The following is a 72,089-nucleotide window of genomic DNA, read 5'->3' as shown; positions in this document are numbered from 1 at the left end:
AAACTACTTCTTTGTGAAAATGATAAAAACCCAATTAAAATACATTCCAAGTGATGATTTCATAATTACAAAATAATTTCCAATTAAAAGGGAAAACTTGTTCTTTCCCACGTAACCGATTGTTCAGAATCCCTTCCATGCACTTTAGCGATGCGAATGGTCGGTGCACTTTCTTGCGTCAGCCAGTTCAGAATAAAGAAGTAGGGGAACCCGGGGCTATTTAGACCAACCTAAGCAAACCGCCTTAAAGGTAAGAAAATTTGAAAGAATTTATCGGTTAGGTAATTCAGACCTCTTTACGGGTCAATTCAGGCCATCGATTTTTTTTTATTTTTTACAATGGATTTTGCTAACCTAAAATTTTTTTTCGGAGAAACTCATTAATTAAGAACTCAAAAAAAATTGTGTTAAAAAACTACAAGGGTAAGCCCCATGGAGTTGCATGGACTGGAGACGTTCGACTTCACTACTTAAGGGGTTACATGCCTATTTACGAGAAAAATTTCAAGAAAGTTTGAATTTATGTAAAGGCATAAAGTAATGATTTTATTTCATCAAAGTTATATTTTGTAGCCCAATGAAAAAACAAGCATTGGTTAATAGAAATATATGGAGAATTGGCGGACTTATGGCTTTTTCCCCGTAACCTTTTTGCCTTTCTCATATAAAGAAAGGCTATGCAATCACTGTAAAAATCGACTTTTTAACCGAGGCCCGGAGGGCCGAGTGTCATATACCATTCGATTCAGTTCGTCGAGATCGGCAAATGTCTGTGTGTGTGTATGTATGTGTGTGTGTATGTGTGTGTGTATGTGTGTGTGTGTGTCATTTAAACTCACACAATTTTCTCAGAGATGGCTGAACCGATTTTCGCAAACTTAGTTTCAGCTGAAAGGTATAACGCTCCCATAAGCTGCTATTGAATTTTTAGTTGATCCGACTTCCGGTTCCGGAGTTACGGGTTGAAGAGTGCGGTCACACAGCAAATTCCCATATAAACTGGTACCACCATGATGTTAAAATGATGTAAAACATATTAAAATTGATGTAACATTACTCTAGTTTGCGGGTCTGAATCACTAATGATCAATTAAAACAGCTTTGACCACATTGGCCACCTATGACGGTTCATGACGCCCCCGGGGAACCCGCCATGTTCCTAAGCTAATATCACACCCATTCCCCAACGAATTCTCTACCGATTTTTACAAACTTGATTTCAAATGAAAGATACAGTAATACCGTTGACTGCTGCTGAATTTCATTTGGTTCTGACTCTTGCTTCCGGAGTTACAGGGGTATTAGTAAGGATACACTGGAATTTCCAATATAAATCGGTACAATCGTAATACCTCAGAGGCTAAAAACTATTGAAATGGTCACCAAATTACTTCTAATCGCAGATCTAGATCACTGATTGCCAATCAAACATTCATTGAATATATTGTCCACTATCGACGATTCCGGAAGTCCGGAATTCCGGGCATATTCCACAATTAAAGTCACATCGGTTCTTCGGTGATGACTGAACCGATTTTCTCTAACCAAGTCTCAAATAGAAGGCAAAATATGCAGTTGAATATTGCGTCGCCGCCCCTTCCCCTCCCCGCCTTGCCCTTACAGCTCCTTCCTTCATCACTCTCCTTCCCTTGGACCACCCTCACGCCCGCATTTCCTTCATCCACCCCGTATACCGAAATAAGATGAAGGATTTCTGACGCATCCTCCACTCCCACTTTTCTAACCCCCCATTCCCTACACTTTCAAACCCATTTCACCAACATTTCAAACTATAATCACATGAAGATAACATTGAACTCATGCTGATTAAGCTATATAAATATTATTCTTTTGCCTTTCTCATTTAGAAAGGTTGCATAGCTCCAAAAACCGATTTTCTAACCGAGGTCCGGAGGGCCGAGTCTCATATAACATTCGACTCAGTTCGCCGAGATCGCAAAATGTCTGTGTGTATGTATGTGTGTATGTATGTATGTATGTATGTATGTATGTATGTATGTATGTATGTATGTATGTATGTATGTATGTATGTATGTATGTATGTATGCATGCATGTATGTATGTATGTATGTATGTATGTGTATGTGCGGATTTGTTAACAAAATGTCCACATCGGTTTCTCGGAGATGGCTGAACCGATTTTTACAAACAAAGATTCAAATGAAAGGTATAATATTCCCATAGGTTGCTATTGAATTTCATTTTCAACCGACATCTTGTTCCGGATTACGAGTTTAAGAGTATGGTTACAAAACAAAATTTGTTGATTTGTCCACATCGGTTTCTCGGAATTTTCTGAACCGATTTTGACAAACTTGATTTTAAATGAAAGGTCCATCAGCTGCTGTTGAATTTTGTGTGGATCCGAATTCTGGTTCCTGAATTACAGGGTGATACGTACGATCACGCAGCAAATCCCGATTCTAACGAATTCTGCGATGAATGTAAAAAGGTGTTTTTTTTCCAAAATGTAAACACATTCATGTTGCTAAAATATTTGTAGATCTAGGTCACCAACAGTCATTCAAAGTCTCTTTGGCCACACTGGCCACCATCGACGGATCCGGAAGCATCCAAATTCAGAATAACGGTTATATTGGTTTCTCGAAAATGGCTAGACCGATTTGATCAACTTAGTCTCAAATTAAAGGTGTTGCGTCCCCGGAAACTGATATTAAATTCCATCTCCATCCGACTTCCAGCTCCGGAGTTACGGGTTGTGGAGTGCGATCACATAGAAAACTCCGATTCAAACCGATACCGCGATGAATGCAAAAAGGTGTAATAAGAATGAAAGACATTTCCATAATGTTATATTGTACGAACCAGCTATTAAATCATAGTTTGGAGAAATGAGAAAGGCACAATTGCACCTCTAGGTGGATTAAAACAAGTTTTTTATTTAAGAGGTTTGCGGTGATCACGATGAAAGTCCAACAGATCAACTAAAATCCTAAACCTCAAAATATCCATTAGTATGGAAGTATTTCTCGTGCCTTAACGATTAGGTGAACACATAATAATTTTTCCTGAATACGGGAACGTTTTTCTCAAAAAAAACCGATGTTAAAGCTCTAAATATTGTTTTAAAAAATTCTTATCTATGAAACAATAATTTATGCATAAAAACGAATCGTTAAGGTACGAGAAAAACTAATTACGAACAATTGAAAAAAGTGGAAGAAAATCGATTAAGTAGTTTTTTTCCATAATCGTGATCACGGAAAAAACATTTTCGGAAAAACAACATTTCGAGATAATCGAGTTTCAAATTTCAAGTTACCACTGCTCTTAGAAGACGAGGCGCGCTTCGAAGCACTATAACTTTCGATCTATTGATCCGATCGCTGTGAAAATGTACTTTCAGGGTGTGAACCATTTGGCGATTTTTTTTAACTTTCAATTAAAATTTGACAGTTCGAAAGTTATTTTCTCTCGACTGGTAAAATTTGGGTCAATTTATTTGTAGCAGGCGATCGAATCCGATTAAACTTATTTGAGAGAATTTGAAGAAAGAAGACAGAATACTGCGACCGGAACCCGAGCTAACAGCTAGAACTGCTATTGCTGTTAAGACAAAAGTCTTCCGTTTAATTCAACTATAATAATAATAATGAAAAACAGTTGCTTTTCACCATCAATCAGATACTGGTATTTCAACTATTTCTTATAGTCTTTTTCAGTGTTCATATCGAAGGAAAAATTGCTATTGGTAAATCTTTTATTCAGAAACCAGGTAGAAAGATCGGTAGGTAACTATAAACGTGAAGCTGGCCGTTTTTGTGTGCGGGTAATAGTTTGAAAATTGATCACGATTGAGTAAGGACAAAGGAGACTGTTTGAAAATTTCCAACCTCTCAGCTACATCTAATTTCCAGAGATTGTAATTTTGGCGTTGAATTATTATATCTTCGGTAGTAAGATCGTGTTTTTTGAAGAAGGCGTGTTCCACTGCCTTAGATTTGAAATGAAATGGTACATCTTTATCCGATTCCCGAAATGATCAAACGAGTAGATAAATCCCTTAAAGAGTGCAAACCAATTCTGTGAGAAAGCTAACTCGACTTAAAGTTTCAAACGCGTAAGGAGGAGTAGGAATAAAACGTTTTCCAAAGATTCACGAACCTGGCTATGAGATCAGGGAAATTATTTCAGCAGTAGGTACTCCACACACCAAAAAATAATGAAATTTAAACGACATGTAAATCAATACAAATGTAAACATACAAATGTAAACAATCCAAAAATTTATTTCGCATCAATATAGGTTTAAAAATATATTAAAGCGCATTGGCATCCCGTTTAATGAAGCTGTAAGTTTCAATCAAAGTGTAAAATTATAATAAAATTCGTTGAAGAAAGCACGACAAGTTGTGTGTATTTGTGGTGGAACTTAATTTCACATTTATATTCATGCTCCAAATATGTACATGAAAATAAATTTAAAATCACAAAATATTTTTTTTCTGCGCGACCCAAAAACTTGCAAAATGGCTCGCAAATGAATTTCAAAGTATGCCAAAAAAAAATCGCCAGCCGATCTGTCAGATGTACACAAGAATTCGCTTTTCAACTGCAGAATTCAAGTGAAATAAGAGGACGAAATAATGGTCTCTTTTGATGTAGCCGCATTATACCCAATTGTCCCCGTAAAATGTTCAATTAACCTTCTAGAGAATTGATTACTCCACAAAAAAGCCATAATCTGTAGAAAAGCAAAGTAAGAGCTTACATGAAACTCATGCGCCTTTACACGGAAGAAAATTATTTCATAATACCAAATACTTCAAACCATTTTTACCAGCATAAAATGGCCACTTTTCATAATATGGTTTCCCTTAGTTTACCTTTAAGGAAGAAGCAAAAAATAAAGAAACAATTTATTTTCTAAATAGGCAGGCTCAATGGATATTCATAGCAAACCATCCAATCAATAATTCACAAAAAACAAAGATATTCAACGAACAATCTCTCACAACCTTAACCCCAACAACTGAAAGTTTAAAAAGGATAGCTGTAGATTTCAACCAAAATATGGCATATCACTGAGAACAAAATTGAAAAAAAAAGCACTGAAGAAGACTATAAGTAATAGTTGAAATAATACAAATACAGTATCTTATTGATGGTGAAAAGCAACTGTTTTTCATTATTATTATTATTATAGTGGAATTAAACGGAAGACACCTGTCTTAACAGGATTAATTGTGATATTCCACTAAGTCGCTCAAAAAGTTTTCATTTTTGTAAAAAAATATAGCTGGAACTAATCTTTATGGGATAATCTCAACCTTGAAAAATTGTAAAAACTTTTCGATTACGTGCTGCAAAAACCAGGAACAGTGAAGAGAAATCATGTTTCAGACAATTTCATGTGTAGAACAAGCTTTCTAGTTTTATTTTGCCATTACTGCAACTTTCCTGAAACACACATATAAATATAGCAAATGCGGTGATCTTAAGGTTCAACTACGAAATACACCGTGGCTCAACTACATAATGAACATCGTTGGCAATATCTTTACGAAAATCAACCAGTGGTATTCTAATAATGACCCGAATGCATTGACTGATTTTCTAGAAGATTGTGAAAGGGTAGCGAAGAAACTGTTTTTTTCATTTCCGAAGATGGCCGCTTTCTCAGTTGAACCTTAATCATATATCGAAGCAATAAATATACAAGAATCGAAAATTATTTTTAAATATGAATGCGTATTTTGCGACGGTTTCTTGAGTTGCAGTGTATTAATTCATAAATAGGCTTTGTAGTGGGTATGTATAAGTAGAATCAAAGTAGGAAGTAGAAAGTTTTCATTTTGCGAAACGAAAGCGCAGATTGCTATCCTGCACGAATGCAACCGCAAACACCCAATCGAACGGTATACAGATGTACAATGCTCGAGTCAACGCTCGTGATGATGGGTGGAGCGAAAGAGACAACTAGTACCTCGACGCTATGTTAACCGTGTTCGCACATGGAGCACAACTGTACGAGTGATTCTGTGCACGGGTTTTATACTAATTAATGCGAATAATTAATATAAAACTGATTATATTAATTATTAGTTAATTAATTATTAATTAATTAATAATTAATATATTGTATATAAACCATGTGCGTGAAACGAGCACAGCACAAGGGAAAGAATGGTGTTTGATCGGACAAGCTCAGTCGCCTGTTAAATGGCACTGTGTAGCGTATCACCATAGACTGATACAAACACTGAAGAAGATTACAAGTAGTAATCGAAATATCGGTATCTGTTAAATAGTGAAGTGCAAGTGTGTTTAACTATAAAAAATATAGTGGAATTAAATGGAAGAAAACCTTTGAAACATTACGTACATTCCACTAAAACCTCCGTTCGCGTATATTAGGAAGTCTTTAATGTAAAAAACAAAGCACCGGAAAACGACGAGACAACCCACGAAGCAGGAAGCAGGACACTGGAGAGCATTCGATTGGTGCTAGGGACCCTAATAGGACAACCAAAGAGGACCATCCCGAAGGCACCTGCCTGCTTCTTCCCCGCAGGGCCGCAGGAAACCCGAAGAGAATCAAGACCTACTAGGATCTAACCCAGGATGCGATCCTTTTTTAGATAACTGACAATTTGACTATTATGGGGACAAGCGAAACACATACAGAAACTCTCAAAAGTTTGAAGAAATAGATCACATTTTTGAGAAAATATTTGTAACTAAGAGACAAAAGTACTGGGACATATTAGGAACAGCTTGGAAATTTATTGCAAGTAGTCCAGACGCAAATGACCTAAAATTAATCAATTCATCAATTGACGATCTGATTACAAACAACAACATACAAGTCAAAGTAAATGGAGAACTAACCCTTCAAATGAAATCATCCATTTTCAAAACTATTATAAGATGCTATAGATGTATTAACATTATAGTATACATGTTCTTTTGCTAAACCTACATTTTTCTCAACAGAAATTACAATTAATAAAAGAAACTATCACTCTAGTTAAAATAAAAATTTTAAATGCGCAAATATTAACAGCAGCCGATGTCATCTCATACACCACGTCCATCGTCACCAATAACAAGGAGGTCGTTCTTCTTATCAAATCACCCAAATTGGACCACCGAATTTTTCGTAAATTTTATTTTCATGTAACTTTTTGATCGACTGGGGGTGCTTTATGTTTGGCTGTTGGCCTTCTCAGACAGACAATTTTCCTTGAAAAAGGCCGCCAAAAACGGCCGAAACGTCGGATAATCAAAAATTAAGTCGTTTGATACATATATACCAGACTGAGAAAGCCAATAGCCAAACATAAGTTCATATTTATCCGTTCCTGAACAACCATCAACAAATTCACATTAGTCCACAGAGTTATCTCGTCAATAAGAATTCACTACACAATCTCTGGATACAAATATTGCTTCTCAAAGGAACCTGCCATGTGCAATTACACAACAAACCCTTTACACAACGAAATTATTTCGATCGATGATCAACATTAAGTAATAAATCAGATGAACTACATTATCATAGAAACAATTTACGGAGAATCCAAAAGAAATCTCTCCGGAGCATATTTCGTCGATGTTGTGCTATCTGATGACAATCGCCATTTACCACTTTTCGATAAACACGTTTTTTTTAAGTTTGCGATTGAATATCTAGAAATTTATACATGTTAGAAGTTTTTCGGAGATGGCAATCGATGCTTCTATCTTTTCTCTCGATTTATGCGAAGATCGGTTGACTATATTGACAGTTTTTACTTAACATGTAAACCAAAGCCGTTCGCATACGTGTCATAAGTGTGTATTGATGGTAAAATATGCATGACGTGTCACAAATATGCACAGAAGATTTTGAAAACACAAGCCAACAATTACCAGAAAAAAACTATGGTAGAAAAAGCTTTGCTTCCAAGACAAGAACCTAGCTAATGATTATGGTTGATCTAGTTAGGAATTACGTATGTCATTAGCGATATCTGTTGGCTTACTATAAGCTCTTTATCTTATAACAAGCCAACAAGCTGGGATTGTTGTTTGGTTTCTTGTTGTCACAAGATAGCACAAATCGACCACTCGAGAAATTAGCGCTTGTCATAATCGTGTTTCTCAGTAACCCAGCAGAATTTAAAAATTCTGCTGGGTTACTGAACGCTACATTGTAGAGATTATAGAATTCAGTTACATGGCATATCTAATTCTGTTTACCTCAAAATGGCGTTTGTCCAAGAGGCGAGTCGCTTAGAACAATGTGCAATACACACTGTATCACCTTTCATAACACGATATAAGATTACGATTCACAGTTTTACACGATCGTTTTACTCGTTACCACAATGTGTGGTACAATGAGGCACACTTCTGATAACTCAAAAACTTACAACAAAGTGTAGTTAAATAACCATAGCAACCATTGCTGTTGTTTTACTGAACACCATGGCACATTGCGGCACAAGCTACCACGCTGTTTGTTTGTGAGCACAATTCGATTTATGCTAAGCGACTCATCCCTTGCGTTCGTCATAATATAGCGCAACAGCGACGATTTAATATACTATACCGATTGCCCTCTCAATATCAGTAATCACAAGCTCTCTAGCAGGATTAAACATCTGACGGAAACATCTATCAAACTACCTCTGGGTGGAATCCAAGAAACAATACAACAAGATATAACAAACCTGAGCCTGGAGCATCTTCATAACCTACAGTTGCAGACGACGAAGGATTTAGAATTTATCCGACTGGAGAGTAATACCATCCAATGGCCAGATTGGACAATCTTTGGAAACACCATTGCTTGACCCATCATTATCGGTCTTGGTATTCTCTTTAATTTTTTCATTCGCAGACGAAGTGTAATAATTTGGCTAAGTCAGCATTCGGGAAAATCGAAACCTTTCGACGGAAACCTATCACGCTTCACGAATCGGACTTCGATGGAAATGATTCGTACGGAGCCTCATGTCCAAAGGGTGGCAAGTTAACGACCAAGCTGCCCAGCAACAGCACCAGACGCCATCTCAGCAGTCACCAGACACCGTGGTATATTATGTGCTGACTAAAGGAAACGTGTACAGTGGTGCACACGGCGAGTAGGTCTTAGCATGTATCGATTCAATTATAATAAAATCAATCTAGAGTTAACTGCAACGACGAGTAGCCGCTTTTTTAAAAACTTTAAAGTAAACCCGATAACGTAACTAGGGCAGTGATCTGCGCTTCCTGCCGTATTCACTCTTTGAACGAAGTTTTGAACCAAAGAGTGAATACCCTATCCACTAATCTAAATGACGATCAAAAAGCGCATATAATTGATAAACAACTGAGCTTGAACAGCTACCCAAAATCGCTCAGAAAAAGGCTAATCAACCGGATGCATCAACATACCAACCGTAACCCACCCACCCCACCGCAAACTGACGAGAAGCTGCAATATACCTACCGATCCATAGCATACATTCCATATCTGTCGAATAAAATCGACAAGCACCTGAAAAACGACTACCAGAACATACGACTAGCACATCATAATACAAACACAGTTGGACACATATTTACGAAACTGAAAGATCCCGTACCCATGCAAAACAATGTTATCTACAGCATACCATGTTCCAATTGTCCAGCATGTTATGTGGGCATGACGACCAATAAACTAAAAACCAGAATCATGGGGCCATCAGACTCACTACAACGCACTTGACAAATATAAACAACAAGGATTAACCGCCACCGACCCAGAAATTGCAGCCCTACAGGAAAAAACTGCATTACTACACCACAGCATCACACAGGACCACAGGTTTGATTTAAAAAACACGAAAATTATAGACCGTCACCACAAAAAAACATGCACTGCACTCAAGAACCAAAACATACACAGTAAGTTTGACAGCTAGCATTATAGCATGATGACACCACACACGCACACACCCGCCTAGCCAAACCTGTCAAACCAAGTAGTACACAAAAAAGGGAAAAGACAAAACCAAAACGGAACAGCTCTGAACTAGTAGGTAAAAGATAGAAGTGCTAAAGCTTTACATCAGACTAGCGAGATAGCTTTATTACAGTGACGTGCAAAAAGTTTGTGACACAGATGCAGTAAGTAACACGCAGATTTTTTTGACCATTATAATTATTGACATTAATTCTCGGAAATAGCTACTACTGGACGCCATTAGAAATCATACACACTAGACAACCAATGTTAGATACACAGACACACACAACAACAAAACGCACAGCTTCTGTAAGTAAAAAATTTCACAGACAAACGGAAACATATGTAACGAATATACTGATATTTTAATTATAGACTCCTTGAAAAAGGTGAAATATATCACCGAAACCGTCGGACATTGAAGCAATACGTTGTTTTTGCTGTTTTTATTGACTGCTTAGCCGAAACTCGTTAACAAAACAAATCTCCACAGTCGTTAAACATCCACACATATGTCAAAATATACACTTCATTTTCAATGAAAACCCCAAAGAAGTACGATAGACTTTTTTTCGTGTTTCGGAATAGCGCCAGCAAGACAGCGAGCGCAAAAAACCGTGATAAACTCATTCGCTCATTTTCCGGCGGATTTAATTATCCGGAGAAATATTGCGTTGAATTTTTCCGGATAAGTTGTGCGAGTGCCAATAACTTTTTGTGTGAAAATGTGAGTTTTTATTTTCAGAGTTGCAAATTATCCAGACGAATTTACACATATGAGTGATAAATGCAATGCTTAAACTAAACTTACTATTTATACTTAACCTATTATTTAATTTAGTATGTACAAGTTCCTTATAAAAACGTGTTCCAAGATATTGCAATGATTTACAAATTTAGTTTTAATATCGGCGATTTTAAGATCAAGTTTTAGAATGCTCACCTCTTCATGTAGGTCTGATTTTCTGGTATCAAAAGGACGTGTGAGTACCATCCTCAAAACTCTATTTTGTGCGACCTGCATCTTGTCTCTGTAAATTAGAACACATAGTTCCCACACCGGGGTTGCGTAGAAGATCGCGGGTGCTAAAAGTTGTTTGTAGACATACAGTTTGTTCACCCCTGAGAGGCGGGATTGACGGCAAATCAGCGGATACAAACACCTAACCAAAGTGAACCACTCAACCCTTGTGCCGTCCATGATTATTGTGCAAGACTCAGTTGGTTTTAGCTTGGGTGATATAAAAACAATTGTTTGGGTTTTAGAAGCATTGATTTTAATTCTCCATTTTTCAGAATACTCAGTAAATGCGTTAAAGCATCGTTGTTTTCCTTTCACTGCTATTGAAGTATCGTCTGCGAACTGAAAGAACAGTATCAAGTTGAAAATTTCATCACACCCGGGAGCCTTCATATTATTAGTATATTTCGACGCTGAGACAATTTGTTCAGATGTTATTCTTAGAAAAACTCTAGAAAGAGAACAGCGGAGACTCCATTTTGGATCGATTGGATTCTCGTTTAGCTTTCAAAAAACGTATCCAATCGAACATTGCCTATCCTTATAACATTGGACGTGTTGCCATAAAATGCTGGGGCATACGTTGCCAAAAATGCTGTTTTTCTCTGCGCAGTTCTCTCACTAGAGTTTTTCTAGTTATCCTATTCTCTGTTGGCACGACACAAGGGAGGCATCGATATTGTGAACGTATTGCGCATCCTGATTTTCAAGTGGACTTGGGATGTTCGAGCCAGTCAAATGCGGCAAATGTCAAACACGTCCGAAACTTTCGCTTCGGATTAAGTCCATTCTGTAAGTATCTGCCTATTCAGATCGGCCATTTCGCGCTTCTTGTTCAGATCACCGGACCTCTGAAACTGGCGCCAACAAACATTTCTTGAACGGATAAGAAATTTGGCGTGGGGATCAATGGCAAAAAACTTACCTACTCCTCACATGAATATGCATCTGGTCGGCCATGGATATGGTTCATTGAAGCGCCTCCAGCACACAGTCGATGTCTTCTACAGTGTCGAGCGGCGGGTTTTCGTCGATGTTCCTGTCCACCGTATTGCCGAACTGCACCTCGACGGGACGCAGATTGCACCTGCGGAGGTAGCAGCGGAAAATCAGCCGCCCTGAAGACTGGGGCTTTTGCTTTTTGCGACCTGGTTGGTTGATGGTTGTAGCCTGTTTTCGGATGCGTTTGTATACTTTTCGTTACAAACACTGTCTGAACTTTGGTGATCACCATTGCGCATGCATACAGCACAGCTTTGTCCACAAAACAGTCGGGTGTGGCATGGGTTTGAGCACAATTATTGCAGCGTGAGCTGATGTTGCAGTTGCGGGTACCGTGCCCAAAGTTGAGACAGCGCTGGCACTTCACGACAGCCGAGACCATATGGTTTTCAGCGGATGATAATCAAAAATAGCGTGTGGATTGCTTGCAGAGCGTTGAGCATCACCGTCACCTTCCAAAAGTGAACCAGGAAAGGATGCCCGGATACTTTTTCGATAACGTTTTCGTCTCTTCTCGTCATCCGGAAAACAGCAGTTGGTTCTTGTTTGTACCGGTTCACGATTTCCCTTTCAATCGTCTTGATGTCCAAGCTCAGTAGGCCCCTGATGACATCCTTGCAGGGCTTATCACTGGAGAAAAATTATAATAAAATTCGTTGAAGAAAGCACGACAAGTTGTGTGTATTTGTGGTGGAACTTAATTTCACATTTATATTCATGCTCCAAATATGTACATGAAAATAAATTTAAAATCACAAAATATTTTTTTTCTGCGCGACCCAAAAACTTGCAAAATGGCTCGCAAATGAATTTCAAAGTATGCCAAAAAAAAATCGCCAGCCGATCTGTCAGATGTACACAAGAATTCGCTTTTCAACTGCAGAATTCAAGTGAAATAAGAGGACGAAATAATGGTCTCTTTTGATGTAGCCGCATTATACCCAATTGTCCCCGTAAAATGTTCAATTAACCTTCTAGAGAATTGATTACTCCACAAAAAAGCCATAATCTGTAGAAAAGCAAAGTAAGAGCTTACATGAAACTCATGCGCCTTTACACGGAAGAAAATTATTTCATAATACCAAATACTTCAAACCATTTTTACCAGCATAAAATGGCCACTTTTCATAATATGGTTTCCCTTAGTTTACCTTTAAGGAAGAAGCAAAAAATAAAGAAACAATTTATTTTCTAAATAGGCAGGCTCAATGGATATTCATAGCAAACCATCCAATCAATAATTCACAAAAAACAAAGATATTCAACGAACAATCTCTCACAACCTTAACCCCAACAACTGAAAGTTTAAAAAGGATAGCTGTAGATTTCAACCAAAATATGGCATATCACTGAGAACAAAATTGAAAAAAAAAGCACTGAAGAAGACTATAAGTAATAGTTGAAATAATACAAATACAGTATCTTATTGATGGTGAAAAGCAACTGTTTTTCATTATTATTATTATTATAGTGGAATTAAACGGAAGACACCTGTCTTAACAGGATTAATTGTGATATTCCACTAAGTCGCTCAAAAAGTTTTCATTTTTGTAAAAAAATATAGCTGGAACTAATCTTTATGGGATAATCTCAACCTTGAAAAATTGTAAAAACTTTTCGATTACGTGCTGCAAAAACCAGGAACAGTGAAGAGAAATCATGTTTCAGACAATTTCATGTGTAGAACAAGCTTTCTAGTTTTATTTTGCCATTACTGCAACTTTCCTGAAACACACATATAAATATAGCAAATGCGGTGATCTTAAGGTTCAACTACGAAATACACCGTGGCTCAACTACATAATGAACATCGTTGGCAATATCTTTACGAAAATCAACCAGTGGTATTCTAATAATGGCCCGAATGCATTGACTGATTTTCTAGAAGATTGTGAAAGGGTAGCGAAGAAACTGTTTTTTTCATTTCCGAAGATGGCCGCTTTCTCAGTTGAACCTTAATCATATATCGAAGCAATAAATATACAAGAATCGAAAATTATTTTTAAATATGAATGCGTATTTTGCGACGGTTTCTTGAGTTGCAGTGTATTAATTCATAAATAGGCTTTGTAGTGGGTATGTATAAGTAGAATCAAAGTAGGAAGTAGAAAGTTTTCATTTTGCGAAACGAAAGCGCAGATTGCTATCCTGCACGAATGCAACCGCAAACACCCAATCGAACGGTATACAGATGTACAATGCTCGAGTCAACGCTCGTGATGATGGGTGGAGCGAAAGAGACAACTAGTACCTCGACGCTATGTTAACCGTGTTCGCACATGGAGCACAACTGTACGAGTGATTCTGTGCACGGGTTTTATACTAATTAATGCGAATAATTAATATAAAACTGATTATATTAATTATTAGTTAATTAATTATTAATTAATTAATAATTAATATATTGTATATAAACCATGTGCGTGAAACGAGCACAGCACAAGGGAAAGAATGGTGTTTGATCGGACAAGCTCAGTCGCCTGTTAAATGGCACTGTGTAGCGTATCACCATAGACTGATACAAACACTGAAGAAGATTACAAGTAGTAATCGAAATATCGGTATCTGTTAAATAGTGAAGTGCAAGTGTGTTTAACTATAAAAAATATAGTGGAATTAAATGGAAGAAAACCTTTGAAACATTACGTACATTCCACTAAAACCTCCGTTCGCGTATATTAGGAAGTCTTTAATGTAAAAAACAAAGCACCGGAAAACGACGAGACAACCCACGAAGCAGGAAGCAGGACACTGGAGAGCATTCGATTGGTGCTAGGGACCCTAATAGGACAACCAAAGAGGACCATCCCGAAGGCACCTGCCTGCTTCTTCCCCGCAGGACCGCAGGAAACCCGAAGAGAATCAAGACCTACTAGGATCTAACCCAGGATGCGATCCTTTTTTAGATAACTGACAATTTGACTATTATGGGGACAAGCGAAACACATACAGAAACTCTCAAAAGTTTGAAGAAATAGATCACATTTTTGAGAAAATATTTGTAACTAAGAGACAAAAGTACTGGGACATATTAGGAACAGCTTGGAAATTTATTGCAAGTAGTCCAGACGCAAATGACCTAAAATTAATCAATTCATCAATTGACGATCTGATTACAAACAACAACATACAAGTCAAAGTAAATGGAGAACTAACCCTTCAAATGAAATCATCCATTTTCAAAACTATTATAAGATGCTATAGATGTATTAACATTATAGTATACATGTTCTTTTGCTAAACCTACATTTTTCTCAACAGAAATTACAATTAATAAAAGAAACTATCACTCTAGTTAAAATAAAAATTTTAAATGCGCAAATATTAACAGCAGCCGATGTCATCTCATACACCACGTCCATCGTCACCAATAACAAGGAGGTCGTTCTTCTTATCAAATCACCCAAATTGGACCACCGAATTTTTCGTAAATTTTATTTTCATGTAACTTTTTGATCGACTGGGGGTGCTTTATGTTTGGCTGTTGGCCTTCTCAGACAGACAATTTTCCTTGAAAAAGGCCGCCAAAAACGGCCGAAACGTCGGATAATCAAAAATTAAGTCGTTTGATACATATATACCAGACTGAGAAAGCCAATAGCCAAACATAAGTTCATATTTATCCGTTCCTGAACAACCATCAACAAATTCACATTAGTCCACAGAGTTATCTCGTCAATAAGAATTCACTACACAATCTCTGGATACAAATATTGCTTCTCAAAGGAACCTGCCATGTGCAATTACACAACAAACCCTTTACACAACGAAATTATTTCGATCGATGATCAACATTAAGTAATAAATCAGATGAACTACATTATCATAGAAACAATTTACGGAGAATCCAAAAGAAATCTCTCCGGAGCATATTTCGTCGATGTTGTGCTATCTGATGACAATCGCCATTTACCACTTTTCGATAAACACGTTTTTTTTAAGTTTGCGATTGAATATCTAGAAATTTATACATGTTAGAAGTTTTTCGGAGATGGCAATCGATGCTTCTATCTTTTCTCTCGATTTATGCGAAGATCGGTTGACTATATTGACAGTTTTTACTTAACATGTAAACCAAAGCCGTTCGCATACGTGTCATAAGTGTGTATTGATGGTAAAATATGCATGACGTGTCACAAATATGCACAGAAGATTTTGAAAACACAAGCCAACAATTACCAGAAAAAAACTATGGTAGAAAAAGCTTTGCTTCCAAGACAAGAACCTAGCTAATGATTATGGTTGATCTAGTTAGGAATTACGTATGTCATTAGCGATATCTGTTGGCTTACTATAAGCTCTTTATCTTATAACAAGCCAACAAGCTGGGATTGTTGTTTGGTTTCTTGTTGTCACAAGATAGCACAAATCGACCACTCGAGAAATTAGCGCTTGTCATAATCGTGTTTCTCAGTAACCCAGCAGAATTTAAAAATTCTGCTGGGTTACTGAACGCTACATTGTAGAGATTATAGAATTCAGTTACATGGCATATCTAATTCTGTTTACCTCAAAATGGCGTTTGTCCAAGAGGCGAGTCGCTTAGAACAATGTGCAATACACACTGTATCACCTTTCATAACACGATATAAGATTACGATTCACAGTTTTACACGATCGTTTTACTCGTTACCACAATGTGTGGTACAATGAGGCACACTTCTGATAACTCAAAAACTTACAACAAAGTGTAGTTAAATAACCATAGCAACCATTGTTGTTGTTTTACTGAACACCATGGCACATTGCGGCACAAGCTACCACGTTGTTTGTTTGTGAGCACAATTCGATTTATGCTAAGCGACTCATCCCTTGCGTTCGTCATAATATAGCGCAACAGCGACGATTTAATATACTATACCGATTGCCCTCTCAATATCAGTAATCACAAGCTCTCTAGCAGGATTAAACATCTGACGGAAACATCTATCAAACTACCTCTGGGTGGAATCCAAGAAACAATACAACAAGATATAACAAACCTGAGCCTGGAGCATCTTCATAACCTACAGTTGCAGACGACGAAGGATTTAGAATTTATCCGACTGGAGAGTAATAGCATCCAATGGCCAGATTGGACAATCTTTGGAAACACCATTGCTTGACCCATCATTATCGGTCTTGGTATTCTCTTTAATTTTTTCATTCGCAGACGAAGTGTAATAATTTGGCTAAGTCAGCATTCGGGAAAATCGAAACCTTTCGACGGAAACCTATCACGCTTCACGAATCGGACTTCGATGGAAATGATTCGTACGGAGCCTCATGTCCAAAGGGTGGCAAGTTAACGACCAAGCTGCCCAGCAACAGCACCAGACGCCATCTCAGCAGTCACCAGACACCGTGGTATATTATGTGCTGACTAAAGGAAACGTGTACAGTGGTGCACACGGCGAGTAGGTCTTAGCATGTATCGATTCAATTATAATAAAATCAATCTAGAGTTAACTGCAACGACGAGTAGCCGCTTTTTTAAAAACTTTAAAGTAAACCCGATAACGTAACTAGGGCAGTGATCTGCGCTTCCTGCCGTATTCACTCTTTGAACGAAGTTTTGAACCAAAGAGTGAATACCCTATCCACTAATCTAAATGACGATCAAAAAGCGCATATAATTGATAAACAACTGAGCTTGAACAAAATCGCTCAGAAAAAGGCTAATCAACCGGATGCATCAACATACCAACCGTAACCCACCCACCCCACCGCAAACTGACGAGAAGCTGCAATATACCTACCGATCCATAGCATACATTCCATATCTGTCGAATAAAATCGACAAGCACCTGAAAAACGACTACCAGAACATACGACTAGCACATCATAATACAAACACAGTTGGACACATATTTACGAAACTGAAAGATCCCGTACCCATGCAAAACAATGTTATCTACAGCATACCATGTTCCAATTGTCCAGCATGTTATGTGGGCATGACGACCAATAAACTAAAAACCAGAATCATGGGGCCATCAGACTCACTACAACGCACTTGACAAATATAAACAACAAGGATTAACCGCCACCGACCCAGAAATTGCAGCCCTACAGGAAAAAACTGCATTACTACACCACAGCATCACACAGGACCACAGGTTTGATTTAAAAAACACGAAAATTATAGACCGTCACCACAAAAAAACATGCACTGCACTCAAGAACCAAAACATACACAGTAAGTTTGACAGCTAGCATTATAGCATGATGACACCACACACGCACACACCCGCCTAGCCAAACCTGTCAAACCAAGTAGTACACAAAAAAGGGAAAAGACAAAACCAAAACGGAACAGCTCTGAACTAGTAGGTAAAAGATAGAAGTGCTAAAGCTTTACATCAGACTAGCGAGATAGCTTTATTACAGTGACGTGCAAAAAGTTTGTGACACAGATGCAGTAAGTAACACGCAGATTTTTTTGACCATTATAATTATTGACATTAATTCTCGGAAATAGCTACTACTGGACGCCATTAGAAATCATACACACTAGACAACCAATGTTAGATACACAGACACACACAACAACAAAACGCACAGCTTCTGTAAGTAAAAAATTTCACAGACAAACGGAAACATATGTAACGAATATACTGATATTTTAATTATAGACTCCTTGAAAAAGGTGAAATATATCACCGAAACCGTCGGACATTGAAGCAATACGTTGTTTTTGCTGTTTTTATTGACTGCTTAGCCGAAACTCGTTAACAAAACAAATCTCCACAGTCGTTAAACATCCACACATATGTCAAAATATACACTTCATTTTCAATGAAAACCCCAAAGAAGTACGATAGACTTTTTTTCGTGTTTCGGAATAGCGCCAGCAAGACAGCGAGCGCAAAAAACCGTGATAAACTCATTCGCTCATTTTCCGGCGGATTTAATTATCCGGAGAAATATTGCGTTGAATTTTTCCGGATAAGTTGTGCGAGTGCCAATAACTTTTTGTGTGAAAATGTGAGTTTTTATTTTCAGAGTTGCAAATTATCCAGACGAATTTACACATATGAGTGATAAATGCAATGCTTAAACTAAACTTACTATTTATACTTAACCTATTATTTAATTTAGTATGTACAAGTTCCTTATAAAAACGTGTTCCAAGATATTGCAATGATTTACAAATTTAGTTTTAATATCGGCGATTTTAAGATCAAGTTTTAGAATGCTCACCTCTTCATGTAGGTCTGATTTTCTGGTATCAAAAGGACGTGTGAGTACCATCCTCAAAACTCTATTTTGTGCGACCTGCATCTTGTCTCTGTAAATTAGAACACATAGTTCCCACACCGGGGTTGCGTAGAAGATCGCGGGTGCTAAAAGTTGTTTGTAGACATACAGTTTGTTCACCCCTGAGAGGCGGGATTGACGGCAAATCAGCGGATACAAACACCTAACCAAAGTGAACCACTCAACCCTTGTGCCGTCCATGATTATTGTGCAAGACTCAGTTGGTTTTAGCTTGGGTGATATAAAAACAATTGTTTGGGTTTTAGAAGCATTGATTTTAATTCTCCATTTTTCAGAATACTCAGTAAATGCGTTAAAGCATCGTTGTTTTCCTTTCACTGCTATTGAAGTATCGTCTGCGAACTGAAAGAACAGTATCAAGTTGAAAATTTCATCACACCCGGGAGCCTTCATATTATTAGTATATTTCGACGCTGAGACAATTTGTTCAGATGTTATTCTTAGAAAAACTCTAGAAAGAGAACAGCGGAGACTCCATTTTGGATCGATTGGATTCTCGTTTAGCTTTCAAAAAACGTATCCAATCGAACATTGCCTATCCTTATAACATTGGACGTGTTGCCATAAAATGCTGGGGCATACGTTGCCAAAAATGCTGTTTTTCTCTGCGCAGTTCTCTCACTAGAGTTTTTCTAGTTATCCTATTCTCTGTTGGCACGACACAAGGGAGGCATCGATATTGTGAACGTATTGCGCATCCTGATTTTCAAGTGGACTTGGGATGTTCGAGCCAGTCAAATGCGGCAAATGTCAAACACGTCCGAAACTTTCGCTTCGGATTAAGTCCATTCTGTAAGTATCTGCCTATTCAGATCGGCCATTTCGCGCTTCTTGTTCAGATCACCGGACCTCTGAAACTGGCGCCAACAAACATTTCTTGAACGGATAAGAAATTTGGCGTGGGGATCAATGGCAAAAAACTTACCTACTCCTCACATGAATATGCATCTGGTCGGCCATGGATATGGTTCATTGAAGCGCCTCCAGCACACAGTCGATGTCTTCTACAGTGTCGAGCGGCGGGTTTTCGTCGATGTTCCTGTCCACCGTATTGCCGAACTGCACCTCGACGGGACGCAGATTGCACCTGCGGAGGTAGCAGCGGAAAATCAGCCGCCCTGAAGACTGGGGCTTTTGCTTTTTGCGACCTGGTTGGTTGATGGTTGTAGCCTGTTTTCGGATGCGTTTGTATACTTTTCGTTACAAACACTGTCTGAACTTTGGTGATCACCATTGCGCATGCATACAGCACAGCTTTGTCCACAAAACAGTCGGGTGTGGCATGGGTTTGAGCACAATTATTGCAGCGTGAGCTGATGTTGCAGTTGCGGGTACCGTGCCCAAAGTTGAGACAGCGCTGGCACTTCACGACAGCCGAGACCATATGGTTTTCAGCGGATGATAATCAAAAATAGCGTGTGGATTGCTTGCAGAGCGTTGAGCATCACCGTCACCTTCCAAAAGTGAACCAGGAAAGGATGCCCGGATACTTTTTCGATAACGTTTTCGTCTCTTCTCGTCATCCGGAAAACAGCAGTTGGTTCTTGTTTGTACCGGTTCACGATTTCCCTTTCAATCGTCTTGATGTCCAAGCTCAGTAGGCCCCTGATGACATCCTTGCAGGGCTTATCACTGGAGATGTGTGAAGTATTGCGCCTTGGATTCTTGATTTTACGACCAGGTCATATTCAGTTTTCGTGTGAAGCATCACCTTGGTTCCGATACGCGCTATATTAAATTCTGCCTTTCCGTCCATAGCGGCGAAGCTGCTTACAAGCGTCTCAAGCGGTACTTTTTTTAACCACCAATGGTGGGAGGTTCATCTTTGCTGCATACGGTTCAGCAGCAAGGTTTAGAGTATGTACGTTTATGCGTTGTAGGAAGCAGGGCCGCCGGAACAGCAGTACTCCACATGCTGGCATCGTCAATCGAACCGAACGATGAACGCTCGCTTATGTTCTATCAACGACCATGCGGTAGGCTTGGGTACAACTCCTACTAAGCAGAAGGCAGGCTCTTCACAGTTCCTTTCGATCATGTTCTGTAAGTTGGCTCCCGACGGGGAATCGAGCCCCGGACTCCCGCGTGATACTTACCACTACACTATCGAGGACGTGTTTTCTTCACCGCAGTCTGTCACTTTCCAAAACTCGATGGCCGCCTTCCTGACTCGACCATCACAAACACAATCCGCCTCATCGCATAGCTGTCACCTATGAGCAACATAACTAGCGCACACGTATTTTTCCAAGAGGAGAGCGGTAGCCTAGCTAAACCCTGTGTTAATTATTTACAATTGCCAAACAAAAATAACTACACCTATCTGCACAAATAAAACCGTTTACAAACATGAAACTATACAAAAATTTACAAATTTAACGTGAACGGTACAAAACAATGGTGAGCATAATTTGACGTAAACATTAGACCAGTGGTTTTCAACCTTTTTCGTTCCATGTACCCCTTTCCGAATATTGATCCCCATGATGTACCCTTTTCTGAAAATTGTTTACCATCATTACCCTGTAGGGTTGCTACCCCCGGGTTTGACCCAGAGACTCCGGTTTTTGGAGAGGATCTCATGGCCTCCAGGTTTACCGTCTATTTTTCCGAGTATAGTGATACGATGAATAATTTTAACTCAATATGTTAAAATAAGTTTTTCCGGTGTTAATGTTGACTGCTCCAGAAGCGGACCTTAACTGTTTGCCAGGTAGAAAAAAATTGCTACTTTGTGATGACGAATAACCGAATATTTTGGGCCCAGCAAAAATTTCGGAAGACACCACAGTGTGCTTCACAGATGCTACCGCTTTCCTGCTTGCTTCACGGTACTTAGCTGTGGCAGAGAGCAATGGTTGTTTGGCTGCTCCTCCACAGCATGAGTGGCCGGTGCTTTTGGATTTTTTTCGATAGCCAGGGAAGTGAAATTTAACACCTATCTAAATAACGTGACGAATGAAAATTTTTAAAGTCACGTAAATAAAAAAACGAAACGAAACGAAACCTATCTAAATGGCAAATACGGTTTACAAACGCGATAAATTTACAGCTAATAAGAAAAGCTCAAAGTAGTGGTATGCATCAAGCTTTCCCAAAACAAAACAACAAACGGTCAATGTGAGTCAATATTGGTGATTGATACTTCGACGAGTTACAAAAGAATGAAAGAGTTTATACTTGTCTAATTTAAACTCAGCAGATAAATCAGATAGGTTCAAAGTGATTCTATAAAAACCTATTCCTGCTCAGTAAAAATTTCCGGGTGAAAACCTTACCAAAGGTGGTAGCCCTATTACCCTGTAATAAAGAGTTTCTATTGGATGAATGCCACAATTTTACAATAAGAAACCTGTTCCAGGGCACTCTCAGTAAGCATCTCAATTCTTGACATACTGACACAATATATAAAGACAAATACCCGACGGGAATGTTTGGATAACAAGTTAAAATTTTGTCCCGCATAATTTACCCCCAACAATCATCCAATTTACCCCTGGAGGTGAATTCACCCCCGGTTGAAAACCACTGCAATACACTCTACGGAGAGAGTACGCACAAATGCTAAATTATTACCATGGCGGGTTACAGTGAACTTACCTAGTCCTTGTTTTCCATTTTATGTTTATAACTGATTGGCTTTAGAATACCTATCCGTCTTTAAATTTCATTGCTTTCGTTTCTCTTAATCTTAAATTTGTGCCAAAAATAGCCAACAAAATCGATCCAGTAGAACCTTGCGGCAATTAAAACATGGTAACATACAAAAATTCATTCCATAAAATGGAAGCCTCCAGCTTTCCATAACACTTATCTGATATTTTTCACTTTTATTTGTTACTTTAATCTCTACTACAATGATTTTTGTTTTGAGGATGGCAAAAAATGAAACACGTTGTATCTTCTTTAAAAAAAAGTGAACAATGAGATTTAGCTGTCAAAATTAATGTTTTAGACCGGTGCTTCCACAGTCAGAAAGTCTTACGAATTTCTGAGAAATCGAGGAGGTCTGAATTGCCCCAACGGTCTTATCAGCCACGGGTTCCCCTTTGTACAAAACAAAGTTGAATGTATCATTTTCTTTTTGTTTAACTAGGGACGGGAAAAATCTGCGGAAGCGCCTGTAAGATTCTACACTGAGGTAGATATGGCTGAATATTTGTATGTGTGGAAAATGCGCATAAGATATAATCCTGTTGGAGGTATGCAAATCCCGCCTCGCTGAATCTGGGCAGAAGCGGTTCTACTTGATGCCCTGGAACAATACCACCGCAACAACCTCTAGTTAAACTGTAGGTTGCGAAAATAATTATTAAGTTCAACAGTGAGTGTCGGTGCAGGGTTTGTGGGGATAATAAAATTATCGTAGCATGCTGTGGACCTATTGAAAGCAAAACCTGGCTGGAATATGAAACGGAAGTGTATAAATCAGCAGGAAAGTTTTCGGTTTGCAGGAAGCGATGACGAGCATGGAAAAGTAGTAATTTGCTTACAGTGGAAAATTTGCGCATTCTTTTCAATGCTTTCTATCTTGCGGATTAAGATTGTACTACTGGCTGAAATAATTAGTGTTCGCTTCTATATATATATATATATATATATATATATATATATATATATATATATATATATATATATATATATATATATATATATATATATATATATATATATATATATATATATATATATATATATATATATATATATATATATATATATATATATATATATATATATATATATATATATATATATATATATATATATATATATATATATATATATATATATATATATATATATATATATATATATATATATATATATATATATATATATATATATATATATATATATATATATATATATATATATATATATATATATATATATAGGCGTGATATAATCGGAACATTACTGTAATCCAAAAAATACAAGCGAATTTCGATCGCCTGCGAGATGCGATGCTTTCGGACACAAACTGCATCACTAAAAGAGTAAAGCGTCTAGAAAAACTCAATCAAACATTGTGCAATTCTAGCAAATGCAACCAAAATGGCAATTTTAATTAACGATTTTTTTTCCTCCACTCGATGGTAGTCTGACCGCAAGGGCAACAGTTCCTCTGGGAATTGGAAACCATCTCTACATTCTATATCAGCTCGAAGTATCGCTACAGTACAAAGACAATCACTCATGATCTATGTATTTTCAATTAAACTGTACTCACCGAACCAATCGCTGTATATAAACATAGTACAAAAAAATGAATGAACGTGCACGAGAAAGACACCTGCGCGTAACGTGGAAAAGCAATTAAACAATATCAAAAATTGATGTAATTCCGTAATTCGTTTGGTGGGCAAACGAACGAATGCTATTGACTCCGATTTAGGTTAATAGAGACGTCGTAATCATCGAAAGAGAAAGGAAACACCGAGAATCTCTCATTGTTAGATATCCCTATTTGAAAAAGTATTTTTTTTAAAGCAGGATTGGATCTTGAAATTATGTAATTTCTCAACTCGGACATAAATATTTAAATGTCTCAATTTTGCAGTATCGTGCAAAGATTTGTGTAATGAACTTTTTTTACAGTTTTCTCCAATATGTAGCTCAACATTAAAGATCATCTGTATGCCATTATTTCGTTATTGTCCGTGACTAACTGTGATTGCAAAATGATCATTGAATTTACCTGGATATTAAATGTAGTTCCATATTATATAATCTGAATTTAATACCACATCAACATGGACTTATGGAGTTAGGATTAAAGAATAAAAGATCCTTGATCAATTCCCAAATAAAAAATATTTCGTGAAACATGGAGAGGAGGAGGAGGTAAGGTATTTTCAGTGAAAAAACTAGGGGTGGGTAATGTCCGGGACATAACCGCCATGGCTAAATTTACTAGGATTTGAATAACAATCCGGTCGGTAACCAAATCAATAAAACAGGTTATGAATCCACTGGTAATTGAAAATTTCGAAAGACTTGTCGAGCTTCAATCCCAAACCTGACTCATGACAGTGTACTTCAATCACATGTCACTAGAAATAACGCCTTCTAGTTATGTTCTGACATGTGTTAATATACTAGAGACTCCCGATTCCACTTTATTTTTCGACACGTCAATGCAAGAGGAAATTCGTGGAATCCCGGATCACCAGCGCTCTCTGGAGATCCCTAAAATATTCATAAGTAAATACCAACACATTGACTGCCATAAAATGTTCTACACTGATGGGTCACGAATCAATGAGGCCACTGGCTTCGGTATTTTCAACAATAACACCTCGATCTCTTGCAAGCTTGCAGAACCTGCCTCCGTTTATACAGCCGAACTTGCAGCAGTTCACTATAGTCTGGAAATCATTGATACTTTACTTCCGAGCCATAATTTCATCCTCAGCACAATTAAGGCACTACGCTCATTAAAGCTTGATAATCACACTCCGTTCTTTTTGAAGAAGATACGAGAATACTTAACTAAATTAACAAATAAATCTTATCAAATTACCTTAGTGTGGATTCCCGCTCATTGCTCCATACCGGGTAATGATAGAGCGGATAATTTAGCCAAAATAGGGGCGCTGGACGGTGACATCTATGAAAGACCTATTGCCTTCAATGAATTTTATAGCGCTTCTCGTCAGAGGACGCTTACTAGTTGGCAAACATCATGGGACAATGGAGATCTGGGACGGTGGTTGCACTCAATTATCCCTAAAGTATCAACGAAGGCACGGTTCAAAGGGTTGGATGTAAGTCGAAACTTCATTCGTGTGATGTCTAGACTCATGTCCAACCATTATACGTTGAATGCGCATCTCCGCCGTATTGGGATCGCAGAAGATAATCAATGTGCTTGCGGAGAGGGTTACGAAGACATTCAACATGTTGTTTGGTCTTGCACTGAATATCGTGAAGCCAGATCCCAATTAATAGACTCCTTACGAGCCAGAAAAAAACCACCCTATGTTCCTATTCGTGATATCCTCGCTTTACGAGATCTTACTTACATGGGCCATATTAATCATTTTCTGAAAACAATAAATATTCAAATATAATTATCCCCACAATGTTTCTAGTTTTTTCCCTTGCTACCCACAAACAATTTAGATTTCTTCGCAGTTAGTTAAGTTAGATAAAACGATATAAATAAAGAAAAAAAAATAAACAAAGATTACAGAAAAACTATCAATAGGTTTACAATGAAATTCAAGAAAATAGAGTATAATTAAAAACATTCAAAATGATGATTATCCTAAGTGTTAGCATTAGAAAGTGATTTTTTTATAACGTGATAGTCTTTAGAAACTTTGTAACATGTTATGTTAAAAAAAACCCCGGCGTAAAAAGCTTTTGCAAATGCCGTGTCAAATAAACGTTTTATGAAAAAAAAAAAAGTCAATAAAACATCAGTGAGTTATCCGCCGTCGAGCACAGATGCAATAACCAACATCTCAGCGGCGATCGCAAGCGATACAGTAATCATCAAATCATGAGCATCGAAACCGTCATCGTCACTCGACCTGTACTCGATCGAAGACAAAAAATGCTTTACATTTTCCCTTTTCTTTTGCGCTAATTGTAATCTTTTTGATATTTTGCCTCGATCTGTGCAAACAACTCGAGCTCGACCAAAGCTTATTAAAGTGAAAACAATAGGGTAATTTCGGGAGCGATGCCGCATCGGCGGTAAAACATGATGATGAATTATGTTCTACCATAGACCATGCGGTAGATTTGGGTCCAACGCCAAACTCCTACTTAGCAGAAGGCAAAGAATTCTTCACATTTCCTTTCGATCATGTCCATATGAGCCTGCCTAGTCCTAGTTTTCGGTTCTAGGTTTATAACTGATTCGCTCTAGAATACCTATCCGTCTTACAAATTCATTGCTTTCGTTTCTCTTAGTCTCAAATTTGCCGAAAATAACCAACAAAATCGATACAGAAGAACCTTGCGGCAATTAAAACATAGTAACAATATGATATTGTAAGTTCGTCTTTCGAAGAATTACAACACTGGAGATGTAAAATAATTGTTATTATTAATTCACGAAAGTTTTATAATGATTATGTGCGTCCATTTGCATCACGGAGGCCAAAAATTTTTCAGCACCGCGTTAAAATTTCGTTTTTTTTAAATTATTCGATTTTTTTTTTTGGTAAATCATGTACCGGCTGAATAGCTGGGACTTTTTAAAAGGCATGAGCATGGCAATCCATAATTTCAGAAGAAAATGTCGCCATGAGGCATCTCTCCTCTACAATTGGTATAGATGCCGCATCAAATTTGCGGGTGAGATGCCGGAGGATACGTAGCTAAAATGTATTTTTTTCACCTCGCAATGTCATTAAATGATCATTTGCCTCAGGTATAGGTACTTAATAAGGTATAACCACAAACTAACGGACCTAAAACAGTGACATATAGGATTATGAGTCAATTTATCTATAAACTTCGGTTTATTCAGGTTTATTAGTTTCAGGCACTAATTTTCGTGAACGCATTGATTCGTAGTGATGTCTATATATAGGGATAAAAATAAAAATTTTATCAAATTGATGCTTTTTCAAAATAAATCTTTCAAGAACAAACCTAATTTTTATAAATTTCTTGTTGAGAGAAACAGCCAAAAACTGCTTTTGAGGAGCCCCTAACAATACATAGATATATATCGCTCGTACAAACATATAGATAAAAGGTACCCTTAATTAAGTTACTCCAACTTAACCGTTACACAAGGTGACGAAAGATATATTTAATATTTTAATATTTTTAAAATGCTTTAAAATAGCCGATTTATAGGTGTAATCAAATTTCATGAAACTCAGTCTAAGACACCAAATCACAAAAACATCAACGAGAGCTAAAAACTACTTTTGTTCACCATTTTTCAGTTTGTGAACACGGTGCGGCGTCTCACCCGCACATGCGGCATCTCTCCCGCAATGACTTTTTTAAATGTTCGTGGAAATTTGATGATTTTTTTCATGAGAAAAACCATTTCACAGTATTCTAGAAACTTGTCGCAATTGATAAAAATAATTTAAAAAAGTTAAAAATAAATGAAGCGATGCTTTTCTTTTTAATTCCATTATACCTGGTTAAAAGGAGAAGGATCGCTTCTTTTATTATTATTTTTTTCAGCTTTTCACGAAGCGGCTCAAAGAAAAACCTTTTTTTTTTAAATGGTTTCATCAAATATTGAATGGTTTACGTTGATGCATTAACGATTTTTAGAAATGTGCGGCATCTCTCCCCAAATTACCCTACACTTTTATTTCGTCTTCTTAACAGATTTATTTGTGTGATCGGTCAAATTGGGCACATCCCAAATCATTGTATAAATAACGCTGTATATATTAATAAATAGTCTTAAATGGACTCGAAACTTTTCTTGGCAAATCCCGCCAAAGTGGTGACCACATGGTCGTAAATTTAGCAGTTTAATCTTCTGCTGTACGCGTTCGAAATAAATCGGTCGTGAACGTTTTTAGTGGGATGCCTGATTCGAACGACGATGCTTCCAAACCCGCGCGTTTCATAGAGCAGGAACCCGTCAGTTCACCACGTCTTCCGCCGCCAAGTATGAGTGACTCAAACATTGATTCGAATTGTAATGTAATCGAATTACTCGTCCGGTTGAACTCAAAGGCCAACATTGTCAAAAGTCGCCACATTGTTAAAAATACGCTGGAGTCCGGTAACAGCGCTCTTGCAACCATAGTTGGTTCTCCTGAACGGAACTCGCAGAAGATAATTATTACGTAAAGTTCGAACGTTGGCTTAAAGATCCAGGCGTCCGAGGATTGCTGGGCCACCATGGCAGACAGTAAGTCCGAGACGACCAGAGCTCAAAAGCAGTCCCTCCAGATACCTATAGTATCGAGCTGTATTAACCCTAGAACGATGCACTTGCGTTTTCAATCCTAGAACGTTGCACTGGGGTACAAATGTACCCCACACGTTTGATCGCAATTTTGCAAACAAAAGAAATGTATAATACACCATTTTCTTCGTTTTTTAATTGCAAAAACAGCTGTGTAAGTGAAAGTACGGAATTTATTGAATCAATGATGCATAAATTCAACCAATTTGAAAAAAAATCAAATGATTCTAAAAGTTGAAAGCATGATCTTCATACGGTATAAAATGGAATTTCGATATTTTTGAAAAACTGCAATTATTTTGAAGAGCGAAAGTTTAAAAATCGGGAAATAACATAAAAAGGGGTGGAAATCGAAATGAAAAAAAAATTTCTGATTAGTAATACATTGCATTGGTAACACGCAATGTTACTGTTAAAGCTGTTATTGTGCGCAAATTACACTTGTGAGCCATTGCTTTGAAAAACTATAAAAAATTAACAATAAAACAATAAGAATCAGCAAAAATGAGAACAATTTTTTGTTCCGCTTCAAAATTAAATTAAATTAATTAAATAAACGATTAAAACAATTATATAATACTAATTGTTACTACCGTAGTAAAACAACCAGTATTTAAACTGGTATTGTCACGAGTAACATTTCCTCTGACAGCACGAAACCTGACGAAACACTAACGGCAACCGTAGGCTGGGGTACAAACGTACCCCACGCCAACTTTGACACCTGTTTCCACGAAGGCAATAAGCCAGTTGTTTTCAACCTTTTTCGTTCCATGTACCCTTTTCCGAATATTGATCCCCATGATGTACCCTTTTCTGAAAATTGTTTACCATCATTACCCTGTAGGGTTGCTACCCCTCCGGGTTTGACCCGGAGACTCCAGGATCTCATGGCCTCCGGCTTTACCGTCTATTTTTCCGAGTGATACGATGAATAATTTTAACTCAATATGTTATAATTTCTCCGGTGTTAATGTTGACTGCTCCAGAAGCGGACCTAAACTGTTTGCCAGGTAGAAAAAAATTCTACTTTGTGATGACGAATAACCGAATATTTTGGGCCCAGCAAAAAATTCGGAAGACACCGCAGTGTGCTTCACAGATGCTACCGCTTTCCTGCCTGCTTCACGGTACTTAGCTGTGGCAGAGAGCAATGGTTGTTTGGCTGCTCCTCCACAGCATGAGTGGCCGGTGCTTTTGGATTTTTTTTCGATAGCCAGGGAAGTGAAATTTAACACCTATCTAAATGGACAATACGGTTAACAAACTCGATGAATTTACAGCTAATAAGAAAAGCTCAAAGTAGTGGTGTGCATCAAGCTTTCCCAAAACAAAACAACAAACGGTCAATGTGAGTCAATATTGGTGATTGATACTTCGACGAGTAACAAAAAGAATGAAAGAGTTTATACTTGTCTAATTTAAACTCAGCAGATAGGTCAGATAGGTTCAAAGTGATTCTATAAAAACCTATTCCTGCTCAGTAAAAATTTCCGGGTGAAAACCTTACCAAAGGTGGTAGCCCTATTAGCCTGTAAAAAAGAGTTTCTATTAGATGAATGCCACAATTTTACAATAAGAAACCTGTTATAGGGCACTCTCAGTAAGCATTTCAATTCTCGACATACTGACACAATATATAAAGACAAATACCCGACGGGAATGTTTGAATAACACGTTAAAATTTGTCCTGCATAATTCACCCCCAACAATCATCCAATTCACCCCTGGGGATGAATTCACCCCCGGTTGAAAACCACTGCTATAAGCAAACTGGCTATACAATCTTTTCCTGCTCTTACTAGGAACTCTAAATTGAATTATGGTTAGGGTCCCAGGTCGGTAAATGCTGAATTCTTGTTTTTACACGGCCCCAATGAAGGCGTGGGGTATATTTGTACCCCACTGCCACGTTCTAGGGTTAACTGACACCGGTTTTCGTAGGTGGGAACTGAAATCTGTTCTGCCAAAGAAGATGTTGGAGTGCAATTCACATGAACCAGCGATGGACGGCTTCGATTCTGTTAACGCCGTTCTGGTAGTGCGGATTCCAAACAACAGAACAATATTTTCAACGAAGATAAAATCATTAAGATTTTGATAAGTTACAACTTGTGAACCTGCAGAATTTTGATTCCTTAAGACGCTTATGCATTTCATAAGCACTAAATGAATTTTATAAGTTTACCTTATGAAATTCATATGCGTATGTTAAGTTTATTATAAGGAATAATATGATGAAAATACCATAATTCAAGACAACTTTATTGGAGTTGGCTTCAAATTAGCGCTTGTTTGCAAATATGTGGAGGATAAAGGTAAGCTTTTGTTTTTTGCTTATTCAACACAAAATTCTTTTGTGTATATTTTGCAGCACCTCGGCAATCCTGTGACATGATAGAAGCTCAGCCATAGTCGATTCATAGCACTCCTAGAACTATCGGGCTTCCAAGCAATTTTTTTTAAACTGGAAATTTTTCATCAAATATGCATGTACGTAATAATTAATAATTAAGATTAATTATTAATCTTATTATTGAAAAAATGTATGTCGAATGAAATGAAATAAAAATTGTGTTTATTTTTATGTATTGAACCCAGTGCATATTATACAGGGTGTTTGGTTCATGGTTAAGAATCTCTCGGGGGGTGATAGACTGCCATATTTGGAGAAAAAAATTGTTCTACACATACCATCAAATCTCAACCGTTACAGAGTTATTGAACTTTTTGTGTAAAAAACTTATTTGTCTGAAAATACCTCTAACTTTAAAAGTATACTTTGTATTTTAAATGTTTTAGTTCCATTCGAAAGGTGAGAAAATTTCGCATTGAGTGATGCCCTCATATGTTTCAGATAATGAGTTTAAGTAGCATTTACAAAGTAATTTATTGATAATTAAACAATTTTAAACGATTTTTCGTTCATTTCTTGAAAATCCTTATTGTTAACCTCATCATTTTAATAATTCAGATTGTTAGTCTTGATGAGCTGCTTAATTCGTTCTTTGACATGATACACTTACCTTTTCTTATTTTCATGATTTTGGGTTATTCAACTTGGATATTTTTATCTCATTTTCACTAGTACCAGCTCTAATTGAAAAATTATGGCACTTATTGTACTTTTTTTCTTTTTATTCGAAAGCCAGGAAAATTTTACAGTGAAAAATGTATTAATACCTTTCAGTTAAGTGAATTTAGTATTGTTTTAAAAGTAAATTAGTTTAAAGTTAGTGCTATTATTAGCATTTTCGTTAATTTTCTTAAAATAGTAAATAATAAACATCACCATTATTATCATGAAAATAATGCATCTCAGCAAGTTCTACAGTTCTTTCTTTGACTCCATTCAATTATCTCTTTTGGTTTCGACGCAAAATCGTTTTTATCACATCGTTTCATATGCAAAAATATCTATTCCGAACCGACTACATTTGTGGCGTGCTCTTGCTGCGTTAACTATTAAATAGCAGCAAAATGAAAAGAGATATAGACAAAATGTCAAATAAAAAGTTATAGAGAACATTAAGGGGCATCAAATGAACAATAGTAACGATAAATTTTGTTAATAAATAATTAGAATAATTAAAAAACTCTCCAAAAAACACAAATTTTGAGTTATTTCCTTAGTAAAAAATAATTTAGTACACTTAACTAAAAGATATTTGTACATACGCTGATAGGACATTTTCTCTGCTTTCCAATGAAATCTTGTAAATAACGATATAAAGCATACTTTTTAGATTAGAGTCTTTTAAGCACTTGCAAGTCGGTTACAGGAAAAGTATAGTAATGAAATTACAAAGAAATGAGAAGAGATAGAAATATGACGTCCAAGAACAAATTATGAATCGTCCTAAAACCCAACTTTTGGATAATGGATATTGCTATAATCATACTTCATTATTTCGAGAAAATTAGCAAAAACCTCCTCCAAAACACAAACTTTTAACTACTTTACAGCTAAAAGGTAATTAAAACTAATTACTTAAAAGATATGAGAACACCATTGAATAGGAAATTTTCTCACCTTTCGAATGGAACTGAAATATTTAAAATACAAAGTATACTTTTAAAGTTAGAGGTATTTTCAGACAAATAAGTTTTTTACACAAAAAGTTCAATAACTCTGTAACGGTTGAGATTTGATGGTATGTGTAGAACAATTTTTTTCTCCAAATATGGCAGTCTATCATCCCCCGAGAGATTCTTAACCATGAGCCAAACACCCTGTATATTTATGAACCTCATAAGAATACCTATTTTAATTTCATATTTTGGCACTATGACTAATATAAGTATTTTCTATAAAAGCCATAAGAATTTATTAAGAAATTCATAAGTCTGACTTATGAAATTCGTAAGGGGTTCGATGGCCCACTTCCCCTCCAAATCATAAGACAGACTTATGATTTCTATACATAATACTTGAGGCGCAAAGTCATACACGGAAAAATAAAACAACCTACAGAATAAGTTCTTTCGGCTTAAATTTATGTAGTTTTGAGTTTTGCGTCGCTTTTGCACTTATTAGTGTTGTCAAAAACAAAGAGAGAGATTCAACTCAGTCCGGGTCATCCATGGAATAAGGTACTTTTGAGTTGCTTGAAGTTTACTCAAAATAAGGTAGATTCAACGTAAATTTAAGTATATTTAACTCAAAGTTGAGTATAAAAACCTTTCAATGAGTTGTGATTTTCGCCGTGGTTAAAGGGAAACTACCTTCAACACGGTTTACCTAATTTTACATTATTCCACGATACCCCGAGATTGAGACAAAAGAGGTCAACTTTTGGTAGTTTTTCGTATCCGTGTATGTGATTCTCATGGATTTCAATAGTTTTTTTCCTCGGTATACACCAAGCAAAATTTACATTGAATTTCCATAAAAACGTCTTATGACTTTCAGACAAGCATTTTAAATGGATTTTATAAGTCTGTCTTATGATTTGGAGGGGAAATTTTCCAAATCCATCTCTAATTATTTTCATAAGACAGTCTTATGAAATTTATGAAAATGTCCGAATGAATGCCATAGGTGCCCATTTATGAAAATTGCTGACATGTATAAGCAGAAAACATAGTAGAAACACAGAGAATAGACGTCCATCTTCAGCATTCAACTTGGGTAAAATCTCTAACGACTTCGAAGGTAGTTGGGATATCCAAACCAGGTGCGCTACTGTCGTCATGTTTTTTTGTGGCTGAGTTCGACAGAATTGATAGCGGTTAAATCTCTACCCAGTCAAACTAGTCCGGAGCCGGTGGATAGTTGGGATAGGTTGGTGTGGCGGCGCTAGTGTTTATCGTATATTAATTCAAATGTTTACACAAGTTTTTTAAATATTTTTGTTCGATCATGGATGTCTGTTCTCTGTGGTAGAAATAACGATTTCCATAGAACAGTCTTATGAAATTCATCACAATGTTCGAATGAATGCCATAAGTTTTTTTTATTTATGGATATTACTTTGCATTTATATAAAAAATAGAACATGGCTGACATATCTCGAGCATTTTTAGTAGACAAAAAATCAACCTTGAGAGGATATTAAGTTTTACAACAACCAACATCACCCCACAAAATGAGCCTTATGAACTTCGTTTGACAATTCTAGAGAAAATTTTCAATAGGACGTAAGTAACATTGAGAGCCTCTCTTTGTTTACTTTCTCTTTCGTTTGTTACGACGTCATTAGAACACTGCACTAATTTTCCAGTACATATCGAAAGCCGATGGTTTTTACTAGAATATTATGCAAAGAGTAGAGTAATAAATGTTGAAATGGCCGAGTAATTAACAGAAAAGAAAGACCCCAAAGAGAATCTCTCATTCTTACTTACGTCCTATTCCAAATTTTCTCTAGAATTATTCTCGGTGGTTTGCTTACATGCGAGTTACGTGAGTTTAAATGTAACAGATGGGCACCCGTTGCACTCGAACTCACGCAACTGACAAAGTAAACAAACCACTGAGAATTAGGTTCTTTACTGGCACAGTTAACCTTACTTTTCTTGACAGTTCGCTTGTACTGTTTACATGGACTTAGAAAAATTTGTGGACGACTAGATTCGTTCGAAGAAAATCGTAAAGAATTTTTCTAAGTCCATGTAAACAGTACAAGCGAACTGTCAAAATGAACACTCAGTTCATTTGTGACGTCAGCGTAAAGTATTCAATGGTCAAACATGAACGTCATTCATCATGAGTTCATTCGTGTGGTCATCTTGTAGAACTCAATTCAGGACAAATTAACCACCAAGTGTAGATCCCTTCAGAAGATTGAAGAGAAAACTCTCATTAAATAATTAAATTTGTACATAATGAGCAACGCTTCGTCAATATTTCCTGGGAAACTGGGCTTAGACAACTGGCAAATTGGACATGACAACTGAATGATAATGATTGTTACTTTTCAAATGATTTTGATAATTATAAAATACGCGTCAGACACTAATTACATTCACAACTTATTTCATTTCAAATAATCGGATATCTTCTGTAAAAATCATAACCATGTAAACTGATTTAATGATCACAGTAATTTATTCAATAACATAAAAAACAATTTAAAATGTTGTTGCAACTTCTTTTGTTTCAAGCAGCGGTAATCAAAAAGTGCTGGCCTGAAACTATTAGCTCCTGGTAGGCCGTCCAGGCCAGTACTGAATTCATAAGAAACAATTATGAACTTTTCACAAAAGTGACGTTTATGAAAAACGAAATACAATTTTATAGAATCAATAACAGATCTCATATGGGTTTCATGAGAAAAGACTTGAAATTCTTAAACGCATATATTGGAGCGAAGTCATAAGTCATGTTTTATGAAATACATTATTTTTACGTCTATGGAGTGCATGAATAAATATAAATGAATTCATAAGCCTGCCTATGACATTCTAAAGCGTTCAATGGCATCGTCAAAAGGCTGGTTCATATGCCGAGACTTATGAAATTCTCAGATGCTTTTTGCTCGGTGAGTGTTGAGCAAGCCAACGCGCAATTGGCGATTCTACGTCAAAACCGCTCACAGATAGCGCTGATTTGATTCTGTTCTGTCATAGTGCATATATTATCTGTAAACATTGGTAAAAAATAACTTTTAAACACCAAATCATCGATCAATTTGTTGATAATTGTTTATGAAAATGAAGGAAAACCATAATTTTATAAGATGATGAGTAAACATCTTGCGAAAAGGGTGTAAAATAGTGGTTTCCAATATTATTCGCTGAGCTATATGTGTGGTATTCCGAAATGTAATTTGTTGGGCACCGTAGCCGCCGCAACATCATTTCCCGTTCCTTCTAAGTTAAGCTAAACCTTCATGAGATGGTGTAAATTCATGAAACTCTTCAGATCATGCGAGGAAAGAATATTTCCGGCTAATAGGAAAGTGTCAGCTTTGTATCATACACAACAGACGATCTTTCTCTCTGATAGTCTTCACTGAATCTCCTACGTAGTCCAAAATATGAAGGAGTGTGACATTCATACTGATTGGGTCTCGGTTTCGAGTTGGAACTTTATTTATGAAACGATTTTCTATAACCACAATAATACCCCGATTACATTTCGAAGAAATGTATTAGCCAAATAGTTGCAAATGGCTGCAATTTCAGAATAATTGCAAATAAAACTAAATTTCTTACTCGTTTCATTCATATTTTGGCAGTGGTAAGCTTTTTCCGAGAAGAAAATGAAGTTTTTGTTGTAAGCTACGACTCACTTGCGGGCGAAAAAAAGCAAACTGCATCTTTTTGCCAGTTCTTGAGCTGAATCATAGGTGTCGTATGACTAATTTTGGTTTTGCCGCAAATCGCCAATATAATGATTTTAAACAGTATACGTCCTACAACACCTGAACATACGTTACCACACCTAAACATACGTCCTTAAAGTTTTTTGCTATTCGGAAGATGAATCCAAGATGAACTGTCTTGCAATTTCCACGATGTACGAAGTATGTGGTTTGAACCGAATCCATGATGACTCCGAGATCCTTGCCGTGAGAGTGTCTTGGAATGATCGGGTCGAAGAAATTGTAGTTGAACTGAGTCGGATAGCGCTTCCGCGTAAACGTAACGATGGAGCATTTACTCGGGTTTAAAACGATTCTGTTTTTATCCCGTATTTGTCAAAAAAAATTATGTCGTCGGTGAAATAAAGGCAGGGTTCTTGTAATGTGATATTAACGTCGTTGAAGTAAAGGAGGAATATTACTGGACCGAGATAGCTTCCTTGTGGGGTGCCAGATGTAGCGAAGAATGGTGCAGATAGGCGGTCCTTAATGCTGATTTGGAGTTGCATCCCATCGAGGTAGGAATGAAATCAGCACCGGCGTTGTCCATGAATACCGAGTTTGTCCAGCGTCGCTATTGCGATATCATGATTGATTTTGTCGAAGGTTGCAGATAGATCCATGAAAATAGCATCGGTTTGTAATCCGTCAGCGAATCCATCGAGTTCATATGCTGTGAACGAGAGCAGGTTGGTCGATGTGGATCGTTTAGTCATTCAACCGTGCCGGTCGTCTGCAATGTAGTATTTGCAGTGAAATAAAATAGCATCTAAAATAACCAGCTCGAATAGTTTGGGAAATTAAACACGAGATTCCCCGATAATTATCAATGTTCGATTTATTTCCTTTTTGTGAAATGGAAACATTGAACCGAAGTGGTTCAAGAAGCCCTCTAATGCACTTTTTAGCAAAAATCGGAGCAGATGTCAATGTCACTGGCTGAAATGATTTGCGTCATTTAGAAAAAGAATATGTTGCGGGATTAGTGATGTTGGAGCCCGTTAAAGTATGTACGGATAGAGAATTGCGCGCATATGGGTCAAGTTCTCCGATGACATAGACTTTTCCTTTAGAGCAAAAATACAAGTATCTGGGTCAGAAAATTTCGTTATAGCCGATTTCTTAGTAGTTAAAAGTAGCTCTCCGATCTCTGCTCGGCAGATTAACAGCAGTGATTTGAAAATACTATTCGTGGGGGCGCAAGTGTATGATTGTGAAAATACATCGGATAAAATCAAAACAAAAATACCCGGTTTCAAGATCAAGTTCAGCGTAGACAAAACCATCCCTCCGACCGGGAACGCTTACTACAATATGAGTTTTCTGGGAAATAGGTGTGACATTAGCTCAGGAACTTGGTGAGTTCTCCAGGGGCATCAAGAAGCATCATAGGTAGCCAATGTGGTCAGAGCGACTTTGATTAGTCATTAGTGACCTAGAACCGCAAATCCAAGTAATGTTGAACCCATTCGAATATGTATTACATCATTCGGATATCATAGGGTTACCAGTTTATATAGGAATTTGGTGTGTGGCCACACTCTTCAACCCGTAACTCCGGAACCGGAAGTCAGATCAATTAAAAATTGAACAGCGTCTTATGAGAGCATTATACCATTCATTTGAAACTAAGTTTGTGCAAATCGGTTCTGCCATGAAAAAAAAACACTTTTTTGCGATTTTTTTTAGAACTTTGCGTGAAGCGAATTGATCAAAACTTTTGTACATTAAAGTATATCATTCCAATAACATGCTGTAATTTTTCTATGCAAAAATATCGTCAAACGACTCGGTGACAAAGCTTTTTGTAGAAAATCTCTGGAAAACATGATAGGCGGTGTTACCTGCCATTCCAAAACAACATAGACGATTTCTTTCAAACTTTGCGTACATATTCTATGTAAAAAATAGCTAACCCCTACGTTGAGTTTTGGGATACTTTTACTCATTTTAAATAAAAATTACTATTTTTCACGAAAAATTCCCCCCTCTCCCCTTAAATGAAAAAAATATCTCAAAAACTCAACATAGGGGTTAGATATTTTTAGCATAGAATGTGCATGCAAAGTTTGAAAGAAATCGGTTAAGTAGTTTTTGAATGGCAGGTAACACCGCAAATCATTATTTTTCCGGAGACGTTGTATAAAAATCTTCGTCACCGAGTCACTTGCCGATATTTTCGCACAGCAAAATTATTATTATACGCAACTGATAATTTTCCGCAATATTTAGTAATAATCTTCTTTTGCAGATTTATGTTATTGTCTATCCCGAGATAAACTAGCATTTTGTCGATTTGTTGCTATATGTTTCACACATGAGTGCGAACGAAACAAAAATAAACGTCAAATCGTTTTTTCGCTTGCACTAATGCAAAGTGAATAGGCGCGTGAATCAGCGCACGGCTTGGCGGCGCATGGGTGATATGTCACGAAGTGGATTTAAGAAAAGATTCGCAATATCTTGCAAAAGAAGACAAACTTTCACTAGAATTTTGTTATTCAAAAACACAGTTGCTCAAATTTTTACTTTGAAGTGAATTTACACATTGTTTTGACTTTGAAGTAAACTTGCGTATTAATTTGTGAGAAATAGTAAATTAATTATTGAGTAAATTCACAAATTATTTTCGGCATGGAATTCCTTGAATCACGTAGATGTGTTTTCATACACATCTCAAAAATCAATCTTATTCAAAATCGGTTTAGTTTAGCTCATAAAACACCCGTAAAGCAATGATCTGTATGCAACGATCTCACTTTTAGTTAGTGGAAATTGGTAAGCGAGGAATAAAAATACAAAATGCTTAATATCTCCGCCGTTAGTGAACGGGTTTTGACAATCTACAGCTTGTTCGAAAGGTATTTTTACAAGCTTTCCAATTATTTGCACATTTAACGACTGCATTATTTTGTTCGAAAGTTATTTGCTTTAAACCCTTTGTGTTTTGACAAAATCATCCAAATCTCAGAACGCAAACAACATATCGAAAAACAAAAATAATAGTGTCAAATGGCAACGTTGAGCCTTTCATTTGAAACTAATTTCATTAAGATCGGTTCAGTGGTTACTGAGATAATTACATGACATTAGTGTACATACATACATACCCACACACACATACAAATATTGTCCCAATTTGTCGAGCTGAGTCGATTGGTATATGAGACTCGGCCCTCCGGGCCTCCGAATTTTTTTTAAAAATTTGAGCGAATCCTATACATTTCTTTTGTAAGAAATGTAAAAACTCAATAAATTGACTTAGTTTTATTGTATATATAAAACGGGAAGTTAGGGTTTTGTGACACTAGAACCCCAAAATCACCTATATTTTAGTAAAACAGTTTGCATCACTGATTCACGGTGGAAATCATAGGTACATGACCTAACCAAAATTAATTTCATTATTGGAGAAATTCAGGTTTTCTGATATTAAGATTCATACATCTCGTTGTTTTTGTTTATTCCTGAATCTCTATTATCCACTAATAAATTCATATGTAAAATAGCTTCTATAATATGAAAAACCGATTTAATCCACCTATCAGTAAGATGAGACATTTCTTACAGATATCACTGTTGTATTATTCATTAGTTTCCCGAACACAGGCAAAGTTGGCAAGCAACTAGATGTGAGATAAGCACAATTTCGAGTCCTGCACGTGACAAAAATCAATCGAATTTGCAGCGTAAGATAAATTTGAATAAGTACATATGTATAAGTGGAATGCATACACAAATTTGTCAAAATTTTAGCTGCACTTCAACTATGAGAAATACCTTCATATTTCCACTGTCGGTGGAAGATTATTAACATTACCCAGAGCTGTTCCGGTGTTTGAAATAGTGCCAAATTTGAATATCAGTGAACATATATTTTTTAATAATTGTCATTAAGAAATATTCCTGGTTTTAAATGTTAATATTACATCATTGAATTTTTTCTCATAATTATAATCATATAATAACGATACTCCCCACGCATTCGAGCATTGTTATTCTTCGTGTCCGATAGGTAGACGTTTTGAGTGTTCAATAGGTAGATTTGCTTCAGTCTTTGCCAGCCCCCTGCTAGGCAACCATTTTGTCCTAGCCTACATCTGCCTTTGTTAAAATCAAAACAACCCAATGCTATTGCACGGGCGATATTGGCCTAGATGCGGCTAGGCCCATCATATGTTGACTACTGTCAAAGTCTGTATATCTCCATAGCGGATGACGGGAGTGACATCCCACTGGTCTTTGCGCAACTGTTCTTTATAAACTGTGAAGAATCAAAGCAAATCGAAAACGTGTTGTGAGACACCTGTCTGTCAGGCCTGCAATTACAAAAAGGATGATGGGTTAATTTTCATAGAGAAAGTGAATTTCTAAACGATATTCTTACAGGTAAATACAAATTATTTTGATATGGAATATAAAAGTGATAATAAGAAATTACTTTTACTTTATTACGCAATTTGGTAAAGTTATAGTTCATGAAGTTTTGAAGTATTGCAAAACCTACTCTGAATTATAAAAGGTTATGTTATTTTCGTCATATTGCGACTATGAACGTCCTGCATTACGTCGGAGAATCCATCCGTCCAATAAAGGAGTGATATGCGGTTTTCGCAGCTTTTCTTACTTGCTATAATATCCGTCGAAGTAAAATGAGCTGAACATATAATTTCGGCGCTTACCGGAGAAGTGCAAGAGCTGCTTTCATTTATGAAACACTGGATAGGGAATTTTGAAAAAGGTGGTAAAATTTCCGGATGCACCAAAATAGGCACGTTATATCTTTGATAGATTTCTATAACTTACCTAACGTTTTTCTTGCCGTTTTGGATTCCGTGTTGGAGATATTAGAGAAGGTTTCGTTAATACCAAAAAAATGCACCGTAATTTGACGGATGTCAAATTTCCCATCATCATTTTTACATACTTGCCATCTGTGAGTCAATCACGCTTTGATTCGCCAATAACTTCAGTTCTACGGATATTTCTAGTAACTATTAGCGCTCAAATAAACGGTGATAGTCACAATTATAAGTTTTACTTTTTTGTGAGAAAATCTTGTCTAACCCCAAAGTTACAGCTGTTTGAAAATGTGATTGTACATAAATAACAGGGTATGCAGAGGGATAATAAAATCAATAAAATGAATAGATGTGATGATGATGTAGTGAACCCACCATAAGTGCAAGGGCTGCGCCAGTGGCTGCAGTTGCTTTTAACAGCAAAGCTAAATGTTGCTAGCAAACGACTTTCAATTTATCACTGTATGAACTGCCGTTCTATGCATACTTGTCCCATAGAACATGGGGCAATTAAGCGTATAACAGCAGTGAAGGGCCAAAAAGGGCTGGATCCATAAGCAGAAGTTCTTATGCGCACTCCACAGGGACAAAGAATCTCCTTCCAACAATAAAATCTGGTCGTTTGAATATCGGCATTTGCAATACTCGTTAAGGCACAACCAGATGGTTTGTATGAGAAGAGCGCGTCAAACTTACCAACCATTTTAAGAATAAAACACCAACCACATAATCCTAGAAGAATTAGGTAGTCAATGTGTTCATTATTATCTTATGACTAGGGACAGACGATCCACGTATCCTAATCCAAGACACAGTATGAATGATGCCCTGATGCACCCTTCCCTTCCCAGGATATTTGTTATGAAATGTAGGTAATTGATATATTGTAAATAGTTTATATTTAGTCAAAATGCAATATAGTGGATGTAATGAATATATAATACAATAAATTATAAAACATTTGAAGTTCGAGTTTTATTAGCATATAGTATATGTCAATTCTTAATATATTAGGATCGAACCATCTGTCAAAACGAATTAGTGTATGTATGGTGATAGTTTGGTTATATGGATATAGATTATTGAAAAAACATGTTTGAAATAAATATGTATTTAGGTACTAATAGTATTCCTGTAGCTGGAGGCCGATATGAATCAGATTTCGCTATTTTAAAATAATGAAATAAATAAATAAATATACAGGAAGAATTTTTTTAAACAAATGTATTGATTATAGATCAAATAGTGAAAATAAAATACTTAGATGGTATAATACGTAATATGTGAATTGAATATAATCAAAAATATGTATATAGCAAATATAATGTTTAATAAAGGAAGGATGAAACCCCAGTCTGACCTTAACGTCTGAAATCCACATCCGACTTCCACACTACAATTCAACATCGTCCAATCAATTCAATTATAAAGTGGTAATCATAGAACAAAAAAAAATATTATTAAATGAGTACGTCATAAAAGTGATGAATATTTCGAACAGGTTGAGTACAGAGAATCAAACAATATATTGATTAAACAATATGATGAATAAATTGAATAAACACAATATGATGACTAGCAACGAATACAATGAATATAATATAGTGAAAAAATCGCATTTCACCACAAATAATAATATAATAAATATCACAATAAAATGTATATAACGAATGTGATGAATATAGTTCAAATGATGAAAATAAAATAATGAATTACATGGAAGGAATAAAATGAAATTTATGAATATAATAAAGATTATGTATAATAATTCGACACTCCAATGTAATCATGGGTCCTACAAACGACTACGACTCTCTGCATTAGAAAAAATACCACGAATGGAATATATTAAACACACGAATAATAAATATAAATGTAGATTAATCATAGAATTAATCCGTCACAATTAAGATGAACCAAAAAAATTCATACTGAAAACAATGAGTATGGTGAATTTAATGTACATAATCTACATGTATATTATTAATAAATAATTAAAAAATATTCATTTACGCAATAACTGGCAGATGTAATGGAAAAAAAAACTGTATAGGTTCTAACGAAAATCACAGTTGAATGTATTCCAGGAATATGCACCGTTACGTTAACTCTTGTATTATTGTTAAACTTTTTATTGTTCTTGATGCTCAAAGGTACGGAAACATATTTAGGGTCCATCCATAAATGACGTAGGATTGTATGGGGGAGGGAGAGTTTTGTATTTTGTTATTATGTGTGACGACAGGGGGTAGGGGATAACGTAGCTTTTTTAAAGAAAAATAGGAGTAGACCTGATATCACGACAATCTTACTCGTTTCATCTAATTAACATGGTTTTTTTTAAATTTTGTGCGGGGTCAAGAGGGAGGGGGGGTTACCAACAAGCTACGTAATTACCAGGGGGTATTTAGAGGTATGACGAAGGGGGAGAGAGTGTTGAAAATCACTCAAAATAGGCAAAGTCATTTATGGATGTAGCCTTAAGTAATAATAGATCATAATAATTTGGGAAGGTCTCACCATGATTTTGAAATATGCTCCAACCCATTTGTCGGAATGAAACCATCCAAGTTCTGACATATTTCTTTACAGTTTAGGCCAGTATTTGGCTCTAGTAATTCTTCATATCAGCTTGTCTCCTTTGCAATATGGAAAATGGGTCTCAAATACGCGTGACCTCGATTCAATGATCAACCATTGGTCCTGTAGCTTCGCTCACGTAGATACATCTCACTAATTCATTGGAATCTTCATTCAACCTTCATTGTATAATATTCTTTATGACACACTTTCACCATCTATAAAACTTACATATAATGTTTCTCCCTTCACCTACAATCAATTCCACCCATGCAAACATGTAATAATCAATTTTCTTCTAGAAGCGTTCCTATCCCCTAAAACCACCAACCAACAGAACCGAACTATGCAACCCGACAACTACTTTTTTGTTACTATCCAATAATTGTTTCACTTCCTCTTTCTTGCTCGCTGTAAAGCCTCTATTCTCTTTTCAACAGCTTTCCACTTCTTCTTTCACAATCACCGTATGATGATGTTCTTATCTCTCACCACTTTGTTCCATTCTCTTCGTGTAAAACTTGCCCCCTCTTAATTTCCCACCCCCAGCATTATTCACCGACTAAGAAAATCTCTTGCTTCCACTTCTCATCCCTGTCCCCTACCCTTTTCACTCTACTGCCACGCAACTTTGATGCTAAATCTTTTCAAATTCACCGTAAAATGCCAATTAATGAAAATTCAATTTATCAAACGCGTATAATTTTCCTTTTTGCAATTTTTCACTTCGAAAAGTTTCTAAAAGCATGACAGCTGAGAAAATTTTTACTTCCTTCGAATAAAATCAATAAAATGAATAGAATGAATAAAATAAACAAAATAAAGAAAGTGATAGAATGAATAAAAATGTTTTCTTTCTATATAATTTATCTTTTTTTTTTTTTTCATTTTGTTTGCTTTTAAACAATAAAATGATTTAAATGAAAAAAAATCAGCGATATTTAAAAATAATAGAATTAATAGAATTAATTAAATTAAGATATTAGATATTAGATGTTCTAGATGAACTGAATGACATGATTGACTAAACAAAATTAATCAGATTATTAAAATGTGTGAACCCTAAAATTAATATAAAATTGAATAACACGAAAAAATAAATCAAATAAATTAAATGAATGATACGAATACGATGCATGAGATAATAAACTGATTGGAATATATACAAAGAATGAAATAAATACAATAGATAAATTGAAGTCAAATAAACAAAATGAATAAAACGAATGCTAAATGAAAAAATCGTTTAAATGAAATGATCATATTTTTAAAATAAGTCAAATATTTGAATGACCTGTAAAAAATGAGTATATAGAAAAAAATTAATAATGTTAGTAAAATGAAGTAAATGAATAAAACGAATTTCACGAATTCCAAAACCATGGTTTCAGAATATTCTGAAGTGTTTGTGAAAATCCCATTGCAAAGAGCACGTTTTCGTGCTTTTTTTTTCTTGACGGCGTTTTAAGATTATTGTGTTTTTCTACTTTATTGATGAGCCTTAATAGTCATCAGGAAATCTAGAAGTCAGGAATTTTTCTTGGAATTAAAAGATGGTCACAGATATCTGAAAAATGATTTTTGTACAGATCAGAATTTTCAGGTCCAGTATTTTAACGTGTAATTAGAAATAGTAATATGAGATAAGGCCACATGTAAATAGTATTGATTTGCATTGAAGTATAAAGAAAAGAGTATCAAGTGTCTAGGTTATGTTATATTATATTATTGTAGATGGCACAAAAGCCGTACATTCAGTCGATTACAATGAGCCTCTTCTCACCCATGCTTATCACTTGAGAATTGTTTCGTTCGGAATTCTCTTTCTGCAGATATTAGTTTACTGTATCGATTTTGTTGGCTATTTTCGGCAAATTTGAGACTAAGAGAAACGAAAGCAATAAAATTGAAAGACGGATAGGTATTCTAGAGCGAATCAGTTATAAACTTAGAACGGAAAACGAGGACTAGGCAGGCTCATATGGACATGGTCGAAAGGAAATGTGAAGAATTCTTTGCCTTCTGCTAAGTAGTAGTTGGGCGTTGCACCCAAGTCTACCGCATGGTCTATGGTAGAACATAACTCATTTCAATTTCATTGTTTTCGTTTCTCTTATTCTCAAATTTGTCGAAAATAGCCAACAAAATCGATACAGTAGTTTTGGCTTTGAAGTGAACTTGCGTATTTTTTTAGGAAATAGTTAATTAATTATTATGTTAATTCAGAACATGCTTTCGGAATCGAATTCCTTGAATCACGCAGATGTGTTTTCATACCTCGATATTCAAAATCGGTTTAGTTTTCCCCCAAAAACACCCGTAAAGCAATACTCTGTATGCAACAATATCATTTTTAGTTAGTGGAAATTGGTAAGCGAGGAATAAAAATGCAAAATGTTTAATATCTCCGCCGTTCGTGAACGGATTTTGATAATCTATAGCTTGTATTTAAAAAAAGTATTTTTGCACATAATACGGCTGCATTGCTTTGTTTGAAAGTTATTTGCTTTAAAACATTCGTGATTTGACAAAATCGTCCATATCTCAGAAAGTAAACAACATATCGAAAAACAAAAACAACAGTATCAAATGGCAACGTTAAGCCTTTCATTTGTAACTAATTAACGCGGTTGCTGAGATAATTACATAACATTAGAGCACATACATACATACCCACACACACACACGCACGCGCACACGAGCTGAGTCGATTGGTATATGAGTTTTCAAAGTTTGAGCGAATTATATACATTTCTTTTGTGAGAAATGTAAAACAGTATATGCTCTGGGATAGTTTAATGTTAAAGACAATATGAGAAGGTAGGGCTTCGAAACATTTTGCTCAATAGTCACTTAATTTTTAAAACAAAAATAACACCTCTTATACATGATTATTTGTCTCTTTAAAAATCTCATGAATTTAATGAAATTATTTTTTCACGGAAAAATACGGGGTTTAGGGAGATTTTGTCATCAATATATGAGTAATTTGTTTATTATTTTGTTCGTGTAAATTTGAAAGGGGCTTCCATATGAATTTTTCAAGCTGCACATTTAGGTCAGCAATTTTCCCAGGATTAAATTTTCTCGAACTGAAAACTAACTACCATATCCTCCAATTTTCTCCCTTTTCATCTGCATCTTGTCCTCGAAGCTATTGGCAATCCTCCTAGCCTCTACTTTAAACTCAGGATACGGAAGTGCAGGGTGTCCTTCCACGGCTTTTTTCGCGGACTGCCTTATCAGCCACTTTACTGCGCTCAATTGTGAATAGTCGAGATGATAAGAAGAATACTGTACTATCAACAACAAATTGACCCAAAATTTCCACTTCTCGTATTGTGCACAAGATGAAAATTGCTTCCTAAGTTTTCGCCTTTCTCATATAGAAAGGATATGCAATCACTCTGAATACCGACTTTTTAACCGAGGCCCTGAGGGCCGGCTCCTCTTTACCATTCGACTCAGTTCGTTGAAATTGACAAATGTCTGTATGTGTGTGTGTTTTCAAAACTCACTCACTTTTCTCAGAGATGGCCGGACCGAATGGCTAATTTCAAATGAAAGGTAACGCTCCCATAAGACGCTATTGAAATTTTGTCGATCAGACTTCCGGTTCCGGAATTACGAGTTGAAGAGTGCTGTCACCCAGCAAATTTCCATATAAAATGGTAACATCATGATGTCCAAATGGAGTAATACATATTAAAAAGGGTGCAACATAACTCGGCTTTGCGTCTAGGTCATTAATGATCATTCTAAGCAGCTTTGACCACAATGGCCACCTATGACGGTTTTTGATGCCCCGGGTATTTTCCAAGTTCGTAAGTTAATGTCACACCTTTTTCTCAGAGAATTCTTGACAGATTTTTAAAAACTTGGTTTCAAATGAAATACTCTCATGGACTGCCATTAAATTTCATCCATATCTGACATTTGGTTCCAGAGTTACAGGTTGGTTATTGCGGCCACATAGGAATTTCCCATATAGACTGGCACAATCGTAATACTTCAAAGGCTTAAAATCCATTTCTATTTGCAAGTCTGGATCACTAATGGGCAATCAAAGATTCTTTGAATGTAATGTCCGCTATCGACAGTTCCGGAATTTTCAGGTTCTGGAAGTATTCCAGAATTAGTCACATCGATTCCTCGGTAATGACTGAACTGACCAAATCTCAAATGGAGGGTATAATATGCGGTTGGGTGTTGAATACTCCGTCAACCCCCGTCTCAACTTTCCCTCACACCTCTCTCTGCAACAACCCCTCCCCCTCCCACCACTTTGACCTATATTCTCTTCATCCGCCATATACATTTTTAGAGAATTTCGTCCCATAGCCATATAAGTGAATTTAGAGTCGCTGAGCTCAAATTTGATATCAAAAAGATCGGATCAATTCATCTTATAGTGATAAATTGCTTTTGTCACACATTTTATGATATAAGTTTTGCCAATAGTTGGTAATGAATACGAATGAGAACATAGATAAACTATTCGATTTCATTATCGTGAATTTTGTTTTTGCGGAATAGATTTCAACGTACTTTAGTGAACTGTAACTTTTTTTTACTGCAAATTTTATATTGGATGATAGAATCTATCGACATTCTTACTATGACTTTAAGCTATCATCTCGGTATCGTTTGTTAGTATTAATCGAAGATTTTATTAATTGTGTGTTTAGGCTAGCCTCAATTCGGTTGATTTTTAGCTGTGTTTTCGATATAGGTATAACACTTATCTTTAGGAAAAGATGGGTGGGTAATGTCTAGGACATAACCGGAGTGTCGTGACTACTCGTTTGACTTGCAATTCAAATCGAATGATACTCAATGAAATATGTGGGAATGTTTCAAGTTATTCTTTATAATAATTATGGTGGTTCTGAAAAGTACCTTTGTTGTTGGCGCCTGCGTTGATAGGAGATGCGCGGGATTCTAAGCTCGTTGTTCAAATTTCATATTTTCTTGCTTTGAAATATCAATATTAAAATCTCTCGAAACAACCATCGGAATCTTTTTCCTAGCGTACAGAAACGAATCACGCTTAGCGAAAAATTAGTGGCGGGTAATGTCCGGGACATAACCGCGATGATCAAATTCTTAAAATGCTTGTATCTCTTTCAAATGGCTAAATTTTACGCATTAAGTTCGATTCACCGGGCTCAGCGAAATTTTCCTGGGGATCCCGTTCGTTAATCTATTCAGTAAAACAATTTTACTACCGAGTTCTCCGCATTGAATACAGGTCAATAATTTCATGATTTCAACAAGCAGATAATGTACTTGTATGACAGGTGGGAGTGTTTTGAAGTGGTTTTAGTGGAGGTAACAACATAAAATCGTGTATTAGACATTTTACGCAAAACCACGGGTTGGCAGCAGAGGGTTAAGTTGTTTGGAAGAGATGATTTGGAAGAGATGATAACTAAAAATATAAAATATATAACCTGAAAATTTGTCATTTCATTCATGCTTTGCAAGATTTGAAATAACTTCGAAGTGTGGTCACGACACCCCTGTTATGTCATATACATTACCAACCCATCTTTTCCATTTTGCATTCGTCCTAATAAGAACGGTTTGTAGATAATGATGTTGATACAAGACGAGAATCTTTTGAAACAATTCAAACCTTGCCGACGATTGTTTTTACTGCGTACACATATATGATCGTTTCCCTTTCGCAGCTCACACCGAATGAGCACGCTTTGCATCGAGGCGTTCCTATTTATTATCTTTCGTTGCAGATGGAAGGCCACCTTTTGTGCGATAAATGAAAATATTTTCATCATTCGTTTTGGTGTAGCTTTCGCTTAGTGGTGGAGTTGCCACATTCACTGATTTTCTTGGAAGGAATTGCAAAAATCTTCGGGTTTGTAGATTAATTTGAAAAATATTTTCTTATATAATTATTTTTAATTATGCAAATTAATAAAAGGAACTTCCTAATAAAATTCTTTTTCCATAATATATTCATCCTAAGGATGGTTTGCATATAACTATGACACAAATCCATCTACAATTAACAGCGCTAACGGAAAATAAGCACCACTAATTCTTTACAAGTATTTTGTTAGTCCTGAAAAGGACTGTTGGCAACATTAGAGACGCGTGAATTTACTTATCTTCTTCGGGCAGCTTTCTTGGCAGGTTTGGCGGCCTTCTTTGGCTTTGGGGTCTTCGGCTTGTTCGCTGCAGCCTTCGATGTTTTGGTGGCATTTTTAGTGGCAGTTGCTACCGCCTTTTCAGTGACTGCGTTTCTTAGCCTTTGGCTTTTTGGCCTTCTCACCGCCACCACCTCACCAACGTTTTTCTTCTTCTCTCCGGTGGTAGCCGATTCGATTGGTCGTCCGATGCAGCTTCTCACGACCATGCACGTGTGTTATGCACTGCTTTTTTCAGTGTAGGATTCGATGAAGAATTTTTATCAGTGTGGGATTCGATGAAGAATTTTTCAATATTTTTATTAAAAAATTTGACTAATTTTGTAAAAATCACTATTACCACTATTTTTTGCAGGATTTGTCATTTTTGACTAAAGCCATTTGAAAAAAATTGGTAAAAAAAGTATGACCCTTTTCAAAAGACAGTCTAGATCAACAAACTATGCAAAGTGGCTTTTGGTGACAAAGTTCTTATGTACAGAAAGTTTCCTTGAAACCTGAGTGACATTTGTTCGAGTTGGTGCGAAATTCGTCAGTTGTACTAATAATGGGGCATACCATACAGAACTTGAATGGGCATTTTGTTCGGTGATGAGCCATTGTGAAAACTTAAATAATTCTACACGCACACATAATTTCAAACCATTTCAAAAACATAGATATGAATTTATATATTCTAATAAGTTGCTCGAAATAGTTCTATCAAATTTGAAATGGGTCTTTTGAAGCTTTTACGTATTTTGCTTTTGCGTAATATTAAAAATGTCAAACTAGCTTAGTACACTGATTTGGTTGAATCATGCTAGTTCGGAATTCAGTCGCTATGGTGGCGCTGTTATCAACTTTTTAATAAAGCTAGATAGAAATGTGGTGTCTTCGAGAAAGTTGTTTGTAGGTCCTGTATGTTTCGAGATGGGGCATGTTTTGGTTAAAAATTTAATTTACAAATTATTTTTCAAAAACACGCCATATTTCAAAACTTGTAGGACTTACAAAGATAGTATTTTCAGAAGACATACTTATAATTATCTGACATACAACTTTGTCGAAGACACCATCTTTCTATCTCGTTCCATTAACGCTAGAACGTTGCACTGGGGTACAAATGAACCCAAGCCTTCTTTGAAGCCGTGTGAAGACGAGAATTTGGCATTTATTGACCTGGGACTCTAACCATAATTCAATTTAGAGTTCCTAGTAAGAGTAGGAAAACGTGGTATAGCCAGTTTGCATATAGCCTTCATGGAAGCAGGTGTCATAGTCGGCGTGGGGTACATTTGTACCCCAGTGTACGGTTGCCGTTAGCGTTTCGTCAGGTTTCGTGCTGTCAGTGGAAATGTGACTCGTGACAATACCAGATTAAATACTGGTAGTTTTTCTACATGACAATTAGTATTATAAAATCGTTTTAATCATTTATTCAATAAATTTAATTTTTTTATGAAGTAGAAAAAGATCATTCTCAATTTCGCTGACTATTTTTTTATTGTTTATTTTTTATAGTTTGTCAATACAATGGCTCGCAAATATAATTTGCGCACAGTAACTGCTGTAACAGTAACGTTGCGTGTTACCAATGTATTACTTGTCAGAAATATTTTTTTCATTTTAATTTACACCCCATTTCGCGGTGTTTTCCAAAACCCGGTTTTTAAACTTTCACTCTTCCAAATAGTGAACTTTTTCAAAAATATCGAAACTCCATTTTATACCATTCCTAAACCATTCTTTCAACTTTTAGAATCATTTGATTTTTTTCAAATCGGTTGAAAACTCGCAAAGTTATAGAATTTTTTGTAAAAAAGACAAAACCGCGATTTTTTCACTTCTTTGTTCGAGCCAATTTTTGTACCATTGATTCAATAAATTCCGTACTTTCACTAACACAACTAAAAAACGAAGAAAATGATGTATTATACATTTCTTTTGCTTGCAGTTTACCTGCGAAAACTGCGATTAGACGCGTGGGGTACATTTGTACCGCAGTGCAATGTTCTAGAGTGGAAAACGCAAGTGCAACGTTAACATATGAGTTAATGGACTACTAATAAAATAATGAATTTTTACAACAAAAAAACAAGAGAGAGAAAAAAAGAAAATATGTAAACAAAAAACCGATTTAATCCACCTAGCAGTGAGATGAGACATTTCTTACACATTTCACTATTGGATTAGTTTGCAGAACTCACGAGAAGTAGGCACCCAACTAGAGGTGGGATGAAAACAGTTTCTAGTCTTGCACGAATAAAATCTCGAATAAACTGAATAAATTATAGAAATCGACAAAACGACCGAAATAAAAAAGTAAAGCAAAAAAATGAAATAATAGGCTTTTAAATTCATAAAATAAGTAGAAAAATTAATATAAATCAAAATTATAAAATACACGAATCAAATTAGATTAGGTTATTAAATAAAAATTAAGATTATATTTGGAAATAGTTATAAGATTAATAAAATAAATTGACTCATACTAACAAATTGAATGAAATATAACGAATGACTGAACATGAAATGCATAAAATTAATAATATGAATCAAAAGAATCAAAAGAATCAAATGAATCAAATGAATCAAATGAATCAAATGAATAAAATGAATAAAATGAATCAAATGAATCAAATGAATCAAATGAATCAAGTGAATCAAGTGAATCAAATGAATCACATGAATCAAATGAATCAAATTGATTTAATTCATCCATTGAATACAATGTATCAAATTAATGAAATGGATCAAATCAATAAAAAGAATGGATGAACAAAATGAATAAAGTAGAAAATAAATGGAATGCATAAATAAAACAGACGAATCAAATAAACAAAATGAACTGAAGTGATAAAATGAATAAAATGAGCAGAATAAAATGCATTGATTGAAATAAAAAATTAAAGAATGGTAAAAGGTTATAAATCAATATAAAGAAATAAATTGAATCAAATAAATTGTTAGGATGAAGTGATTAAAACTGAAAAAGTAGTCATATTATTAAAATGAAGAAACTGAACAAAATGAATAAACTGAAAAAATGAATTAAATGCATGCAATGAAAACAATGAATAAAATAAGTTAAATGAATGATATGAGTAAAATGCACACAACTGATCAGAGTGAATCCAAAGAATGAAACGAATAAAATAAGTAAAATGAACGCAGATGAACAAAACGAATAAAAAGATGCTGAATGAAATAATTAATTGAAATGAAATGGTCATATATTTGAAACTAGAAACATTTTTGAATAAAGAAAATGAATAAACCGGATTGTACGAATTTGAGAACCATTGCATCAGAAAGTTTTGAAATGTTTTTGAAAATACCATCTTCTGAGAAAAGGCTAATAAATATGCAATGGACTTTCTAGGGCTTTCATCTTTTTTTGGTTTTATTCTTTTTGTTTTCATGCTTCTTTACTTAACGCGTCGTTTTAAGATTATCTGGTGTTTCTACTTTATTGTTGGACCTTAATCAGTTATCAGGAACCTGGAACGTTCAATTTGCTTTGGAACTCGAAGTTTACTTTTTGGTCACATATTCCCGAAAAAAAGATTTATGTATTGAACAGAATTTACTGGTCCAGTATTTTAACGCGCAATTGAATATAGCAAAGTTAGACAAGGTCACATGTGCTTTCAAATCCATTGAACAGAGAACGACAGGAAGACAAGAATGAGACAGGTAGATATTTCAAAGTTTTTATTTGCATTGAAGTAAATAGTGTGAAATGTCTACCCTATGTCGATAGTATAAAAGCCGTGCATTCAGTTGATTGCAATGCAGTCTCTTTCCATTCATCCTTATAGCTTTCATATTGTTTCGTTCGGAATTCTCGTGCAGGAAATATGGATAAATAAGTCCTATACAGACCAATACTGTGAAAAAAAAATGTTTCAAACTACTCAGTATATCCAGATATGGACGACGATAAGTTAGAAGACACATTGTAGTTGCACCCCCCATCGAGAGTGAATACATTGGGAAACTTCTTTTCCTGGATCTAATTTGTGGATATTTTTGGTCTTTGATCCGTTATTTCTCGCGAAAGTTCGTACCAATACAACGAATGTGCAGCTGATACAACTCATGGTTCATTCGCCTGCGCAACGTTCCGTCTTCCATCTGCACTCCACCATAGATGGTACGCAACACCTTTCGTTCGAAAACTCCAAGGGCGCGTTGGTCCTCAACGAACATAGTTCAGGTCTCGTGGCCGCAGAGGACCACCGATCTAATCAGCGTCTTGTAGATAATCAACTTCGTGCGGCGGCGAATTTTGTTCGACCGAAGCGTCCTCCAGAGTCCAAAATAGGCACGATTTCCCGCCAAGATCCGTCTCTGAATTTCTCTGCTGTTATCATTGTCGTCGGTTACCAGTGAGCCCAAATACACGAATTCGTCGACCATCTCGATTTCGTCACCGTCAATCCGAACTCGGGTGGGAGGTTCACATTGTCGTCTCTAGAACCTCTTCTTCTCATGTATTTCGTCTTCGAAACGTTGATGGCAAGTCCAATCCTGCTGGCTTCAGCATTCAGTCTTTAAGCATATATTTCATTCAAAATTCAATAGAGATACGAATAGTTTAAATATCGCACGTGGAATGTCTCTTTTGGAAATTTTCATGTCAAACTTTCATATTACCCAGTTAAGCCAAATATATTTCTGATATAGCTATGAATTTCCTTAATTATAGTGTAGATACAGGCTTTGAATACAATTGAATTAAAGTTGAGTTGATGTAGCAGCAGACAAAAAATAGTTTCAAACCTTCGCAATTACAATTAATAAATATTTCAGATTGGCAGAAGATCTTATCACACAACTTAGAAATGGATACAGAAATAGCTAGATAGATGCGATAGAAGAGAAACAGTGAGAGAGAGAGAGATGGGGGGGGGGCGTGTGAGGATTGGCAAGTGTTGGTTAATGCAGTGACATTATTTTTATAGGTATATTATTATGATATATTGATTTCTTATATTCTTATCATAAATAATGTAAGTAGTAATTTTTGCGCCATAACCAGTATAACCTAAGTCTTGCAAAAGAGCTAAATTTTTGCTAGATTTTTGGGCTTCAAACATACTTACTACGTTACTTTCGGTGACGCCACGAGTATAATTATATGAGAAATCTTTTATCTCACTATTAGGTGAATTACTTGTTGATCTGTTTATTGATATACCATCCAACATTTATCCCATGATTGAACGCAATGCCTAATCCAAGGGATTAATACTAGAACTCGCTGTTTCTTTATCAACACATTATTTTGTCTTTGAAGTGAACTTATATATTGATTTTTGAGAAATAGTTAATGTATTATAAAGGTAATTCACAAAATGTTCTCAACATCGAATTCCTTGAATCACGTAGATGTGTTTTCATACCCCGATATTCAAAATCGGTTTAGTTTTGCCCCTAAAACACCAGTAAAGCAATACTCTGTATGAAAAAATCTCATTTTTAGATAGTGGAAATTGGTAAGCGAGGACTAAAAATACAAAATGTTTAATATCTCCGCCGCTCGTGTACGGATTTTGACAATCTATAGCTTGTTAGAAAGGTACTTTTACAAGCTTTCTATTTATGTGCAGTTTATGGGACAATATTATATTGTTCGGAAATTATTTGCGAAAAACCTGCTGTTTTTTGACAAAATCGTTCATGTCTCAGAAAGTAAACAACATATCGAAAATCAAAAATAATAGTGTCAAATGGCAACGTTAGGCCTTTCATTTGAAACTAGTTTCATTAAGATCGGTTCAGCAATTGCTGAGATAATTACATGACATTTTGTACATACATACATACACACATACACACACATACAGACATTGTCTCAATTTGTCGAGCTGAGTCGATTGGTATATGAGACTCGGCCCTCCGGGCTTTGGAAAAAGTTTTCAAAGTTTGAGCGAATGCTATACATTTCTTTTGTAAGAAATGTAACAATGTTAATTTCGAAACCCAGAAGGTTTTTTTTCCATTTCCTGTAAAAATGCAAAATATGTATGGGTTAGTCCCTTTTGGACGACATCTATTCGAAAGGCAATCCACCACGACGTTTATTTGACAATTCAGTGAGGGGTTTGGTCAACAAGTTTGCCCCTGCGAACAGACCCGCCGACGACCATACTTTGTTATCCCGATTCGTTTGATTTTGGATCGAATCGGCGATTTTGTCGGACATCGCACCCACTCGAGTTAGGTCAGAAGAAATAAACAGCTGATCAGAAATGTCTCATGGACTGCCTAATTGACGTAGTATAGGCTCTATCAAAACAAGTTCAGATTAATCCTGTGAAAACCGTACTTACAATTGAAAATATTTAAGACATAAGAAACTTTGCACTTAGTTTACAAAAAAAAACTATAAACACATCACGGAATACGAAGATTTTTTTCTGGTCTAGACAACGATAAAATGGTGAACTTCAGCACTCCTCCTTGGGCAAAGCATTCTGCATCCTCAAACAACTTCCTGTAACTATGTAGGTCAGATTACCAAATGTTAATTCTGTTAGACTACTGGTATATTATGCAAATGCTACTCTGTGATATGATGCTTTTCCATTTTCATCGCCATTAATTGGGATTTCGATTTCATTGGGAAGAAAATAACTGCGGAATACAAAATTTAGGTATCAATACCAACGACTGTTTACCACAATATGGTATTAATGAGCTCTACATAAGAGGTAAAATACCAAAAAAAATAACACAGGCATGTTCTACAAATAACTATTTGATAATGAAACGAGTTATTATAATACCTGAATAATAATAAAACATTTTTCAACCTTCCAGTAACAAAATTCACTCCATGGAGGTATTCAATAAGGTATTGATTTGGTATTTGTAAAAATCACTAGAATACATAAATAATACTAAAATAAAGTATTATACCTCATTGAGGTATTAAGCAGGTATTGAAAAATGTTTCTTCAATACCTGCTTAATACCTGAATAAGGTATAATAATCAAGTAATACCAAGTTTTGGTATGAATACCAAAAAATAGTATTCTCGGGTTATTGTCCAGTTATTTTCTCCTGTTCGGGTTGCGAATAACTTTCTTGGATCAACTCAAATCATCTTGCCTGTGTAATGCTAACTGGTGGTGGAATCTTCAACCTCATATTTCTCCTTATATTTCAATTACTTTTCCAATACAAATGTCATTCTTGGTCTACTTGGCTCAAATTTGGAAGTCTTAGAGTGGCATGGATAACCATTCTACTTTACGTCTGTTTTCACCTGTTCAATGATAGGAGCCCCTCAGTTCAACATTGCCCAGGGGCCTCGAGTGGTCTTCAGAGCAGTGTTGCATTCGGTAACCGTAAAAAGTAAACCTTCCTACACTCATATTCGACTCTCTTTCTCACACTGGCGGGAAGCAACAAATAGTGTCAATCATACTACGTGAGTGCCTTTGCGAAAAAATCTGTCTGTACTGTCTTTTTGTTCTTTTGCTCACTCATTTTGACTGAAACCACAGAGAACAGACATATAAGCTAGAACAAACTTTCCCGAAAAACCTGTGTAAACGTTTAAATGAAAATACGTTGAAAATCACCATCGCAAACAGGTTTGCATGCGTGAGTCACCATTGTATCCAAATTTGCATACAAGTCCCGTATAGCGATTGTTGGCCGATCGAAGCTCCGACCAGTGGCACGTTGCTACTTGCTGTTGTCATTTCAAAGCGACAGTTTAATTTCTTACACAAGTTGAAAACTTTACTTGTGTGTCAGTTCTCAGTGCTGAAACCTATCGATGGCAGTCAGTTTCGAAAATTATTGTCATTAAGCCTGACAAAGGAAGATTTAAAATCAGCACGATGCAAGTCTTGAATTTAATACTGTTAAAATACATTACCTATTAAAAAATGGTTTGGTTGCTAACCGAAAATTGTTTGAGAAAAATTGAATTTCAATTTCCGTCACCGTAGGGGAAAGTGAGGCAATATGAGCACCCTAAGGTTGAAGGCAAATATATCTGCAGCAAAACATACAAATAATCGCAAATTTCCCTCTATTGGTAGAACACAACATATTCTTCACATGCAATTATTAAACGTACTGAAGAAAATTCAAAATCTTTGAAAATAATCGTTGTTTGTAATGATCGATTTTTGTCTTGGTAAAAACCTTGTGGGGCAATATGAGCAATCTTAAGGGGCAATATGATCATGTCGAAAAAATGCATTTTATCACAAAATTTAAAATTTATTTCACTTATACTTAACAAGAATCATATTTTCCATTGATTTAATGACATTTAGTGGGCAATCAAATTCATCTTATAGTTTTGAAGTAGAATACTTCTAACGTTTCAATATGGGGTCCCGTTTCAAAAATTTCAGTTGAGAAATTTTCCCAGGTTTGAAATGCGAATATCTTCCGTTCTACTGGACGAAATCGCAATATTTTTGCACTATCTGATCGGAAATTTGTGCACGTATTTCGTACTAAATTTTGGCATTAGTGCGACTACTATCAATAAACCAAAGCAAGGATTTTTAGAAAATCCTTCGGAAACAGCGAGGAAAATACGCAATGTGCCAGCATATCCCACGCAGAGCCGTCAAAAAGGAGCATGTAAGCGTTTCATTACATACGGGAATGTTATATATACAGGTCACGCGAGCTTGTTTTGTATCAGTGGGTGCTCGCTTACCACACGAGCAACATGCTCGTCCGGACGGTACAATGAGCGGTATCATGTTTGCGTTCCCTACCAAGCGTCATCGCAAGATTCTTCGTGATAAAATCCAGGAAATCACCAAATCCGCCATTCGGCGTCTGGCTCGTCGTGGTGGTGTAAAATGCATTTCCGATTTAATCTACGAATGTTGATGGTGTGCAGGAAAATGTCATCCGAGATGCCGTGACCTATACTGAACACGTCAAGCGCAAAATCTCAATGACTGTCGTCTATACTCTGAAGCGGTAGGGACGCACTTTGTATGGATTTGGAAGTTGAAAAGGTAGAATTCACTTGTATCATTATGAAAAAGGCCCTTTTCAGGGCCACCAAACTCATTTCAAAGAATAAGTTTGCATTTTCTGTTTCATGGACTGTTTCTCCCTGGAGAGCAATTTGGGTTAAACACTAAATTATGATTTATTTCAGTACGCAAATTGCAAATATGGTCAGAACCAAACTGGAGTGAAGTGGAAAACATTTTTACTGGGCGCATTCAAAAAAGGTTTCAATTCTCAAACATTTTACCAAGGTGCCGTATTACATTACTCTCTTTACCCTGAGTGTTCGATAATCTTCGTATTGGAAACACAATTTCAATTTTGTTCTTTATCAAAAATATGTGGTCGACCAACGAAGGGGTGGAGCTACGAAGAACACATATTGAGGACAACACAAAAAAGGACGAGCTTACATTGTGCTGTAGTCAGGTATAAAAACTCAGCATGCTGTTGCTCACGCTCAGTTCGTTTCCAGCATCGGCATGCAGCAGTTCGCTTGCAGCATCTCCTGCAAAATTCAAACTGCCGTCCGTTTGCTGCTGTCAGAAGAGTTGGCCAAGCATGCCGGTACCAAAACTGTTACCATATACACCAGCTCCAAGTAAATTTCGAACACTGTCCAAACAAAAGGCCTTTTTCAGGGCCATCAATTTATCGACAAAGAATGAAATTGAAGTTTTGTTATTACAAGCATCAGAAAGTGGCTTGTCAAGAGCGTTGGATGGTAAGTGAACCACTTGTGAACAATACCGTCGCTTTCACGTAGAATGGCACAAAATCAAAAGTTATTTGTGATTTATAGACAGTTTAGTGTAATGATTCAATTTACAAAAATCGAACGTTTTATAACGTTTCGATATAGGTGCTCCGTTTTAAAATTTTCGGCCAGAATGCTGCCTGTTTTTTCAAACGTGAAAATCTGCTGTTGTATTGAATGAAAACCTTCGATTTTTGCGCTGATTGGAAATAGTTGTGACTAATTCTGTAGAATGTACAATTACTGAAAATGACGGATTTTGTGAAAGCAGTGGTTGGTCCGTACAATTCGATTCCAAGCGAGCCAGACTAGTTTTCGTTGGAAGATCCACCTCTGACAATAGAAGTAAACTATTTTATTTTGAATTCAACTACAACTTCCTTGAAAACAGCACAGCTAAAAAACTTTTGGGAAAAACGCGCAAACCTAAATTTTCCACTATAATGGAAACTGCCTGTGCCCCCGCCGCACAGCATCATCAAGATTGATAGTAGTTCAAGCCGGGTGGAAAGGGGGAGGGAGGTTGTAAGGCAATGTAAAATTTCATTTATAATAATAATACTTTATAATTGGCTGGTGCTGAAAAGAACTTGTTGGTTTGTGGTTTATTTTGGATCACAATTTAGGCCCGCTCGATTTCTGATAGCTGTAAATTTTTTGCAGGGAGACAGTTTCTGTTCAGTAGCGAGGCTTCTTAACGCCAACCGTGACTGGGGCACTTTTACACGGCCTTCGTTGCCAACCAGCCCCCTGTCAAATTATGTCCCCTGTCAAGGACGACGTCTCTGTACAGCCAGCATCACTGCCATGAAAGGCAAAACATTGATTTTGAATCGAATGATTAGAAGCTGTATTTAGTTACAAAATGTCGAACATAATTCTTTGTTTGGGGCTTTATAGCTATAACGCCCCATATATGTAGGTCGCTGTCAAACTCCATATGATGGTATAGGGTTGCCAGGGGGCTGTTGCCAACTGCTTGCGGGGAGCCTTTCCTCCGGTGGACTTACGAGCGGTTTATTTGGTACAGGCCATGTAGCGAAAAATGCTAATCTGCTACTTCTCTGATGCTGGTACTAGGACGACGGTCAAACGCTCGTTTTCGTGCCTTCATTCATAAAAGTTCAACAATATTTTCAAAGAATGTTGCAAATTGTCAACTTGATAATTCCAAAAATACTCCAAATAAACTATGAATGTGCTAAAGTCGACAAAATCGCATAGAAATTGCTTATTCCAGAGCAGAATTTACGGTCTAAAGTGTATTCTACTTCACTCCGGTTATGTCTCTGACATTACCCACCCATCTTTTTTTTACCAGCATTTTCGGAACTATTAGATACAAATGTCCATTTTGTTTTAATAATAACTTTGCGAGTAATTTTCTCGAGCAAATATTATTATTTATCGTTCGTAGTAACTTCAGGTATAAAACGTTTACACAGGGATAACTTTTCGGGATTTAATGCATAAACTCATATGAGATTTGCGTGGTGCCCATTTTGCCCCATACTGTAGAGCTATTTTCGCAAATTTTTTATGGAACCTATAAAGTCTTGTTAAATTACTTTTATATTTGAAATAGTTAGAAAGATGTTAAATAATACATACGTCATGCGAATGCTTATTTCATATAGCTTGAATCTGATAACATTTTCAGTTATTTGACATCCCGTCAGATTTTTGTATTTTTTGTTATTTAAGATTTGTTTTATGTCGCAATTGAAGTATTACATCATCTAATAGTGATTGACGGAGTATTCGTGCAAACGAAAAAAATCGAAAATTGTTCATAGATTCTTAGAAAACGGGAGTGCTCAACTCGCCCCACATGGCGATATTGCCTCACTTTCCCTATTAATAAGAGTTGTAATAGACACATGCACATGTACATTCATAAAACCATTCGATGTCTGATAATAGAACACGCCCAAGCCGCGTAATTGTTCGTGTAACGTACTATTTAATAATATAATATTCGTTCTGTATTCTATGGGATTCCCTAATAACATAAAACTAGCTTTTGTTAATTGCAGTCTAGAGCATAGAGAAGATAGAAAAACTAAGCTATTTCTAATCGCAGTAGGCAGGGGTAAAATGCAAGGAAATCAAAATAAATATATTTTTAGCTTTTTGATCATGCTGATGTGTTCAGTTAGTTAAAAATACGCTCTATCTGTTGATAAATATTTTTAGAGTAAACCAGGTCAAAAAGCAACTTGCATTACTACCAAGTGTATTTCAAGTTCACCTATCAATATATTACTGATTTCGATCGAGTTTAAGGCAAGTGCGTTAAACATCTTATGATCCAAGAGCCTAACGACCCACAGTGGCCGGAGGCTGGCCAAAACCTCAAAAATTTATTTTTGAAATATTGATATTTTATATTTTTCCTAAATTTCTCATGTATTGAATGATATATATTCAAAATTTTATGATCATTGGATAAGAACACGATTTTTAACACGAGTTTAAACGCACCAAAGTCCGGATTTTTTAATGATTTTTATTTCCGAAACCACCATTGCTCTGTTCACTTCAAATGCATGTTGCTCTTTTGATTTTGGTCCGATTTTAGCACAACTAGTTTCATTGTGTAGAGGAATGAAAGAACTTTGTTAATGAGTAAAATACATTTGGTAAATTTGCTTAGAACTATGACTTTTTAGTTTAAATATGTTTAAGGTGGTCAGATCCAAAATACTTTTTTTACTAATGTATTCTGTACGAATTTCGGAACGGTCACATAGTATACATTCTATGTGAAATTACCTCTACTTTTCGAATATCATGGTCTCGTTCTGCGCCTAGGTGCGCAAAAAGGTTTAAGGCGATTTTGAAGCTTTGTTGCTGATATGGAGACGCATGGTGTTTTGTGTAAAATAGTTAGACAATCTACAGTAAACCAACACATTATACAATGGATTTAAAGTAGTGTTCTTCATTTTTTATGAGATTGCTGACATTGGTGAACAGTAACGGAAAATCTATCATGAAAACGGGATCATAGTTATAAGAAAGGTTCAATGACACTGTATGGAAAAATGCATTTAATATTTTACGACTTTTGACATCAAAAATGAGCTCAGCGCCTCAAAATTAGCTTAAATTGTGATTTTCAGCCAAATTAGGTAACATTTGAGGTTTTGTCCGACTTTCGTTTGAAGAGCCGCCACTGTGCGACCTGTTCAGCGTATAATCCAAACAATATGTGGAATTATATGGGTTAATGCTCGCGATTTTTTTTTATTAGGGAAGAGTCAATAAACACTGGCTGGTGATTGAATCACATATGGTGATTATTTAGTAAATTAAAACGAGGCTTGTTGAATTTGCGAAGTAGGCAAAATAGCACGAGGTAAACAAAACGGAAAGAGACAAATTTGCATTGTGTTCTCCCTTGAATATGCTGTCTGCGTGCCGTCCATTTTTTTCTCACTCTCCCTCGTCACTGTTGTTGGTACTCACTACGCTCAGTTTTGGTTGCTCAAGTTCTCTCAACTGAAAAAGACGATCGTTTTGATTTGTGCTCGAAGTTTTACGTACATTTTGAAAGATTTTGAACAAAAAGTGATAGTCATGATTTCGTGCAACTCTGCTTCAGAGATTATGAACATTTTAAAAAACCATGACAACGAGCCACCTAAACATCCCGCGGTAAGTGTATGTGTTTTTTGGCCATCCGCTTTACAAGACCACAGAAAAACTCCACGGCAGAGCTTTTGGTCTTGCTGACAAACATTGTGTTGACAAATAGCCCGAAATATCCCGTAAATCTGTTTTCATTTGCATTTTTTACTGAACTGTCCTGATAGCAGTGCTGAGTGCTGCTGTGCAGCTGGTGGTATTTTTACAATGTATCTCGGAAACAATGTAACACCATAAATCACCCAGGCTCTATAGCAGTCGGTCGAGCGTTTTTTATCCGCCGTGAACCCGGCTGAAGTGAAAGATACGAGAAACTGTCGCGTATATAAAAAAGTAAATCCTTTGAAAATGGAAAATTAATCATTGAGGTAGTGTAGTTCGAATGGAAGGAAAAGGATGTCGATGAAAATTGATTCTATAAAAAACTTATCAAAGATATAATAAATGACTAGTTTTCTCGCAACCAATATTTGCACTGAACTATAAAACAAAACACTAAACAAACCTGTGCCCGTAGCAAGAGTTGTAATCTGGGTTTATACGAGTAGATGTTAGAATGTGGCTACGATAAATAGCAATCGAAATCTATCCAAGTGGAAACTGTGTGAAAAATCAAATTCGACCGAAAACTACATCAACTTCAATTTAATTCAATTCTATACTGAGCATTTATATATACTATAATAAAGAACATTTAAACTGAGTAATATGGTTGAATTTGGAAAAAAGATATCTCACGTGCATTTTTTTAACTTTTCGTATCTACTGAATTTTGAATGAAACATATGTTCAAATATGTCATTTGAAAGTTAAAAACACCTGTTTTTGAAAATACATATTCATTGTATTGGAGTGCACTTTTATGAAAAATAACGGATCAAATTCCAAAAATATGCACAAATTAGATCCGGGGAAAAATGGCGCCCAAAGACCCCCAAAACTCACGATGGGGATGCAAGTATAATCACCATCGAACCGACATGACAGAGGCATTCGAAAAGTCTCATATACAAAATAACGATTGTTTTGAAATGAAGCGATCACTACTGTCAAATTACGACAGATCGCTCCGCCATGTTTGAATCTGGGCAAGCTTCTCGATGAGTATATTGATATTACAGAAGGTGTGCAATTCCCTCAGTTGCGTATGTAGTGGTAATATGCATCAAAATAGTATTCAGAACTCGTAAAAAATGCATGTATTCTGTTGGTTTTTTGCTTGTAACGGATAGTTTTGTTAAATAGTACTTAGGGGAACATGGGGAGACAGGTTTTCAGATAGACCTGCATAAATCACTAACAAAGTTTTCAATCCTTCCAAAGTCATTCAGATATAATGTGCCAAGGTATTGTGCGTGTTCATGATTTTTTACAGAATTTTTGATTTACTTTTTCAAAAGTTATAAAAGTTTTTCTGAGACCATTTTTTACAAAATTACATCATTTAACGCAAATTCATTCAATACGGAATATTTTCTATGAAGAAAGAATTTTGCATTCCAAACTTTCAAAATTACCTTAAGGGACCGGAACAAGTATAAAAATATTTTTGAAATATTTTTAAGAACCTAATAGAATACGTCATAGCCAATAATAGAGTTCTGCGCTTGGTCAAGTCTCCCCATGTTCCCCTACATAGGTTAATAAAAAGCTGGAAAAACGATCTTCAACATGCTAAAAGAAAGTTTGTTTGGTCTAGCATACCTGGAACAACCTCGATACACCTTGGTTTTTGCGTACTGTTATAGTATCGATGAAGACTACCACGCGAACCATTATACAGATGCCGCTAGTATAACAACGAATTTTAATTTAAACAATTAGGACAATGTCTGGCGCATTTTTTGTTCCATGTGGCACGTCTATTCGTCGGTGGTATAATGATACTTTTAACCTATAGCGATGGTTTCAATTGACCAAATTTGCTTTATGCTGAGAACACTTGAATTGAAGCTTCGATGCCAGAATTATTACAGAGACATTGGATAATTCAATGGACATTTCATTTCAGTGCTCCGTATTCTATACGTAAATTACATTACAATCAGAGTGCAGTGAACAAATAGTTGATCTCACTGAATTTGTACCGTACATATTACTGTGTAACTACAACTGACGCTGAGTTGTACTGAAAACCCCAATATATATTTTTCATGATCAATGTGACTAAAAGCATATTTATTTGCGAAAAAATACGATTTGTAATTTCAAGAATTTCAAAAGCAGTCCAGGGACACTTTCAATAGCCACTTGGTCGGTGTTAAGTCAGACCAGACTAAATCGCAAAATATTAAAAACTGAGATAATGGTTGCACTGGATAATGAATTTCTTCTGTTACATTGTGCTTTTACCAGATTTTGAAGAAGCAAGAGTTATGGCAAAAATTATTTTCAAATTATAACGTAAAGGATGCTGTGATTCAAACTTTAAACTCGTTTTTCTCGAAATCAATGCTATGTCAATTAATCCGGTCTGATTTAACACCGACCACTTACCTTTCGATGAATTTAAATGCTTATTCTGGTTATTTGAACCATTCCTTTGTCATGGCATTGTTTTGTATAGGACTCATACACCCATATCTCCAGAATGAGAATTCCGAACTAAACAATTTGCAAGTGATAAGGATGGGTGGAAAGAAACTGCATTGTAATAATATAATATCGACAATAACATAATTGCCACCATATTCTAGACACTTGGCACTCTTTTCTATATATTTCAATGCATTCATTTATACTATTTACAGGCAGAGTTAAAATATTCAAATTCATTGAGTAAAAATTGATCATATTCAGCTGCATTCATTTTCAATATTCAGTAACGCACCCGAAAACGTCAAACGCAGAGTTAAAAATATTCAAATTCATTGAATGAAAATTGATCAAATTCAGCCGCATTCATTTTCAATATTCAGTGACGCAGCTGAAAACGTCAAACGAATAAACCGCCCATTCATCCATGCAGATTTTCATTCGTCTCCGATTATTACACGAAGCGGCCGTGCAGCAACGAATCAAACGCATCAAAGTATGCCCTGGCACAATGTAAGCGATGATGATTGTTGTTTCATATACTTTTCCGGCATTTGAAAACATTTTCCTATATAATTAGTGAAATGAATATATTGTACGATATTCAACTGAATGAATAGCATGGATATTTGAATGAATATTTTTTTCTATTCACCGCGAGTCGCAACAGGTTCATTTTCAGCCGTCAAAAAAGAGCTTCGATTATTTTTAACTCTGGTCAAACGAACAAACCGCCCATTCATCCATGCAGATTTTCATTCGGCTCCGATTATTACACGAAGCGATCGTGCAGCAACGAATCAAACGCATCAAAGTGGGCCCTGGCACAATGTAAGCGATGATGATTGGTGTTTCATGTGCTTTATCGGCATTTGAAAACATTTTTCTAGACAATAATTGTACGATATTCAACTTTTTTACTTTATTTTTATTTAAGTGACTTTAAACGATATTCAACTGAATGAATAAGATGGATAGTTGAATGAATATTTTTTTCTATTCACCACGTGTCGCAACAGGTTCATTTTCAGCCGTCAAAAAAGAGCTTCGATTATTTTTAACTCGCTCTCTGTTTAACGGGATTGAAAGCACATGTGGCCTTATCTCAGTTTACTACTTCCAATTACGCGTTAAAATACTGGACCTGAAAATTCTATTCTGTATAAAAATCATTTTTCAGAAATCTGTGACCAAAAAGACATCTTGTAATTCCAATACAAATTCCACATTTCTAGAGTTCCCGATGACTAATTAAGGTCAAGAAAAGAAGAACGAAAACGCACGAAGAAAAATGGGATTTTCTTTCTGTGAATTTTACTCTATACACTCATTTTTTCCAGTTCTTTCATTTTATGGATTATATTCGTTTTGTTTATTTTTTTTAAATTTTTTTTATTATTTTACTCATTTTAAATATATGATCATTTCATTTTGATGATTTTTTCATTTAGCATTCTTTTTATTCATTTTGTTTATTTAACCTCATTTTATCTATTGTATTTATTTCATTCTTTGTATGCATTCTAATCAGTTTATTATCTCATGTGTCTTATTCGTATCATTCATTTAACTTATTTTATTTACTTTTTTCGTGTTGTGCAATTTCTATTCATTTTACTAATCTGAATAATTTTGTTCAGTCATTCAGGTTATTCATTTCATCTAGAACAGTGATTCTCAACCTGGGGTCCGCGGACCCCTAGGGGTCTGTGAAGTCGTTGCTGGGGGTCCGCGAATAAAAATATATTTTCCGAGTGCACATTGAAATTTCAAGTGTTGTTTCTTAACAGAAAAAAAACAGATTGATAGCATATAAAATCGATGTTTATCCGTGGGGGTCCGCAGCAACTTAGGGTCATTCCTACGAGGTCCGCGATACGAAAAATGTTGAAAACATCTGATGTAGAACATTAATTAGACGCAATTTAATTTATTCCATTGATTCCATGACTTTTAAATATCGTAGATTTTTTTAGTTTAATCATTTTGTTGTTTAAAAACAAACAAAATGAAAAAAAAATCAGAAAATGAATAGAAAGAAAACTTTGTAATTCTTTTTATCATTTTTTTCTTTTTGTTTATTTCATTCATTCTATTCTCTTTATTGATTCTATTAACCCTCTGCTTACCCTGTTATTTAAGAACAGCAACATTTTCAAACAGCTATAACTTTGGGGTCAGATTTCCCCACAAAACAAGTAAAACTAATAACTGTGACTATTACCGTTTATTTGAGCGCTAATGGCTACAAGAAACATCCGTAGAACTGAAGTTATTGCAATTGTTCTGATTGGATTTCACTGGAGCCGTGCTGCCAGAGACATTTTGAGTTATCGGTGAAAAATTATATATTGATACCACTGAGAACTGACACACAAGTAAAGTTTTCAATGTGTCTAAGAAATAAAACTGTCGTTTTGAAATGCCACTAGCAAGTAGCAACTTACCACTAACCGTCGCTACGATCGGCCAGCAAACCCTATACGGGAGTTGCGTGCAAACTGGAATGCAATGGTGATTCATGCATGCGAACCTGTATGCGAGGGTGATTTCCAACGTATTCTCATTTAAATATTTACACAGGTTTTTCGAGAAAGTTTGTTGTAGCTTATATATCTGTTCTCTGTGATTGATACATCTTCGTTGTCTTCAAAACTGATGTCTTATCAATTTAGACTGCTATCGGCTACGTTTTCTGCTCAATCGAACTATTGAAAACTTTACAGGAGATGTGTATTAAGTATTAGTATGTAAAAATTGAGCAGCTTCTAACACTGCTAGAGAAGCACCTATCTTGATCAAAACAGGTTTTTCTTGAATTCGGCAAACTAATAAATAATACAACAGTGATATGTGTAAAAAATGTCTCATCTCACTGACAGGTGGAATAAATCGGTTGCCGAGATTAACGGGTGAGAACTTTTTAAGGGATTCTTATGCTGAACCAAATATTTTAAATTAACAATATGGTCCATTCCTCTATTTCATAACAGACATCACACTAGCGCCGCGGTGACATAAAAGATCACTGGTACACTACAAATTTTGTGATTGGCTCTCAAACATGAAATTTTTTCGCTCGATGCGCCAACTAGATTTTTTTTTGGTACCAGTCAAATGATGATGAAAATATTTTCTTGCATTGATGATATAGGAGGGTTGTTGTACTTTAATTGTTTTAAGATAAACATTACATAGTTTAACAAAAAGTTTAATTGCAGGTGATAAGAAAACAATCGTTCTTTCGTTTTACATCAAAACATTTAGTCGAACTCGATATTTTATGGCGAATTATTGAGATCCGGAATTATTTTTGTATTGTTGAGGTTAGGTTGGTTGTTTTAGAAACGGAAAATGTTTATTTAGAAATTGGATTTATCAGTGGATAATCTCTACTACCAACACCTGCACTCTTTAATTCAGTTATTTTCGCTCACTATCGTGTTTTCTATTGAAATTTCAATCTTAGAGTTTCATTTTAGTATAAACTGAAACCGGAAAAACGAATTTTTAGTGATGTTACAAGAAATTAACCATCTGGATATTTTTCAGAGATAGAAAACATATTTTATTCATCAATATAAAATTCAAAATTTACTTTCCATTGCGTTTTGACAGATAAAAATAAAAACATGATCATTGCACTCTAGTGCATGGTTGCCACATTAAAATATGTATTTTTCACAAACTTACAAAATCCATAATTTCAACATAATAAGGACAAATCGAAAAAAAGATTAATTTTATTTTATATTTGAAACAAAATTTCAATTTCTCATGAAATATTAGAAGAAAGAGAAAATCTTTGACAAAATCTAGTTTACAAACTACCTACCTGTAGTAATTAGTTAGAACCCATTTTAAGACTCAGAACGTTGAACTTTACCAAATCAACCGAAACTTATAATTTCACGGGTTTCTCAATACAGCATGTTAGTTTCGCATAAACTTCTAATAATGATTTAGAAGGTTTTCTGATGGCTCCGGTGGTTGAGTGGTAAGCGTGATCGCCACCCATCCCAGTTGGTCTGGGTTCAATCCCAGCCGAGGTCGTTGAGATTTTTCAGAGGTGAAAAAATCTGTGGTCACGTCCTACTTCGGAAGGGAAGTAAAGCCATTGGTCCCCGGTCCATGGGTTGATGGGTCGATATCTAGTCCAGATAGTTGAGTTACATCTCTGGTGTCGGTCTTTGGCTTCGTAGCGGAAATAGGTTGACCCCTATACCTACTAACAAATATCCTCCTCCCGTGATACTTATAGAGTGCACAGTATTATATACGGCCTCTAGCAAAAGCAAGTATCAGACTAACATTCCTTCCCTTTCCTTAAATGATCTACGTTCGCGCCTGGCCGCAGCTGAAATTGATCAATGAACACTTTAGGATTACCAGGAACTGCACATTGAAAGATGTTTCGCTACTCCCAAGCATAATTATCTACTGATTCCCTGTGCAACTTCAGCTAGTCCAGATCAATAACGAAGTAGCAGCCAGGGGTGCGTGGCTGTTATTACGATACATTTTTCACGATATTTTATCGGCGTTACTCGTTAACGATAATGTATCGTCATCGGAAACTTCGTTAACGATAATGTATCCACGCCTTCATCGTCATCGTCGATAATTGTATCGTCGTATTCATCGTCATCGTCGGTTCATCGGTTATCGCGATACATTTTGCGTTACTTTCCCGTTTATTGGAGTTGAATTTGATGCGGTTAACTTTCAATTGTTTAGAAATAAATACCTATTGAAGGACATGTTGTTGGCTGTTGAAAATAAACCGTTTTGGACATTTTCTATACACAGTGGGGTCCGACGATGCGTCAAAATGATTTTTTTTTCAATTTTTCGGGAGAGTGTATTACATTGAAGGGAAAGTTGTTGGCAGTTGAAAATCAATAATTTTGGGCATTTTCAATACGCAGAAGGGTCCGACGATATGTCAAAATGGATTTTTTCAACTTTTCAAGTAAGTTGGTGCACAGAAGAGTCCCAGGTGCATAGTGTTTCCAAGAAGCAAAAAGGTGATCAAAAATGTTTGACCCTGAAGAAAACAAATTTGAGCTATTGTGTAATTAGTAATTTTTAGCACGCAAAAACATATATAGAAAAAGCTACTAAACCGCTATTATTAGGCTATTCACAAATTACACTACACATTTAAGTGATTGCGTTGCGTTGCGTAAGCACTAGAGATGGGCGGGTATGGATTTTTTCGTACCCGGACCCGACCCGAACCCGAATATTATTTTTGTAAGCTTACCCGAACCCGACCCGTACCCGTATTTTATAAAAATATAAAACCCAAACCCGACCCGTACCCGACCCGAACCCGACCCGTACCCGACCCGTACCCGACCCGTACCCGACCCGAACCCGACCCGAATCCGACCCGCACCCAAATTAAAATAAATTAAAAACCGTGTTCCGACCCGAACCCGATTTTCAATAAATAAATTTAACCTATTTGATTCGAAAAAGTAGGGAAGCCCGGTGCTAGTTGGCGGAATTTTCATTTTTTATCTCTTTTATTTAAGTAGATTGTGTATTATTGAAAAATATTATCATTCACTCACCGGAAATAACACAAATTCCACAACATTAAGGAAATTCGTTTATTACGTTTGAAAACTGTCACCC

The sequence above is a fragment of the Topomyia yanbarensis genome, chromosome 3 (assembly GCF_030247195.1).
Source record: "Topomyia yanbarensis strain Yona2022 chromosome 3, ASM3024719v1, whole genome shotgun sequence".
NCBI classification, from domain to species: Eukaryota; Metazoa; Arthropoda; class Insecta; order Diptera; family Culicidae; genus Topomyia; species Topomyia yanbarensis.
This window is presented reverse-complemented; position numbering follows the sequence as displayed.